The sequence below is a fragment of the Lycium ferocissimum genome, chromosome 4, assembly GCF_029784015.1.
Source record: "Lycium ferocissimum isolate CSIRO_LF1 chromosome 4, AGI_CSIRO_Lferr_CH_V1, whole genome shotgun sequence".
In the NCBI taxonomy this organism is placed as follows: domain Eukaryota; kingdom Viridiplantae; phylum Streptophyta; class Magnoliopsida; order Solanales; family Solanaceae; genus Lycium; species Lycium ferocissimum.
The window spans coordinates 29,830,941-29,900,686 of record NC_081345.1 but is presented as its reverse complement, the minus strand read 5'-3'; the positions used below and the strand labels follow the sequence as shown (position 1 = coordinate 29,900,686).

At 35.3% G+C, this 69,746-nt stretch overlaps 8 protein-coding genes across 17 annotated transcripts; 5 read left to right on the top strand and 3 right to left on the bottom strand.

Moving 5' to 3' along the window:
- Positions 1-4,447: 4,447 nt before the first annotated feature.
- LOC132052214 (beta-galactosidase-like) lies at positions 4,448-11,096 on the top strand. Its single transcript, XM_059443631.1, has 19 exons — positions 4,448-4,884; positions 5,025-5,120; positions 5,650-5,762; positions 5,844-5,910; positions 6,023-6,115; positions 6,245-6,388; positions 7,075-7,163; positions 7,273-7,378; positions 7,479-7,566; positions 7,701-7,819; positions 7,900-8,064; positions 8,223-8,395; positions 8,514-8,623; positions 8,850-8,959; positions 9,143-9,253; positions 9,334-9,444; positions 9,630-9,835; positions 9,912-10,248; positions 10,501-11,096. The coding sequence occupies exons 1-19, from the start codon at positions 4,699-4,701 to the stop codon at positions 10,609-10,611; spliced, it is 2,535 nt and encodes an 844-aa protein (XP_059299614.1). The 5' UTR covers positions 4,448-4,698; the 3' UTR covers positions 10,612-11,096.
- A 1,757-nt stretch (positions 11,097-12,853) lies between these two features.
- On the bottom strand, positions 12,854-16,547 carry LOC132052212 (transmembrane 9 superfamily member 7). Its single transcript, XM_059443629.1, has 7 exons — positions 16,385-16,547; positions 15,308-15,472; positions 15,104-15,213; positions 14,886-14,994; positions 14,682-14,794; positions 14,418-14,568; positions 12,854-14,319 (listed from the first exon to the last, which is right to left on the bottom strand). The coding sequence occupies exons 1-7, from the start codon at positions 16,496-16,498 to the stop codon at positions 13,162-13,164; spliced, it is 1,920 nt and encodes a 639-aa protein (XP_059299612.1). The 5' UTR covers positions 16,499-16,547; the 3' UTR covers positions 12,854-13,161.
- Positions 16,548-22,924: 6,377 nt separating this feature from the next.
- Positions 22,925-25,846, top strand: LOC132052213 (protein ROOT HAIR DEFECTIVE 3-like). Its single transcript, XM_059443630.1, has 5 exons — positions 22,925-23,097; positions 23,388-23,454; positions 23,536-23,638; positions 25,160-25,599; positions 25,685-25,846. The coding sequence occupies exons 1-4, from the start codon at positions 23,079-23,081 to the stop codon at positions 25,358-25,360; spliced, it is 390 nt and encodes a 129-aa protein (XP_059299613.1). The 5' UTR covers positions 22,925-23,078; the 3' UTR covers positions 25,361-25,599; positions 25,685-25,846.
- A 7,417-nt stretch (positions 25,847-33,263) lies between these two features.
- On the top strand, positions 33,264-38,055 carry LOC132052211 (protein HOTHEAD-like). Its single transcript, XM_059443628.1, has 7 exons — positions 33,264-33,371; positions 34,030-34,414; positions 35,773-36,083; positions 36,193-36,578; positions 36,904-37,472; positions 37,565-37,744; positions 37,785-38,055. The coding sequence occupies exons 1-6, from the start codon at positions 33,269-33,271 to the stop codon at positions 37,617-37,619; spliced, it is 1,809 nt and encodes a 602-aa protein (XP_059299611.1). The 5' UTR covers positions 33,264-33,268; the 3' UTR covers positions 37,620-37,744; positions 37,785-38,055.
- Positions 38,056-38,285: 230 nt separating this feature from the next.
- On the top strand, positions 38,286-43,805 carry LOC132052208 (putative pentatricopeptide repeat-containing protein At1g17630). Of its 9 annotated transcripts, XM_059443625.1 has the most exons (4): positions 38,286-41,033; positions 41,285-41,384; positions 41,716-41,788; positions 41,867-43,805. In XM_059443625.1, the coding sequence occupies exon 1, from the start codon at positions 38,681-38,683 to the stop codon at positions 40,865-40,867; it is 2,187 nt and encodes a 728-aa protein (XP_059299608.1). In that variant the 5' UTR covers positions 38,286-38,680; the 3' UTR covers positions 40,868-41,033; positions 41,285-41,384; positions 41,716-41,788; positions 41,867-43,805. The 9 variants fall into 9 exon arrangements, with proteins under 9 accessions (XP_059299608.1, XP_059299601.1, XP_059299607.1 ...); XM_059443618.1 differs by lacking the exon at positions 41,716-41,788; XM_059443624.1 differs by having other exon boundaries at positions 41,716-43,805.
- On the bottom strand, positions 42,062-43,630 carry LOC132052210 (LOB domain-containing protein 22-like). The gene is made up of 2 exons (XM_059443627.1): positions 42,650-43,630; positions 42,062-42,198 (listed from the first exon to the last, which is right to left on the bottom strand). The coding sequence occupies exons 1-2, from the start codon at positions 43,597-43,599 to the stop codon at positions 42,156-42,158; spliced, it is 993 nt and encodes a 330-aa protein (XP_059299610.1). The 5' UTR covers positions 43,600-43,630; the 3' UTR covers positions 42,062-42,155.
- Positions 43,806-45,655: 1,850 nt separating the features above from the next.
- On the top strand, positions 45,656-46,777 carry LOC132052207 (uncharacterized). Of its 2 annotated transcripts, none has more exons than XM_059443616.1 (2): positions 45,656-45,691; positions 45,885-46,777. In XM_059443616.1, exon 2 carries the CDS (start codon positions 46,220-46,222, stop codon positions 46,424-46,426), a length of 207 nt encoding a protein of 68 aa, XP_059299599.1. In that variant the 5' UTR covers positions 45,656-45,691; positions 45,885-46,219; the 3' UTR covers positions 46,427-46,777. The 2 variants fall into 2 exon arrangements, with proteins under 2 accessions (XP_059299599.1, XP_059299598.1); XM_059443615.1 differs by having other exon boundaries at positions 46,211-46,774.
- Positions 46,778-46,999: 222 nt separating this feature from the next.
- LOC132052206 (beta-galactosidase 17) lies at positions 47,000-61,687 on the bottom strand. Its single transcript, XM_059443614.1, has 19 exons — positions 61,416-61,687; positions 60,496-60,600; positions 59,268-59,463; positions 57,705-57,793; positions 56,351-56,431; positions 54,436-54,530; positions 53,860-53,930; positions 53,490-53,580; positions 53,296-53,413; positions 53,124-53,219; positions 52,999-53,047; positions 51,650-51,837; positions 51,477-51,548; positions 50,867-51,016; positions 49,639-49,689; positions 48,332-48,497; positions 48,068-48,201; positions 47,895-47,960; positions 47,000-47,609 (listed from the first exon to the last, which is right to left on the bottom strand). The coding sequence occupies exons 1-19, from the start codon at positions 61,626-61,628 to the stop codon at positions 47,502-47,504; spliced, it is 2,139 nt and encodes a 712-aa protein (XP_059299597.1). The 5' UTR covers positions 61,629-61,687; the 3' UTR covers positions 47,000-47,501.
- Positions 61,688-69,746: the final 8,059 nt, after the last annotated feature.

The following is a 69,746-nucleotide window of genomic DNA, read 5'->3' as shown; positions in this document are numbered from 1 at the left end:
ATACAACTTCAAGTTGTATTCGAAATATTTATGGCCAAACGCCCAAAAGTGAAAAAAGTGGAAAAAATTCTGAAAAAAAAGTGAATAATTTTTATGGCTAAATGGCACCTTAGTTTGTCAAATTTTTTAAGAGCCCTTTCTTTATCGTTACATGTAAGAAGCTTTAGAGCGTGTTTGGATACGCCTATGTTCGCATAAATTTTTTTATAATTAAAAAAAATAAGTTGGGGTAGTCTAACTTTTTTTTTTTTTTTGGCTTATAAATGTTTTCGAACTTATGTTCGCTTGATAAAAATGTTAAGTCAAATGAAATTTTAATTATTTTTTGAATTTTATTTTAAGACAAAACGATATTTTTAACATTTAGTACCCAAACACTCAAAAAAAAACGAAAAATTTTATAAGTCAACTTATAAGCCAATCCAAACGGGCTCTTAGAAGTAGTATATAAAAGATCTTTAAAGAATATCTTTTTCTATTTAGTTGCTATAAAAAATCATGTTAAACAATTTCCTCCTGAAATCCATTGTGCCCAGCCATTGTATTTGGCAAAAGTGTTACTCCGTACTAATTATGAAGTCAAAGGCTAGAAAAAACTGGTGGGCATGTAATGGTTGTTTGCTTTTTCTCCATAAAAGTAAAAGCTGCCAGCAAGCTCCTTTTAGTGTATGCCAATTGACAGGACCACTGGCTGATTAATCTCTGATGGTTCAGTAAATTTACATTATTCTTTTCATTTTCAATGAGAATTAAACGTCGACCTTCTTATATTTTTCAATTAGAATTTATAAATATTTATTAAACGTAAAAGAGTACTGTAAAGTACAATGATATTAAAATAATTTTAATTAATAGAAGCATGATTCTTTCTGAGACTACATGAAATTTTTAGGACACGTACAATCGATCAACTAAGGACACGTTGAGTTGCTCTTTAGTATCTCCTCATAATTTTGATAGGGAAATTAATAATTACACAGTAAACAATAAAATGGAATATTATTCGGTGAATGGTGACAGATGTTCTCATTTCGCTTCGCTATCAATTGTTTATATGAAAATTAATTTTTTGGATCAGTTAATAAGTTGACTCGTACTCAGAAGTCAGACGCTACATGAAAGTATTTTTAATTTTCATGATCCGATCAAATAACTGATACTAAAATATTATTAATTCAGTTTTAATAATTCTAATCGTTTAATGCATCATAAGCTAAATCTGGTCGCGTTTGAATTCAAAGGGATAATGCTAGATTGTTTGTGGTGTTTGAAATTCAAAGGGATAACACCAGATTGTAGAAAAATAAAATACTTTTACGTCGATGTTGAAAGGTGACTGATAGGCCTAGCTGCTTGCATTAAAATGTCAACTTAACCAATATATACCACATTGGAGTTATCTTTTATAGGCTATTTTCCCATTCAAGATATCACTGTACAATTCACGATAGATAGTTAAGCCCCCGTTTGGTCATAAGAATTATTAACTTTATTCGGAAATTTTTTTTCACTTTTTTCCGAAATAGATTTTAGTATACGGGAATTCCGAATACTGATTTGAAGTTGTATTCGAATACCAAAAACTTAAAAAACTTGTTTTTCAAAAAATTTCACTTTTTTCACTTTTTTACAACTACATTTCACCAAAAATTACAATTTCAAAAACGATGATCAAACACAACTCCAACTCCAAATTCCAAAAAAAGTGAATTTTTTTTTTGGTATCTATGGACAAATGGGGCCTAAGTATCCGTTTGGCCATAAAAATTATTCACTTTTTTTTTTTGAATAATTGTTTATTTTACTTGTAAATCAGTGTTTGACAATTAAAATTTCAAATCCAACTTGAAGTTGTATTTCAAATTTGAAAACGCTTATAACCTATTTATACTTTTTTCCAACTTACTTTTTACTTTTAAAGTTGTGTTTAAGTACATTAAAACAATAACATTCCAAATATTTTTTGCAAAATAACCAAATATAACTCTATCTTTAACTCCAACTCCAAAATTTCTAAATGAACATTTGGAATATATATGACCAAACGCCTACTAAGAGATAGAGAAAGAATTGGAAACTAACTGATGTTACCATATTAGGAGGTTTCTAACTCCATAAATCACGTACTTCTAGAAGCTAAATCAGGATTTTAATGTGATGACTTCAATATTTAGAAGCCGTTTGTTCATAGATTTTTTTTTTCAAAACAACATTTGGTTATACGTTGAGTTAGATGTTTTTTTTTTTCCTTTGTAAAAGATGAGCTTCAAGTTTTTTCAAAGAATAATCTTTTTCACTCATAAAATTTCAACTTTTTTTTTCAAGTTAAATGCATGTTCAAACAAAAATTCAATTTTTAAATACACTTTTTCAACTTACTTCGCTAGTTTTTTCAAATATCACTGTTTTAACGTGTAAAACCCCTACTTATGTTTTATAATTGAACTTATTACACAATGAAATTATGTGTTTAAACCTATTATTTATATTGAAAATGTTGAGTTCAGATAAATCCAGTACGTATACTCTACATCCGTCATTGCGTACTTCCCCATTAAATATACCTGAACCAGCATTACAATTTCAGTAATTAGTATTGCCATATTAGGAGGTTCCTAATTCCATAAATCACGTAATTCCCCCACAACAAGCTGACATAAAAAAAGTTTAAGGGGAATCATTCACCAGAAAATATGGGAATATTTGAATATCACAGAAACATCTCTCCAGTATTATTATTGCTTAAGGCCTATAAATTTATATGTGACCGTATCAAATTTTGCAAAATTGAATCTGTAAACTTAATTTTGAGCTTTTTACTAAATCAAATACTAATTGAAAGTTTCTAAACACAATTTTCATACTTCGTCACCTAATAGAAAAAGAAAAAAAAAGAAAAAAAAGCACAGTCAATTTTTTTTAAAACTCAAAACATCGCGCCACCTTACGGTTAGTATATAGAGTAGTTAATTATTGAGAAAATTACACCCCATGTCGATTAGGATAGCAATGCTATCAAAATTGACTCATTTTTTAAAATCTTACAAAAGATGACCCACTCTCTCATCCTCCTCCTCTCTCTGCACTCACTCTCACCTCCATCGCCGTCACCGCTCCACCGATCTAATTCCGGCAAAGCAAGCCATCTCCGGCCAAACAACGCCCAACGATCTAACTGGATTCGCTTCTTAATTAATTTCTTTTATTTGTATTACTTAAATTTTATAGCGAAACCATGCACACGACAGGCCAATTACAAAACTACAGCGTCCTTTCCTAGGAGGATTTCTGTCATGCGCTCTATCTCACGTGAAGGTCACGATCCAATTGTGTGGGACTATTGCTATGGATACAATTTGACTTGCGTTTTACGCGAGTGAGAATGCGGCCCTGAGAACAAACATAAAGTTCCGGCCAATAAGGCCATAACAGTAGAGAATCTTTGTACATCTGCTTGAAGCCCCGTGTATAGTTAGTTAATTAACAGAGATGTGTAAAAATAAATAAGAACAAGGAGAAAAAAAAAAAGACAGAGCCAAACATATGATATTAGACATGACTGTAATATTGTTTGAAAAATGTTTACAGAAAATAGGAAAATATAATTTATATTGGATTGATGGTCTGAAATTATTTTTCTTCACTCTCCTCCAAAAAGTTGTTTTTGTTTGGGACATATTTCAACTCTAAAACTTCATGTTATTACTCAAGAGTCAACACTTCTATATTTTTATGAATTTTCAATACTAAAAAAGCTTTGTCTGGGAGTTCTCTGCTCGACTACATCCTCCTTAGCTATATTACTCAAACAAACAATCTCTTCCAGTTCTGTAGTGTCTAAATCTAATATCTTTACCGCTTCTTGTTCAAGGTCTTCTAGAAGCGCAAAATAATTCAGACTGACTAGGTCAATTATATCATTATTCACTTGCACAATTAGTGTGCAACCCCTTTTTGCTATTAAATCTCTATCTCATTCGCTAACATTATCATCAATCTAATAAATTTCTTTTTCAAAAACCACTTTCCATTTACCAACAAATTATCAGTTTTTTTTCTTCTTCAACCAGTAACTTCTTTTCAAAAAACAAAAAAAAACGTCAATCGTACCAAACACATTTACCTACGGAGTATTATTTATCAAAACTGCAAGCAGAGGAAACAATCAGCCAGAAAATATTTGTTCTTTATATAAATGTTACTATCATTAATTGTAAATAATTAATACATATGTTTATCTCAATTTATCAGTTGACAGAGTAATATATGATTTTCTATTTTCTACATACATCAGAATTCAGATCTATAATAAATTTTTGCAGCTGGATGAACTTTAGGAAAAAACGTAGGTAACGCCAAAAATGGGACCTATATTCCTGTAACAACTCTCACTTTGAAATTAATAAGTAACATGTGTGTTTAAAAGCAGCTGCAAAAAGCACCATATATTTTGAAAAGTCCCAAAGTCCTCATTTCATCTCACACTCCAAACAAGAAAAGGGGACGAAACTAGGAAAAAAGAAAAGAAAAATTTCAGGTTAAACATCGCTGTTTTCATTCCCGCTCCTAATGTTTTTCTTTCTGTCTTGCACACTTTCTAGATAACAGAGTTACTAAAGAATAAAGTGCATCAAGAAAGAAAAAAGATACGGTGAGGGGATAAAGCTCATTTGGCACACTCTTGGAGTTGAGTTCATAATGGTAATGAACATGGCTTCAACTCTAGTAATGTCGAATGTGTTGGTGATGCTGTTAGCATTATTGGGTTCATGGGTTTCTTGTGGATTAGCTACTGTGTCATACGACCGTAATGCTATCATTGTTAATGGCCAAAGAAAAATTCTTATTTCTGGATCCATTCACTATCCAAGAAGCACTCCTGAGGTATATTTATGCGAAATGCACTTCCTTAGTTTAATTTTTTTCAAGATTCTCATATGGGAAATTTTCCCTCTTTATGAACTTTAATAAAATTCTCTATGGTTATTCTGGTGTTCCTTTTTTTTTTTTTTGGTATTGCACAGATGTGGCCGGATCTTATTCAGAAGGCTAAAGAAGGAGGAGTTGATGTGATTCAGACCTATGTTTTCTGGAATGGACATGAGCCTGAACAAGGCAAAGTGAGTAAAAGTAAAAACCTTTAGTTAAAAACCTTTAGTGATAGTTTTCAAGATTTACTGATATTCAATATATATTGTGAGTAGAAGTTGAGAACTTTGCTGATAATTTTCATAAATTTACTGATATTCAATAAATTATGTAAAAGTTGAGAACTTTGCTGATATTTTTCAAGATTTACTGATATTATTCAATATATTGTGAGTAGAAGTTGAGAACTTTGGTGATAATTTTCACAAATTTACTGATATTTAACATATTGTGAGTGGAAGCTGAGACCTTTGGTGATAAGTTTCACAAATTTACTGATATTTAACATATTGTGAGTAAAAGTTGAACCTTTACTGATAATTTTCATAAATTTACTGATATTCAATATATTGTGAGTATAAGCTGAGGACTTTGGTGATAATTTCCATAAATTTACTGATATTCATATCTTGTGAGTAAAAAGCTGAGAACTTTGATGATAATTTTCATAAATTTACTGATATTCAATTGTTTACTGTTCTTTTGTCTTTCTTTTTACAGTATTACTTTGAAGAGAGGTATGATCTAGTGAAGTTCATTAAGACAGTGCATCAAGCAGGACTTTATGTGCATCTCAGGGTTGGGCCTTATGCCTGTGCTGAATGGAATTTTGGGTATTTCTCAAACTTTTACTACGATACCCATTTTGGCATAACGTTAAGTTCTTGATTTGTTTTACCTGTTTCAATTTGTAGGGGTTTTCCTGTTTGGTTGAAGTATGTTCCAGGTATCAGTTTCAGAACAGATAATGAGCCTTTCAAGGTTAGATAACAGAAAAACAAAAATTCTTTATGGCATTACTTATTTTATACTCATATTACTTTGATGGTAAGGTTTCTAATTTTGGCTGTAATTCTTTTTCTTGCTGATAAAGGCTGCAATGCAAAAGTTCACTACCAAGATTGTTAATTTGATGAAAGCAGAAAGACTGTACGAATCTCAGGGTGGCCCTATAATACTATCCCAGGTAATTTATATGTTCTTAATTCCAGTACAAAAGCTAGTATGTTTTTTTTTTTCTTCCCCTACAGCTAAATGAGAGATAAATTGATGAACGTATAATTTTTTTTTCTTTCTTTGGTAAATTATTTGACAGATTGAGAATGAATACGGGCCAATTGAGAAGAGACTAGGTGAAGCAGGTAAATCTTACTCAGAGTGGGCAGCAAAAATGGCATTGGATCTTGGTACAGGTGTACCATGGGTCATGTGCAAGCAAGATGATGCTCCAGATCCTGTTGTAAGTTTGGTCAATATAGCAGCTCATTATTTTGCTTTTTCTTGTTGTCGTTTTTGATTGTTTCTATACAATTTTTGTCCATCCAAAATTTATAGGTTGCTTTAATTCCAGCACATGGGGTGTCTTTTTGTTTAAATAAAAAATGTCTGTTCTCCTGTGTTTTTATCAAATTTCAATCATATTTTTCACTTTTTGAATCACCGACTTGCGACCATGTTAGTTTGTCTTCAAGGAAAATAATATGAACACACACCTATCCTAACAGAGTCTGCTTAGATATTTTTAGTATATAATTTCTACTTTATTTACAGTGTAAAAATGTTTAGCTAGTAAAACATTCTACACTAATTTGTTTTCTTATTTTTATATTAGTGATATAACTTTTGTTCTGCATTTAATTAGTAGATAAAAAATGAATAAACAAGGGTGAGGCAGGGCAAAAACTTGTACTTTTATGTGAATGCAGACATCTAAATATTAATTTTTTCAATATAACTTTATAGATTTTAGAAATGTTTATAAGAAAGTACTCTAAATCACAACATTCTAAATTTAAAAAAAAAAAAAAAAATCTTGAAAAGATCATGGTCAAAGACAATTCGTTTCATTTTTCAAATATTAGCAGTGTCATTCTTTTTGTTAAGTTAGTACTATTTCTAACAGTGTATCTCTTTCCTCTGTATTAGATAAATACTTGCAACGGTTTCTACTGTGACTACTTCTCACCAAATAAGGCTTATAAACCCAAGATATGGACTGAAGCCTGGACTGCCTGGTAAATTTGCAAAAACATCTTTAAGAAGCAATAAATGATCAGTTTCTTATTTTACATCTTAGCTACTGTCGATGGTGGAGTAATTGTTTTTATTTAATAATCTTTGCAGGTTCACTGAATTTGGAGGTCCAATTCCTTATCGTCCTGTTGAGGACTTGGCATTTGGGGTTGCTAGTTTTATACAGAAGGGGGGCTCGTTCATCAATTACTACATGGTACATTAAGTGTTCTCTTATTTATTTAATTTTCAAGAGTTATTATTGCTTCTGAATTAAATGACATTGTTTTATGATGCTTATTTCTTTCTTGGCGCAGTATCATGGAGGAACAAACTTTGGGAGAACTGCTGGTGGCCCATTTATTGCTACTAGTTATGATTATGATGCACCCCTTGATGAATTTGGTATGCACTTGTCCTTTAAATTTGAGTATGGACTATATCTCTTCATTCAAGGAGGATGATAAGCATTAAAATGGACTATATATCTTCATTTGAGTTTAGCCAACGTGAAGTTTTTTTGCCCTTTTAATCTTTAGGATTATTACGGCAACCTAAGTGGGGTCATCTGAAAGATTTGCATAGAGCAATCAAGCTTTGTGAACCAGCTTTAGTATCTGGTGATCCAACTGTGACATCCCTTGGAAACTTTCAAGAGGTAAGATTTGTTTCAGTTCTGGAACAGTCCAACGTGCACGACTAAATCTGAAGTGAGACTAACTGCACTTTCTTCTGCAGGCCCATGTTTTTAGGTCGAAATCTGGGACGTGTGCTGCATTCCTTGCAAACTACAACCAACATTCTTTTGCTACTGTGGCCTTTGCGAACAAGCATTATAACTTGCCACCTTGGTCTATCAGCATTCTACCTGACTGCAAGAACACTGTATATAATACTGCAAGGGTGAGAACTTGACTTTCTCCATTAAGTATTTATGCTGTTTGATGCATAACAATGAAATTGCATCTTAAAGTCTAAATAAACATTAATAACTTATGAAAAAGAGAATGCCTTACCTCATACCAAACTGCAACTGACGGCTCTCTTCATTCCATGTGAAGGTTGGTGCTCAAAGTGCTCTGATGAAGATGACTCCAGTAAATAGAGGATTTTCTTGGCAGTCATACAATGACGAGCCAGCATCTTACGAAGACAATACTTTCACGGTTGTTGGGTTACTGGAGCAGCTAAATACTACAAGAGACGTGTCTGATTATTTGTGGTATATGACCGAGTAAGTGCTTGTGACACTTATTGATTGCTGCTTCGCATGTAAAAAGCAAGAAAATTAATAACAGTTTAATTACTTAGCTTCCACACAAGTTTATGATCTCAATTATGTCTATCTTCAGTGTCAAGATTGATCCAAGTGAAGGGTTCTTGAGTAGCGGAAAATGGCCTTGGCTTAGGGTCTCTTCAGCTGGTCCTGCTTTGCATGTTTTCGTGAATGATCAATTAGCAGGTACATCAGATCATCGTTTGTTTTTCATGTGCTGATCCTTCAAATAATATCTTTTGAGGAAATACGAGAACTGAGGAAACAGTATTACATTTCTGTTTGCTTTATGTCAATTAAAAAAAAAGTTCTTTAAACTTGAGAACCGTTTGGTGTCATCAGGAACCCCCAAGCGACTAAATTATTATGTGATTAGAAATATGTCTCGGTTCATTTTTTTCTTTTTTTGCAGGAACTGAGTATGGAAGTTTAAAAAGCCAGAAAATTACTTTCAATAAAGCAGTAAATCTGAGAGCTGGTGTAAACAAGATTTCTCTGCTAAGCATCGCTGTTGGTCTTCCGGTTTGTCCTCTCCCATCTTCCTTCTCTTTCAGTATTGTCATCCATATGACTGTGTATATCCTCATAGGCAGTTGCGTGGCTCTAAAGACTGCATGCACATAGAACTAATATTTGCAGTCACACTTTGGTACTTCGAATACACATGTTCATTTGGCTTGCTTTTTTACTTGTGCTTGAGAGCAGAATATTGGCCCACATTTTGAGACATGGAATACTGGTGTTCTTGGGCCAGTTTCACTCAGTGGTCTTGACGAGGGGAAAAGAGATTTAGCATGGCAGAAATGGTCTTACAAGGTTTGTCTTTTTGAAATGTTCGACAGAAAATTTGGTTTCTTTGACTACCAGTTTATTTGACCTTTTACCTTCTTGACCAGGTTGGTCTAAAAGGAGAAGCCTTGAATCTTCATTCGCTCAGTGGAAGCTCATCCGTTGAGTGGGTTGAGGGCTCTTTGGTGACTCAAAGACAGCCACTCACATGGTTCAAGGTGCTTAACTAATATCTATGCTTGCTTCATTAATGAATATTTAGTTAAGTTCAGTTCAGTGCATTAGAGTAAGCTTTATGGTAAAGTGTTTTACTTTACCATAACAAATTTCACATCAAGCACTTCAAATTTCTAGCCCTTCAGAGGTTCTAAAAGCGCATTAAATCCTTGTGGTGTGTTTCCAGACCACCTTCAATGCTCCAGCGGGAAATGATCCTTTGGCTTTAGATATGAATACCATGGGCAAAGGTCAAATGTGGATAAACGGACAAAGCCTTGGACGTTACTGGCCTGGATACAAAGCATCTGGTACTTGTGGTGCCTGTAACTATGCAGGCTTCTTTAGTGAGAAAAAGTGCTTAAGTAACTGTGGAGAGGCCTCACAGAGATGGTAAGTAATGAAAAACCTTGCGGAATTTTCTTCTGATATAACAAGAAGCTCGTATTAACTGAGAATCCTGATTCAGGTATCACGTGCCACGTTCTTGGCTTCATCCTACTGGAAACTTGTTAGTTGTATTTGAGGAATGGGGAGGAGATCCCAACGCAATCTCTTTGGTCAAGAGAGAATTAGCAAGTGCCTGTGCTGATATAAATGAATGGCAACCACAGTTGGTGAATTTTAAGCTGCAAGCATCTGGGGACGTTGACAAACCGCTCAGGCCTAAAGCGCACCTCAATTGCGCTCCTGGTCAAAAGATCACTTCAATCAAATTTGCAAGCTTTGGAACACCAGAGGGGGTCTGTGGAAGCTTCAGGGAAGGAAGCTGCCATGCCCAGCACTCGTATGATGCCTTTGAAAAGGTATTTAAATCTTGCTCGTGATATTGCCTCCATATTTCTAGTAGAATAACTTGGTGAGACTTAATGGTATATATCCCAGTTTTTCATAGAAAATAAGCTCCTTTTGCATTAAACCCTTGGACTTAATCACGCCAATTCTGTTAAGAATCATTCTGACCTGTTTTCTCTGATTTATTTAAGCAGAAACCATTGGCGGATAATTTTTCTGACTGAACTAATTGCAGTTCTTTTTGTGTGTTCTATTATTTGCAGTATTGCATTGGGCAAGAGTCGTGCACAGTACCTATGACACCAGAAATGTTTGGTGGTGATCCATGTCCAGGTGTTATGAAGAAACTCTCAGTTGAAGCTCTCTGCAGTTGATGATACTGAGGATAAACAAATAAGGAAGGTTTTCAGCTAGTATTATTGTACACGATTGCAGTATTTAAGTATTATTTTTTCTAATTATTTTTTAGGAAGCTACTACACATCCAAGAATCGCCACAATCATTCTTTGGCTTCACCATGGGTGAAGTTGTACAGATATGCAACACACCCTTTTGGGCATAGGTCACATCAATTGGAAAAGAAACTGGGGAAAGATTCTGTATATTATGCTAGTGACTATAACAATGTTGTTCGCCTGTAACTGTGAAATAAGCGTTTGAGGAGTTGGTTAAAGTGCACATGTACATGATTCTTGATGAGATCCCGTGCTGTGTGCAAATATTATTAGTGGTAGAATCTATTAGTCTTTCTGTGAGGAACTTCGACATTGTAATATCTACATAAGAAGCAATCAGTCATTGCTTTGCACTTTATAGAAATGTTTGTATGACATTGCAATAACATCGAGCTCTTGTTAAGATGTTTTCTCAAACTTGTACTTCAAAATGTGCTGCCTGATATATACTGGATGTTGCATCTGCATGCTGAGTTCATTATTAAAAGCTCGATCACACTTAGAATCGCTTCAGCATATTTGCATTCATTAAACGAAAGGGGCTACTGCAAATAAGGAAATGAACAAGTTTGATCCACAATGAAGCAGTGCCTAAGGTGGTTATCATTAGTTGTCTGTTGGCCTGTCGCTAGGGGTGTACATGGATCGGATTGGTTCAGGTCTTTTAAAGACCAAATCAAACCAATTGCATCGGGTTTTTAAATATATAAACCAAACCAAACCAACAAAAGTCGGGTTTTTCAACCTCGGGTTTTTTGGGTTTTTTCCGGTGAAGTCTTCATACTAAATATATAACTTGTACTCCAAATATTTTTTTAGTCCTAGTAAAATACGACTATCTAATTAAGATATTTTTTAAGAAAATAACACAAAATGTGAGATGAGAGATGACATTGTATCAAAATATGCAACAAAAAAAGTAATGAAATTGCATAAAATAAAATGATCATAATCTAAAAGTACTAAGTCATATTTTTAGTACTAAGTCATAATATAATAAATGCATTTAAATTATAAGGCATATAGAAAATGATCATAATCTAAAAGTACTAAGTCATGCTAAAATAAGTACGGCTAATAAGTATTAATTACATGACTAAATATTAAAGAAAAAATAAAATTAAGTTATGTATTTTCACATTCTAAACCAATATAAAACTAAAAAATAGATATCCAACATTATTGTCATTCTTAGTGTTAGAATTGAATTTCTTTTGTTAACATTAGTATTGATTTGATTTTTGTTGAGTTTTATTTGACTTACTACTATCTGTGGGCTATAAAACTTATTGGACCGTTCAAAATTCTAATTCCAAGTGAAATAATTTGTTAAAAGACAAAAAACTATGAAAAAGTTAAAGAAATATTTATAAATTATATTATAAATAAATATTTTTATCTATGAAATATTTTTGAAATTTAAAAAATGTAATGTCGGGTTGATTTGATTCGGTTTAACTTTTTTTTTAGTTAAAATCAAACCAAACCAATAGTGGTCGGTTTTTCTTTTTTAAAACCAAACCAAGTCAAACCAAATCACTAGTCGGATTTTTTCTGGATTTGATTCAGATTATCGATTTGGTGCGATTTGTCGATTTCCTTTTACGCCCAACATGTCGCTATAGTTTGCTCATGGCAAAGTGGTAACAACCTCCTTCTCTTTTTCCCCTTTTCATTATAAATGACAGGCTTATTAAGAAAAGTAAATACCAGAAGAAGATTTGGTTGACAGGTGCATTTGTCATGGAAACAAGGCATGAATGGCTGACAAAAAAGTAGCTAATATATTTCTTGTATATTTCTAACATTAGCTGGTGTGTTAAATCCCATTTATTTCAATTGTTGATTTGATATGTTGCTTAACCTTTTTGTTTCTCACCTAACTTATGAGTCGGCACCCAGCCCATACATTTGAAGATCTTTGGATTCTTATCCCAAATTTCTGGCATTTAATCTGCAAACATATCAATTGGCAGACTGCTTGTTAACTAGAGACTTCCCAATTTTACAGAATTCATTTATAACAAATAATTACTCCATAAAGCTTAAAGAACCTCAAGTTTGTCCGTTTGATCTCTTGTAACAAGTTCTGGTATATATTCCACTCGTTCATATATAAAGAGAGACTTCTACGTCCAAAAAGCTACAAGCTCTCACAAATTCATGGATCAAACATCATAAGATTTCAAGACTAACAAAATTTATCAAAATTCCACCGAATTGTAGAGCTAGAACGTACAATCAAGAATGCAGGGAAACTGTTTTAACGAAAAGTATGATGACAAGATACAACTAAGCCTATTGCTAGTACCAGAAAACTGATTGGTCCATGGTAGCCTGGGAACTCCCTCTCTTTAGCCTTTTCCTATGAAACACACAACATTTCTACCTTTTACCAAGTCTCGGCACATAAGAACCTAGATCATTTTCTCTATGATAACAAACAAATCAATGAGCCTCCCTTTTCATCAGTCGATCTTCACAGACGAGTAGATCTTCCTAACAAACCAGAAGGAAGCATAGAATCCGATTGTCCCCGTAACCACGAAGAAGGCATATGATGCAATCAACATATAGCCGAAATACAAGATCCCTGAAACAAACTTTGTGATTTCCAACTTGGTGAAAAAATAGAAGGCAGAATAGAGAAAGAGGTACAAAGCAGAGGATCCAGCAGTCAGATAAGCTCTCCACCACCAATGATAGTCTTCACTGCACAACTGGAAGTAACAGAGCACAACGGATATCTCCGCACACGTGATTATCAAGATCAGGAAAACGATGAAAAGGAAGCCAAAGATGTAGTAGTACTGGTTCAGCCATATGGAGGTCAAGATGAAGAACAGTTCAATGAAAACAGCTCCAAATGGGAGAATACCCCCAATAAGTATAGAAAAAGACGGTTTCATGTACCATGCCTGCTCTGGTATTTGCCTTGGGATTTTATTTGTCTTAACAGGGTCTTCAATGGCTGGCTTTTTATATCCAAGGTAGCTACCAACAAACACTAAGGGCACCGAGATTCCAAACCATAAGCACACAAGAGCAAACATGGTTCCAAATGGCACCGCTCCAGAAGATCGCTCTTCCCAGATGAGAGCATTCAATACGAAGAAGATAGCAAAAAGTATACCAGGGAACATGAAAGCAGTTTTCAAGGTAATCCTTTTCCACTCTGTTCCCTTGAACATCTTGTACAGACGTGCAGAAGTATACCCAGCCAACAAGCCCATGAAAACCCATAACAGAACCATGGCGGTCATTAGTCCACCGCGGTTGGAAGGTGACAAGAAACCCAGCAGAGCAAAGATCATTGTGACTAGTGTCATTGCAAGTATTTGAACTCCAGTCCCAACATAAACACACAGTAATCCAGAATTGATTGGAGGACGGAAAACATCTCCATGAACAAGCTTCCATCCTGTTTCTTCTTGAGCTTCATCTTGTGTTTCCAATTGATTATAGTTCGCAATATCTCTGTACAAAGTTCTCATCATGATCATGGCAACCATACCAGACAGGAAGAGGACAATCATAAGAGAATTTATGATGGAAAACCAGTGAATCTGATCATCATTCATGAGAAGGTATGTATCCCAACGAGAAGCCCACTTCACATTGCTTTCCTGGAGACAAATAGATAAAAGCGAATAAGATAACCACAATAAATGAAGAATATCTTAAAGACCAAAGCAGGAAGGATAAGGATTCAATAAGAGAATACCTTGAAAGAAACGTCATATGTGAATACAACCTCCTTATCTGTATCCACTTCCTGGGGAGCAGCGCTACCTTGTATCAAATTTTTTGTATTCTCATTGCACGTTGACACTTGAGGGTTCTTGTCATTCCATTCCTTGTATTCGTGATTAATGCTGTTGATAAAATTATTAGAAGAGAACAGAGAGGCTAGAGCTACAATTCCCCGCCCCTTTGGGTGAGAGGAGTTAAAACAAATACACAAGTCATAGGTGTTAAGCATCTAAACCTGTTTGGAGTGACTTCAAACCCAACAATACGAGCAGTATCAGTTTCAGGATCCTTGTGGTACATGACTCGAAAGCTTAAGTGGTTGTTTATAAAATATTTCTCCTCTTTGCTCTGGCAGAAGCAAGTAGAACACATAAACATTTATATTAATCTGAGAGGATTATAAGCTATCAGTATCTGACAAGTCAGAAACAGCACTAACCCCGGCATAATTCCCCTTGAACCCAACACGGAAACCATGCTCATACGTAGTTGACAGAACTCCATCCCGCCTTTGTCTAAGAACAGCAACAGGAAGGTTATCCAAAATCCTGCAACACCATGTGATTCAATATTAAATTTCATTTCGTGCAAAAAAAAAATGAGCAGAACTACCATGCATGGCAGGAGTGAACGAAATATAAAGCGAACAAATCTTACATATTAACTCTGTATTCATCATCAATCTTTTCCTTGAAGTTCTTTGCAGATTCAGCATCAAGTTTTTGCCGACACACCACTTGGCATGACTGCTCTTGTCTCATTTGGAACTGTGAACGGATGAACAAAATATAGATCCACTCAGCTAGTGCACACATAAATACATATAACCATCATCAGACTATAAGGGCATATAATCCTTACAGTATAAACTGAATTCTCTATGCGGTCTCCTCGAAGAACTTCTCCCAAATTCTCTGCACTATTCAAAACTTTAGTAGGTTTGCAGTACTTCAAGTAGTAATAGTCATAGGGAAGTTGTGTCTTAGTAGATGACAGCTTGTTCACTTTTACTTCAAGTGGATCACCCTGTTAGAGAAGAAGAGGGACATAGCAAAGAAAGCACTGTTAGAAACAACTACACTATGGAGTTGCTAAGGAATACAATCTTTTAATAAGGAGACAATCAAAAGCAACAGATATAAACATATATAGCAAAATGTAACACTCAAACAAGGATTCATTCAACTGATTCTCTTTCCTAAAGGATTCTATAGTATCCAGCAACTAGTCCAAAGTCTTGAATGGAAAGATAAAACTCGAAGTCGTAACGACTACAAGCCCAGCATTTGCTGCATCGGTCCAAAGACGTTCTCTGCTTAACCCAACAGACAAACATCTGGTGACTTCAAGTGAAACAAACTCAACTGGAAAAGCAACACTTGCAGTGATCTATTAAATAGGAAGACTCTTTCATGGTTTCTTTCTCTTTAAAGAAGGTTTTCGAGCTTTATCTCAATTTGTTACTATTAGTAGGCGTTTGGCCATAGAAACCAAATATTTTCAAGTTGTATTTGGAATTTTCACGGCCAAATGCTGATTTTCAAATAAAGTGAAAAAAAAGTGAATAATTCTCATGGCCAAACCCCTCCATTCTATAATTTCTCTACTGAGTCTAACTCAGTTGACTAAGTTAGAATTAGTCTATCAACAAAGATAGAGAAAAATCACATCCATCAAGCAAGTCAAAACATTTTCACAGATACTAAACAAAGCAGACATTTTATTTACCCCAAATACCAGATCAAACAGGTTACATAAACCCACTTCCATAAAACCATAGATCCAAACATTTATCAGTCACAAAGACCCAGAATTAAAACATACTTAAATTAATCAAGAAACGATTAACCCTATTACTATTTGATCCTATCTAGATATAAATACCATTTAGAAAAAAGATTAACAAAACAAAGAAATGAGTAAAAGTTTAGAGTGTACAGTTTGAAAATCGCGTGGAGCAACACCAGGGAGATAGAAGGAGTTGGTTGACGAGATGAAGAACAGAAGAGAGATGAATATGGCGGTGACCCGGCCCGATACTCGGCGACCCATTTTCAAGTCGGGTCCTTCTTTTTTTTTTCTTTTTTCTGCAGAGAGAGAGAGAGAAGGTTGAGGAGTGAGCGTAGTTTGAGACAAAGTTCCGTATATAGTGTATACAAGGAATTGCTATTTCCAACTTCCCTTTCTCATATTTCCACAAAGTCAGTAGCTTAATCTTCTTTTCTTTTTCATATTTGTTTTTCAACTTCTTTTCTTTTTTCATTTCGTTTGGTCAATATTTTGGTTGAAGTTTGAAGAAAGCATTTGAAATTAAAGTTGATTTTGATAGTTTTTAATTTTCTTTTTGCATTTGCTTGACAAGTAATTTCTAATAAAAAGGCCAAAACTTATTTTTAGTATGTGCTTTGTACAAAAAGTTTATTCAAAAAATAAGTTTTACAAAGACAAATAAAAGAAAAACTTGTCCAGCAAAAAGTCTCACCTTTGTAATTTTTCGAGTCAAACGCTACCTAAAAAGATTTTTGTGATTTGTAAAATCCTAAGTAGTTATTTTGTGACTTATGAGGTAAAAAGTTTCTATTATTATTGCTATTCATCCGTTTTCAATAAATATTGTGAACAATCCTCGAATCAAGACATTTTTAGTTTAAGAATCTTTTAAGTTAGTAATGAAATTTAAGGATTAAAGGTTATATTTTTATAGAAGATTTAATAATATCTCTTTATTAATATCGCAATAAAAACAACGTAATATCTCTATAAAAGACATTTTTATCGGATTGTCACATACTTTACATAGTTATACACTACCTAATCTAATTGCATAAATAACAAAACTGATAGTAATACTGTCATGTTTTTCAGATTGTCTTTAGTTTGAGTTTGGCTCCCCCTTGAAAGGGAAAGACATTTAATTAGACATTATACAAAAATCATTTATTTCCATCTCTATTTTCCCCATTCTATTTATATTGTCAAACAAACTAAAAAATTTATACCTAAGTTCCCGTCCCTATCCTGGGCAATTAGTCAAGTAAGAATAGAGTGGTCCTAATTGTTTTTTACGTTACAAGCACACAATGTGGGAAGAAGAAAGAAAAGGAAAGAGAATTCATAAAAATTCGTTTACCCGTGTATTAACCTAAGGTCTCATTTGTTTAAACTTAATGAAGGTCTGAATCTGAATGATTTAGCTCTAAGTTCATTAAGTGCATTTGTTTTTTTATCAAAAAATCTAACCACTGAATACATCTGAAAACATCTGACCGAATCAGATCTTGTACAAAGTCTGGAAACCATTCAGACCATTGCTCTTTTATTTTCTTTAATGTTAAATCTAATTATTTTAAACTTCTATTCTTCTTCGATAATGGCCGTAACTACTACATCTACTACTAATAACTCGCATCTTCATTTCACGTCTAGCTCTTCATCAAATTAGCGGAAGCAATGATTTATATTAACTTGCAAGTTACTATTTTCCTAATCATCACACTACCACCGCCAGAAAAATATATAAGTGAAATCCATTGACAAGAAAATCAAACGAGTCAATGTCTCAATGATAGATTGACTGATCATCCGATGGAAACAATCATGAACAAGATCTAAAAAACCTTTGAACCTCTCCGGAAAACGCATTGATAATCGTTTCACTAGATTGATACCACCCACCACCACCTTGACGGTGGTGGTTTCTTGTTTACGACGGCAAAAATGTTAAATCTAGGATTTGGAAAAATTGGGTTAAAAATTGGATCTGTTTTCTTTTTTTTTTTTGAAATTTGATAATTGATTTCAATGGAGGTCTGAAAGTTCAGTTATCCTGGTGGATGTACAATACTACGGCAATGAGATCTATATGTCGGTGTCCGACACTAGTTAAGACTTAAGAGTTGATATTTTCCCTCTTTTGATTATGTTTATTAATTTTAAAATAAAATAAAATTATATTGATTCAGATGTTAAAAAACAAACAGTCTCAATTATTTAATATTCAGACGTATGGATAACATCTTAATAATTCAGATCTATATTCAGATTCAGACGTCTTAATTTTAATGAAAATAAATGCCCCTTAAGACTCCGTCTGGTCCAAAATAATTGAGGATCTAGCCTCTAAGGTCATTTGGTAGCTAGTTTGGAGGTGAGTTATGCAGTTATTAAATGCTGCATAAGCAATATCATGTTTGATAGTTGGTTAGGAGGTAAGTTATTCATGTATAAAATTAATATGGTGTTTTGTTTGCAATTTCAAATCTCGCATAACTAATACATGTATAAGTATGAAGGAATCTATGTACTTCCTCCGGATAAAAAAAAATATAGATAAAAAAAAGTGACCACTTATCAAATCAAGAATTAACTTTATTTTTTCAGATTTGCCCCTATTAAGTATTATATGATAAAATCACAATGCCTATTTAATTAAAGTAGTTTAGTCAGATTACCTATTTTTGTCCAGGAGTTAGTATTTTCTTAAGATGTGTGCAAATGGCTAAGTGGACTCTTTTTTTTATCCGGAGGGAGTATTATTTTATGCGGTGGAAAAAGGTGGAATAATTAAGTACATGAATAACTGCATAACTAATAACTACATAAAATAATACATTAATTCCCTCATAATTAATTCATGTATTACTAATACCTGCATAACTCTAACCGACTACCAAACGACCCTTAAAAGTTTGTCCAAAATAATTGAGATTTTTAGTCTATCAAGAAGATATTTCATTCTTTTTCCAAATTTACCCTTGACACGTTTTTAATTCAATGAACAAATTTAATGCATGTTATAGTTTCAATGCCAATGCCCACTTAATTAAGGGTATTTTAGTCAATACATCTTTTAAATTTTAGAAATAAGTGAATTCCTTAATCCATGTGCCAAATCTAAAATCTCAATTATTTTACACCACGGAGGAAATGTAATACTTAGGTCCGTTTGGAAAGTTAATTGGAATTGGTGTAATTACTACCCTAGTAATTACATAGTATTATTGGACTCGTTTGTTTATCATAATGTAATTACAGTGTAATTACAAGCGTGCTGTTTGGTTGCACAAGTGTAATTACACAGTTAGTTTAGTTTTAAAATAAAACTTCACTATAAAAAATTTAAAATTAATATTTAAAAAATATGTGCCTTTATACATGATATTAAATTAACTATTTAATAACCCATTATTTCTTGAAAATATGTTAATTAATAATCATATATTTGTAACTAATATTGTAAAAAATAGTTGATATATAATTTCAAATTAATAATATTTTTATTTTAATTGATTATAAATACTTTTTTTGTGAGAACATCATGGGATTTGATGTTTGAAAAAAAATAATATTTATAAATATAATGCCACAATATTATTCAAACGTTTAAAAAAAATTCTATCAATTATAAGTGAAAAATAAACAACAAGTAATGTGAAATAACAAGTCCGTATTAAAATAAATAAATTAAAGTGAAAAATATAAACTAAATTCAAAATCCAAAAGAATTTTTTTTAACATAATACTCTTATGTCAAATTCCAACATTACATAAGTAAGTTCAAACGTAATATAAGTAAATACTCCTATAATTCAAAAGAAAGGGAAAATATAAGTCTATAACCACATTCACAACGAAATTATACTTTAATAACGTCTCTCATTATATGTCAAGTTTGTTAATGACTCATTCTTTCTAATATTAAGAGATGTAGTTTCAAAAATTAGAATAATAATACTGTTATGCTAAATGAATAAAATAAAACTGATAGTAATACTGTCATATTTTTCAGATTGTCTTTAGTTTGAGTTTGGCTCCCCCTTGAAAGGGAAAGACATTTAATTAGACATTATACAAAAATCATTTATTTCCATCTCTATTTTCCCATTCTATTTATATTGTCAAACAAACTAAAAATTTATACCTAAGTGTCCCTATCCTGGGCAATTAGTCAAGTAAGAATAGAGTGGTCCTAATTGCTTTTTACGTTACAAGCACACAATGTGGGAAGAAGAAAGAAAAGGAAAGAGAATTCATAAAAATTCGTTTACCCGTATATCAACCTAAGGTCTCATTTGTTTACACTTAATGAAGGTCTGAATCTGAATGACTTAGCTCTAAGCCCATTAAGTGCATTTATTTTTTATCAAACCACTGAATACATCTGAAAACATATATTTGTACAAAGTCTGGAAACCATTCAGACCATTGCTCTTTTATTTTCTTTAATGTTAAATCTAATTATTTTAAACTTCTATTCTTCTTCGATAATCACCCTACAGAACCACTACATCTACTACTAATAACCTGCATCTTCATTTCACGTCTAGCTCTTCATCAAATTAGTGGAAGCAATGATTTATATTAACTTCCAAGTTACTATTTCCTCTTCCTAATCATCACACTACCATTGGCCAGAAAAATATATAAGTGAAATCCATTGACAAGAAAATCAAGCCGATGAGTCAATGTCTCAATGATAGATTGTCCGATCATCCGATGGAAACAATCATGAACAAGATCTAGAAAACCTTTGAACCCTCCGAAAACGCATTGATAATCATTGATACCACTCACCACCACCTTGACGGTGGTGGTTTCTTGTTCGCGATTACGACGGCAAAAATTGTGGGTTCCCTGATAGTGCAGTAGGCAGGGGGTGGATTTTGAGGATTTGGAAAAATAAATGGGTTAAAAATTGAATCTGTTTTCTTTTTCTTTTTCTTTGAAATTTGAGTTTTGGAGCTCAAGATTGATTTCAATGGAGGTCTGAAAGTTTAGTTATCCTGGTGGATGTACAATACTACGGCAATGAGATCTATATGTCGGTGTCCGACACTAGTTAAGACTTAAGAGTTGATAGTTGATATTTTCCCTCTTTTGTCTATGTTTATTAATTTTAAAATAAAATAAAATTATATTCATTCAGATGTTAAAAAATAAACAGTCTCAATTATTTAATATTCAAACGTATAGATAAGATCTTAATAATTCAGATTCAGACGTCTTAATCTTAATGAAAACAAATGCCTCCTAAGACTCCCTTTGGTCCAAAATAATTGAGGATCTAGCCTCTAAGGTCATTTGGTAGCTAGTTTGGAGGTCAGTTATGCAGTTATTAAATCATGCATAAGCAATATCATGTTTGATAGCTGCTTAAGAGGTAAGTTATTCATGTATAAAATTAATATGGTGTTTTGTTTGCAATTTCGAATCCCGCATAACTAATACATGTATAAGTATGAAGGAATCTATGTACTTCCTCTGGATCAAAAAAAGTGTCCACTTAGCCTTTTTTTTTTGGATAAAAAAAAGTGACCAATTATCAAATCAAGAATTAACTTTATTTTTTCAGATTTGCCCCTATTAAGTATTATATGATCAAATCCCAATGTCTATTTAATTAGGGTATTTAGTCAAATTACCTATTTTTGTCCAGGAGTTAGTATTTTCTTAAGATGTGTGCAAATGGCTAAGTGGACTCTTTTTTTTATCCGGAGGGAGTATTATTTTATGCAGGGAAAAAGGTGGAATAATTAAGTACATGAATAACTAAACTCGGCATAACTAATAACTACATAAAATAATACATTAATTCCCTCATAACTAATTCATGTATTACTAATACCTCATAACTTTAACCGACTACCAAACGACCCTTAAAAGTTTGTCCAAAATAATTGAGATTTTTAGTCTATCAAGAAGATATTTCATTCTTTTTCCAAATTTACCCTTGACATGTTTTTAATTCAATGAACAAATTTAATGCATGTTATAGTTTCAATGCCAATGCCCACTTAATTAAGGGTATTTTAGTCAATACATCTTTTAAATTTTAGAAGTAAGTGAATTCCTTAATCCATGCCCAAATCTAAAATCTCAATTATTTTACACTGGAGGAAATGTAATACTTAATTATTATTGTCATTATTACTCTCACTAACACTCCTAATTGTCTCTTTCATTTTTGGTTGCAAAATTACAATTGTTACAAGACTTTTTGCATGTCTTTTTAATAGTACTACACAAGAAGCGATATTTCTATTTCACAGATCGCACTTGGGTACTCGCCTTTCACAACTCACAAGCACAGCATTGATCGAGCTTTCAGCTTTCTCATATGGCTATTTGCCTTCGTCTTTCTGATCCTCCTTGTTCTTGAAGCTTCAGTATCCGAATTTAATTTAGTCCCCTTAGTTTACAACCCTTTTCACGTGGTTTAACTATATTTTTTTCTCTGGCCATTGGGTTTCACTTGTAAAAGTTAAAGATTTTGCCTGTTAAGTAACTTAGTGGTTGCATGAGTCTTAACTTTACAAAGAAAAGGGACAGTAATGGTTGGTGCTAGTGGTTGAGGGGTGGTTTTTAACTTATAGCAAAGAGTTTTTTTTTTTTTTTGTTGCATTTATAAGTTGATTTATTTTTATCCAATCAAGAGTCTGCCCCTTGACTGTTAGCTTCAGATCAAATGTGGGTTTCTCTGACTTTATATCTTGTTCTTTTAGATAAAAGTGACGAATGTTGTTCAACTCACCTCAATGATGGTGATTGTGTTATCAATGTTGCTGGACTTGAGAACTTCACGAGGGAAGTTAAACTGGCAGAATGGGGTCTTTCATATGCTGTAGTATCCATTATGGGCCCACAAAGTAGTGGTATGAACTATTTCTTGGAACTGAATGCTTATTATCCATTTTACTCTTTGGAATCTATTGACTTCAATGTAACTTGGAAATGATGATCCTTAGTGGAAAAAAAATCAAAAGCATCCTTCAGCTGATTCAGATCTTTCTGATGTTCTATTAGACCTCTCCTCTATCAGGAAACCTCTCAGCTCTACCGACTATGAATCAGTTTGACTAACTCAGTTATTGAAGTATTTTTTGGAATTGATGCTATTCCATAAATGCCAGTTTTGACAAAAAGTTAACTGTGATTATGACAGGGAAGAGTACGCTGTTAAATCATCTTTTCTTTACCAACTTCAGAGAGATGGATGCTTACAAGGAAAGGTAAGTCTTCATGAGTTATGTTATTATGCTAATTCTCTCATCTTCTACTGAAGTGACCTGAAAGGATTTACTTCTTTTCAGGTCACAAACCACAAAAGGTATTTGGATAGCTCGATGTGCTGGGATTGAGCCTTGCACCCTTGATATGGACTTAGAGGAAACTGATGGAAGAGAACGAGGAGAGGTGTGGTTTTAAATGCTTCATAAATGATTATTGAATTCCCTACTTGTTTTGCTCCATTGCATGGTTTCAACTTCTAATGTAATTCTTATGACCAGACATACATTACTCACAAGGCATATCACCCATGTACTGCTGTATGATGCATTTGTATCCATTGTTATTGCTAATATGGACCAGCTGTTTGTTACTAATTAAAAAGGATGCAGCCAATCATTTGCTTGATCCTAATTGACCTGTTGTCTTGTATTTCCTTTAGAATTTAATGGGTCCGACTCCTTGAGCTAAGCTATGAAGACAAGTATCCAAAACTTAGTAACTTCATCTTTGCCATTGTCTAACGACAATGCTCCTGAATATAATGTTGGAAAAGTAATAAATAATTGCCTGTGTATGAGATATTTTATTTTGCTTCTTGTGTTCTCTGAGTCAGTGTAGTCATATCCGTCTTCAATCATGTATATGGAAGTGATATAGCCACCAAAGTTTGTTGAATGCTCCCTGCAATGGGAATAAACTCGTACGACTGACAAACCCTCAATTAGAATCGTTTAGTGAAAAAGTGCAATGTAATAGCGACTATTTGTTGGGCCATAAAGTAATGGATGCCAAAGGGGCAAGGGCGGGGCTGGGGTGGGAAAAAAGCTAAGGGCAGGTTACAGGTCAACACTTATTCTTTTAACAACCAGTGTGGCCCTTTTCAATATCCTTTGTTGCATGCTTTTCATTTGAACTGCTCTGACCATTGAATTTTTTTGCTTTTCCTCTCTTTGATGTAAAACACTTCTTCTATTTGAGATTCTTATAAAAAAGAAGAAATGGGGAAAAGACACTGCTGCATCACCTGCTGATGTTAAGGCTTCCCAGGAAGTGTTCATTTACACTTCTTCTTCTAAGTTCTTGAACTCGTAGTTAATGATGTGACTAGGACTTGAAGTTTAAATGACCAATACTATGCAGGGAATAAATACTGAGCTCAGTCTCAGCAGATTAGTTTTTGAAAATTGACTACTAGTTGCTATTTTGCAGATGTTGTTATTGTTCAAGCAAATTGGGACTCCTCTAGAGTAAGGGATAAGCTCATTCGTGATATAGATGCTCATATTCCTGAAGTTCATAGTGCCAAACTGGCTGAAGTTACAACCCTTTATGAGGTATGAAGTTTGACAACCTGTATGTTTTAGTCATTAGCTCATTATAGTACCTATCAAAAGTAAAGTTCATTTAGTCCTCTGGTAGTGCTTTCCTGTTGCATTTTGGCATCCATATAATTTTTCATTTGCCTATCCCTCGATCAATAGAGGGAAAAAGAATGTTTGGATTATGTTTGGATTTCCTTTTTCTTTAGCTGTTATCACCCACTTGCAGCTGAGAGCTTGATTGCTGCTGGAACATTCATGAAATAAATTGAAATTTTGATTGCTTTTAAAAGTTTTAGATGATAACAAGCAACTGTGAGAACTGTATTTAGATTTAACTTTTCTTTTTAATGTAATTATGCTGGCACTATGGGAATTTTCTCAGACAAAATTGAATGAGGCATTAGCTGGACTTGTTGAGGATCTTTTAGATGGAGCTGGTGATGATACATGGCCAGCAATAAGAAAGCTGCTTCAGCATGAGACTGAAACAGCAGTCTCTGGTTTCTCTACTGCACTTTCTGGTCTCGAAATGGATGAACAAGCTAGTGATAATATGGTTTCAAGATTGACGGATTATGCATAGGAAGTGGTCGAAGCAAAGGCAAAGGAAGAAGCTGGAAGGGTTTTGATTCATATGGAGGATAGGTACTGGTATGAGTTATTCCATTCTCACTTTTCTGTGACACGATAGTTGGGATATGAAGAAGGGTTACTGACCTGAAAGTAATTGACAGGTTTTCAACATTATTTAGCCATGATTCTGATCAATGCCAGATCGGAAAGGAAGAAATCCGGGCAATTACCAGAACTGCTAGATCAGCTGTATGACAGACTGAAGTTATGCTTCCTCGTTTGAATTTGAATATTACATTTCAGTCTGTGTTGACTCCTTCTGATGTTCTCCCAGTCTCTGAAGCTCCTGTCAGTTGTGGCTGCAATTCGCTTGGAAGATGAAGGTGATAGTATAGAGAAGACACTAGCCCTTCCTCTTGTGGATAGACAATCAGGCTCTTCCACGCTGAAGAGCTCCACATCAGTTGATCCTCTAGCCTCTAGCACTTGGAATGAGGTACTTAGCTTATAGGTTATGTGCTTCATCTTAGAAGTTATTTAGAAGCAGTAAGATTAACCAAATAAGGGGGTTCAAGAATCCGGCAAGTTTGGATACCCGACAGACATGATAACATGTGAATGTTTTGCTTGGTTTCTTCCCAGTCATGCCCATAAACTATGTTATGTAATTTTTTATATATAACCATGAAATCCCTGTTATATATAACCCCAATTGTAAGAACAGGTTCGAAACTTTGTGGAGTTTTGTCCCGCCCCTCTACCTTGTTCCCATTTAAATACCAGATTTTGTGTCAGTGGCGGGATTCAAACTTGTGAGAATGCGCCCAATTTGCACAACGTGCACTGCATCCTTTAGAACTGAACCAAACTTTTGGGGCTAAAATATGTTATTGTAAATTCTAGATTGAACCTTATTAAAAGAAATTCTGGATTGAATTTTCTGAGTTCAATACTTCATGTGGATACAATAACCTCAAGAGTCACCACCTAGTTTCAGGTTTGCACTTATGTACCTTTATTATTATAGATCTTAGACCTGAGAATATTGGAAAAATGTGTACAAATATTCAGCATTAGAAACTCCATCTCTGATATTTTATGATTGATTTTACCTAATATCTTTCAAGCTGTCAAGTTGATCATCTTTAAGCCAATTTTATTGCCGGTCCTTGCATTGAAAACTTTGATTACACCTGTCCAGTGCAAGTCTTTGTGGAGGCATTTTAAATCTGAGACTGGATATACTGTTACACAAGCCATTGCTGCTCAGGCATGATCTTTTGGATGATATTACACATCTCTTCAGTCTTCTTTTGAAAGCGAAGTCCTTCTATACTTGTTTTGGTTGCCAGTAAGGTGGATTAGGATTTTTGAATAATATACGTCTGGATTAGTGGCTGGGTAAACATACTTGGTGCTTGAAAGTTGATTATTCTTCATGCTAGGTGTAACGTTGCCAGTTGTAAGTGGTTATAATTGGAGTCTACCTGACCACCTCCAGCATCTTTCTGAAAATCCTTTTTTGAACAAAATCTGACCCCCTTCAGTCCTTGTTGGGGTTTAAGAGAAACTGTTTGAATGGAACTGTATAAGCAGTGTAACCATTTGGTTTAAGAACGTAAATTCCTGGAAAGTGATGGCTCTCACTCTCGTTATCTGTGCTTGTTACTTTAATTTGAACCCCTCTCTGAGCCTAACTTACAAAAATGTCCAGTATTTGCTGTGCTCAGTTGGTCTGACCATGTTGACTTTCTGTTTGAAATATTTCTTGAGAAATTCTATTGAATTTTCTGCATCTCAATATTTCTGGTTTTTTCGTACTTTATCCTTCTGGAGGCTAGCAGGAGAAGTAACATTGGTTACCACCTCCATAGGCAATTGTTGCCTTAGTTGTTTTGGATTTCGATGAATTCATGACACTGTTAAGCTACCTTTTATGCTTATATTTTAATCAGAATGCCCCCTTATTTTTGATAGAGTCAGGTTTTATACCCACTAGCAGGGTCCATGGTTGATCGCATAAGTTATGTTTGTATTTACCTTTTCTCCAGAAATCCTTTGTATCTGGGAGTTGTATTTGTTGTTTTTCTAATACCGAAAGCTCTTTGGTTGCAATTGGACAGCTCCGGTGAATTCCGCAATGGTGCTGTAAGTATCAGATGTGAATTTCCTATTGTTTCAGTTTCTATGTATCAAAAGCAATTTGACTGATTTAACTGTTATTTAATCTAATCTAGTCTCTTAGGAAGACATTCTTAGACTAGAAGGGTCTTGAGTGAATCAATACACAACCCTTGGAAGTTGAACCATGTGTGATTTGCTCAATTTGATTACTTAACTCGCAATGTGGCGAACTTCCTCTCAAAAATTTAAGGGAACTGATCTTTGATATTTGTGTTTCAAATTCCTGGACTTCTCTCTTTATCCACAAACTTCTTTCCTACTGTCATGAACCTTCTTAGACGACTAGCAGAAGAAGGACAAAGGCAGGCAAATGGTAAACCTCCACGAAATCCTGCTTCTGCATCAAAGAGTTTCAGCAGTAGCCCCAATGATCATAGTGCTGTGTCATCATGTGCTTCCTCGAACGTGAACTCTTCAGAAAATGGAGCAGAATACTCTAGCCCCTCTATACATGATAAAAGGGAAGTAAATCCTGTTTATAGATCAGTCTTCTTCTATTTCAAGAGAGCAAGTTTTCATGCTCACCCGAATGTGGTATTGTGCACTATTCTGCTCATGGCTTTAACCTTAAGGTAAGCAGGTAAAAATTCAGAAACTGAAAGCTTTTTGTGTAGGACATGTATGCTAGGCAGTGGAGTTGAGGTGAATGAGGCCCCCTTTTAAGTAGATTTTCTTTTAATTTTCTCTCTTTTTTCTTTTTATCCCTTCTTCTGCCCCCTGCTATAGCTTCCTCGGTATGTATCGTTTGCCCCCCTAATCCGTTTTTTTTATTATTAACCCTTCCCTGGTTTTGCCATCAACTTTGTCTTATGAGATTCCTACTATCGTGTCTATCTGAAGGATTAGCAATTACTGTATTTAATGAAGGGAAAAAGAGGCAAATGTACCCACCAACTTTGCGATATGGAACGGATATACCCTCGTTAAAAAAGTGGGCAAATATACTCTTGCTGTTATACAAATGGGCATATTTGGCCTTTTCTTAACAGACCTATACTTAATGAATTAAAAAATTATTTACCTTTATTTTTCAATTAAAATTGCAATGTGGCTTTTAAAAAATAAAAATAAAAATGAAAAATCAAAAAATTGTTCATCGTTTTCATGTTAACCCATTTGTAAATCCCCATCAAAATCACTCAAAAACTTCACCAAATTATCCCAAATTTCAAGTACGAACTCCTCAAGACATTCCCGATCTTTTGAAATAACACTCGTTCGAAAAGAAGCTCGCTTGCGGAATGTTTTAATGAAATATGACAAAATCCCAAGATTAAAGAGATGCTACTGAAATGTTTTGTTTTGTTTCTGTGAAATAGAAGCTACTGCCATGTTTTGTTGACCTTCACTCCTGTACAAGTTAAGTTTCTTGCATGAGCATTACATCGACTCAACAAGAAGAGCCGAACACGGGCGGCTTAACTTTATTTCTTGTGATGGAGTTATTAGTTTCTGTTGCTATGTTATTGTAATTTTTTAACTGCTATTCGTTGTTTGCTGTTTGTATTATCTTCTTAGACAATCAACACAACGTTATGGGCAGAGGCGGATCCAGGATTTGAAGGTTCCGGGTGCCACATTTCGTTGAATCCAAATAAAGTAAGTATTTGATTGGTTCGATCAACTTTAGGCTTCGAATCAAATTATTGATCGACTTTAGGCTTCGAATCAAATTATTCGCCTTTTAAGTTTATATAAACAAATTGATTGAACGGAAAAACATAATTATTACAACCCAGCATAATTGAAATGTTGTTCTGATGGGAAAGAGAAGATTTTGGATTAAGAAACTTCTGATTATTTAACTTTTTATATTTTAGCACATACTAATAAGGGCAAAAAAAATGGTCAAGATTAATAAATAAAGATAGTCACTAATACTAATAACTAAAAGCAAATTAAGAGGAGGAACTAAGGAAAATAAAAGAAAAGGAAAGAGATAAAAAGCTTACTCATCTGGTTTCTCTTGATTACATATTTTCTTAATTTCCTCAAGTGTATACTTAGATGATTGATTACTTATCTTGTTTTGCATTTTAAGGATTTAGATTAAATTAACTTAATAAACATCTTGGTCATAGTCAATGATAATTTTAGAAGCACATTCACTGACATTGATAAGAAAAATCCCAAGCTCCACAAATTTTTGCAACTATTAATAGCATTACTTTCATTTCATATCTTTTACATTCATATATAAATTTATTTTAATGAAATGGAACTATTTAAAATTTCAAATAATTATCTTCTCTTTTCTCTCACCCAACCCTTTGATTACTTAACGTCTTTTATTTGGCAATATAACGAATAATTATAAAATAAAACAAAAATATGCCATATTATGGTTCAAATGGGGCGGCTGACTCTTACCATCTTAAGCTTCTTTGAAATGAATCGATTTTTATTTCATTTAAAACCATTAATTTCTTCTACTCTTAATTTAAATTCCAACCCGTAGGAACTTTTCGCAAATCAAGAAGTATATAAAATTAGTATGTGATCCTCATATAACTTTAAAATTACAGAGGTAGGCTAATAAAAATGTGGGAGATAATATAATTTCTATACTAAAAGACATCAATTATACCCCGCACTCGGTAGTTAGACAATCTCATTCATTAAGATTAAGTTTATATGTAGATGTAAAATATATTGGAGCAGCAAGCCAAAAAATTAATAAACGTGTCTTGAGTTGGGCTCGAACCCTCATCTCATGGGTGGCAACTCCTGCTATTTTCCACTGGCACTCTCGCATAATTTATTAGTCAGGGTGCCAATTTAATTAATCATGCACTTTCACATGGATATATACAGGATACATACATATATACATAGCGTTTTCGCCGAAGCTTGCGGGTGGCGTGACACTCCCTAGGCCCTTAGTAGGTCCGCCCCTGGTTATGGGTTTAATGAAAGAAAACTAAAGACTGATGGCAATACCAATTAAAGAGATTTAGCTTTTCTGATTTCTTATGTGAAAAGGAAGAGGAGACTACTGCCATATATATGTTATCTTGAGCTTTTGTCCTTTTAGCTTTTACTTTCTTATTGTAGAATGTACCTTATCAACAAAAAAAAAAAAAAAAAAAAAAAAAAAAAAAAAAAAACGAAGAAGAAGAAGAATGAAAAAAGCTATTGTTGCATTTACTGCAAGAAAGTGCAAGTGATTTTTATTTCTCTTTTGTTTAAACAGAACATAAAAAGGCCCACTTTATTTCCAGACGGCTAGCTGGCTTAGCTTGGATGTAATACTGCATTTTCTTTGTAACGGTGGTGTCCGGAGGAGCTTACGGACACCTCGATTAGTTTCTCTTTCGTCGTCATCCAAGACAGTCTTGGATAACTACATTTTATCAAGATTTTGACGGATGAGAAAAAATCATTTATATTTTGCCTCCGTTGGAAACTCGAGACTCATGATTTTCAACCACTTTATTAACCCAATATTGCATATCTTCCTAGATAGCTGGCAAAGGTTTAATATTCATATGGAAGAAGGGAAAAAATGGAATAGCAAGTCCTTTGTTGGGCTCAACATCTCAACTACGACGGTCTTTAATACGCATGCACATTTCCATTTACGGTTTTTATTTATTTATGCAGTTGTTTCTGTTTCATTGCATGCCAATAATACCACACGATATTCTTAATAATGATTTTACAACTACGTTTGTCTGACTCCTCTTAACTAACAAGTGAACATATTCATATCCAACTTTTATGTGGAGGGTGGAAGAGGATGTGCCGTCCTAAAGTTGTGAACATAAAAAAGACAATTTGCTATGTGCACATGCACGACATGTTCCAACTGTATGAGCGTTAATGAATGTTATGATGGTCAAGCTTCGCTTGAAGTCTTTTGTAGGCTGCTCCAGTTGCTTGAAAATAATTTCTTGGACTTAAGTTGAAATGATTCTAAGTACTAGCGTCATTAGGACATATATGTACCGTATAATTAATGTATGTTAAAGATAGTAACACAAGTCCAGGTAAGATCTCTCGACATAACCCACCCTTCCAGATCCATTGGATATCCTATGTGTTGTTGTAGTGAATTTTTATACACAAAATTATATTGCACATCGAAATTACTAGTTAGGTTCATATGAATCCAATACCAACAAGCTGTATACGTAACGTGAATAGGAATTAATCGATCGGATAGGTCCGTTCCGGATGCCAAATGGATAGAAAAAAAAAAAAAGTAACTTTGAAAAGTAAATGGTGAAATTACTACCAGTATTGCATTAATTATTGGAAACTAGTTATGAAGTTTAGTGTTGATAAAGTCAATGTTTGTGGTTGTACTAGTATTTTCGGACTCTTTAGACATTTACATATTTGTCTCATGCGGCGACATGCATACCGTTTAAGCAATGAGGAAAAGTAAATGAACATGCCACCCACGCTTTCCACATTAAGCTAAAAAGCCATGCTACTTATTAAAACTTGCATCTTTCTAGATTTTTTAACTCCATTTCTTACTTTTACCGTAGGTACCACGTAAATAAAAATAAGAAGCTAAAAAAATAACAACATAACCTATGATGCGATAACAAGAATAAAATTATATCGAGGTCCTAATTACACGATTTTGGTATGAATGACAAATTTATTAGTTACTCATGCATTACACAATTTGGGGATTAAATTCATTCACCAGTAGCTACTTAATTTGTCAAGGTGGCTATGTCTGATGAGTGAGCTGTACTTGAGAGGCTCTAGACAAAGATGAAGATTATAATTCTTATTACTAGAGATTGATTGACTGGAAAGTAAACGGATGAGCAATATGCATTAATGATGGAGCCCAACTGTAGGCATTCAATTCGCTATTAAATGAGTCTCCCAATTGAAGTTACCCTGGCATTTAATTTATTTTACTACTACTATTTATGATTAGATGAAATAGGCATTTTCTCTTCGCTCTTCTCGTGCAGCCATGCAACCTAGATTTTCACTAGTGAAATTCAAAATATATAGAGATACATAAAATATAATTTGATCCTTATATATTTAGTGTAATTTTTTGGTGAAGGATTTTGAGCAAACCCCTCGCTCTGCCCTTGCTCCCTTGAGTTCGTTCCCTCTTATCTCATCCAAAAACATAATTCAATCATCATTATTACATAGCTAAATCAATTGCACCATTACTTAAAGGATGAGTGATTTAAGATATATACATATATGGCTAGTTTATTCTTTACATGTACATTAGTAAAAGTAAAGTGATGGTATATTTATTTGTCAATGATACCGGCGGACTTTCTATTTGAATTTTGTGGTTCTGTATTAAAAATGTGTATAATGTACTAAAATATCTTTTGAATCTTGTGGTTATAAACTTGTCATGTAGGATGTTTGAATTGTCAACTTACTAAATAAAGAAAGAGACACTCTTTTTAGGACGGATAAAAAATGAAAGTAACACACTTAAATTGAGACGGAGAGAGTAATATTGAATACTGCTAGAAATATGCTCCTCTGTCCTGCTTGTTTTCCCAGCAATTAATGTTGTAGTTGCGGAATTCTATAAGCTGTAAACGAATCAAGTGCGAGTATATATATGAATGTAGATAGTACTGCTATATATAGTTGCACACAGAACAAGGCCAACCAAAGAAAGCCACATCAAAGAGAGATAGCTAGTTTGAGCTGAAGAAGAACTGCTTCACTTTTCCTACTGGGAGTTTCTCTTTTAATTTCTCTCTTCTTTGGTTTGTATCTGAGCTCAATGGCTTTGGTTGGTACAGCTTTGCCTGTGATTTTGAAGCTCCTAATTATCTCCTTGCTACTTCTATGCCTCAATTTTAACTCTTCTCTCACTTTCACTCAAGGTACTTTTGCTTTCACAACTTCTCCCCCACATCTCTTGGGGTGCGGTCCTTTTCCGGACCTTGCTAACGGAATGCTTTGTGCAAAGCACCGGACTACTTTTCTTTTCTTTTTCCTTTTTTAATTTCTTTCAAAGAAACATTTTCTTGCAAGCCTGGTCAAAACAGAACAAATAAAAATGTAGAGGAAGAGTCAGAGTTTTCTTCTCAGACTTTATTCCTTGTCTATTGATGGGCTAAATGTACAATTACTGCAAGTGTACTTTTTTTTTTTTATCAGGATCAGTCCCTACTTGCAGTTGGATGCTAAAATTAAAATTAAAAATAAGAAATAAAAGCGAAAAAGAAAGAGTAGTGATCAGAAAGGTAATTTGTATAATATCTATAGATTGTATTACATTGTTATGTTACCTGAAAGGTAATGTTCATAAAAAGAGAGATTAGTGATCAGATGTGCTTGTTTCACAAATTAGTAGACTCAAAAACTTTGAATCAGATGATGTGAAATAAAAAGAACTTCTGACAATTGTGTGAAATACAAGTGAGTAAATTTTTTCGAAAAACAAAGTTGCCTTTAAATTTTTTTAATGGTCAATATATACAAGTTATTAAATCTTAATTTTAGTTTTTTTAACGGTGGGAGTCTTTTGTGTAAAAGCAGCAAGCAAATGGGAATCATGGGAAGATAAATACCCATTCATCAAACCAGCAAGCTCATTCTCATCATCATCAAATAATGCTTGGAGTAGTGACAACAACAAGGCTTATTATGACTACATAATAGTTGGAGGAGGCACAGCTGGCTGCCCTTTGGCAGCTACTTTGTCACGGAACTTCAGTGTGTTGTTGCTTGAAAGAGGAGGAGTCCCATTTGCCAATATAAATGTGTCATTCATGCAAAACTTCCATATCTCTTTGTCTGACACTTCACCAACTTCTGCTTCCCAAATTTTTGTCTCAACTGATGGAGTGTTTAATGTAAGGGCGAAAGTCTTGGGTGGTGGCACTTGCGTCAATGCCGGTTTCTACAGTCGTGCTAGCGAAAGGTATGTAAATTGTAAGTGATCTCATCCACTTTCTAAGAAAATGCGTGCTAATTTTAGCGTGAATGTGAAATTCATCCCTTACTAATTGTTGAGTTTGTTCCACATTGGTTGTGGGACGGGAATTTTGTTTCTTTATATGGTTTTGAACAATCTCACCTCATGATCTAGCTTTTAGAGTTGAGTTAGACTCAACATCCTTTTTAGTATGATATAAGAGCAAAACTCATTCAAGTTTAGTATGTAATTAAAAAGGACAGATGCGAATTTAAGTACATTGGACTAATGAAGGCATTTGACAGTGACAAGGTTCATTTGGCAGTCTAACTATACGTACTTGACCTTTCTAAATCAATAGGATTCCAGGGGCAATAATTTTGTGGGAACAATCATATGGTTAGACCCCATTAATGATCTTGATATATTTAGAAAACATTGATGATTTCTTTCATTTGTTTCCTGAATATGGGAGGTCTAGGGCAATTATCTACACCCTTTCAAGGAGATTCAACATATAGTTTATACATACAAAAAATTGACCTATACATGTAGCGTAATTTTCAAAAAGTGGTGTCAATTGATTCCCTTAAAGAAGGGTGTCTCCACCACTGCTGTAGGATACTGTCCTTGGTCCTTTAATTAAGCTTCTCTTTGAATAGTTGCGCTAGTGATATCTGTCTCCATATTGTGGTCCTTCTTGCCAAGTTTGAAATAAAAGATTTGGTAGGGAATAACAAATGATTTAAAGACTAACCAGATATGGTTGGTTGTCAAACCATATATAGCCAGAAATTGAGCCTAGTGTCCTCTTAAAACATCCAACTACTAGCCTTCTATCCTCATTTATTGTATTTACCATTTAAGGCCAATGAATTTAATTTCCTCTTTATGATGGTAGCCATTATGCTTACCAAATTTGAATCATCCTACTGTTTAGCATGAATCGTTATTGAAATAAAACTATGAAACAGAAATGTAGGTGCATGAGTCTTCCTTTTTTCTTTGATCTTGTATCCGGCATCCATTGACCTTATTTTGTCACATAGGGCCCACTAAAAGGGGACGTGCTCCTTGTCCGTAGTTTCTCCGTCCCCATGATCAGAACCAAACTTAATTTCACTTCTGCTAGCAAATGTAAATTTATAATTTGTATAGTCGTAGAAATATGGCTCGCAAGGACGTGGCCTGCGTTTGATCAGAAAAATCCAATTTTAAGAACCTTTTTTAAAACAAATTCTCTTTTACTTGGTGGAGGTTGGAGTAGCTAGTGTACTAGACACATAATTAATAGTATCGCTGCGTTGAGCTGTACAAATTGATGGCAGATAGATCATTGATGCTACTTTCATTTCAACTTGTAGCTATATCAAGAAAGCAGGTTGGGATTCTAAACTGGTGAATGAATCATATCCCTGGATTGAGAAGCAAATTGTTCATAGACCAATCTTAGCACCATGGCAAAGAGCAGTAAGGGACGGTCTTCTAGAAGTTGGTATCTCACCTTTTAATGGATTCACGTACGATCACGTATATGGAACCAAGTTTGGGGGAACCATTTTCGACCGATTTGGTCGTCGTAAATCTGCAGCTGAACTACTCACCTCGTCCAACCCCGAGAAGCTTCAAGTTTTGGTGCACGCGACAGTTCAAAAGATTGAGTTTGACACATCAGGTATTACATGTCAAATCAATCAAATACATTTAGTCCAAGATTGAGTTAAACTAGCATCTGAAAAAATCAGTGTTCAATGAGATGATGATAGTATTTTAAAATTGTGTAGGGAAGAAGCCAAGAGCAGTAGGAGTCATCTTCAAGGACGAAAACGGGAACCAACACAAGGCATTTCTTTCAAGCAGAAGGGGAAGTGAAATTATAGTGTCATCTGGTGCAATTGGAAGCCCTCAGATTCTATTGCTCAGTGGAATAGGACCAAAGAGTGAGTTGGAAAAGTTGAACGTCTCGGTGGTGCTTGACAATAAATTCGTGGGTAAAGGCATGTCGGATAACCCCTTAAACACCATCTTTGTTCCCACAAATAGGCCTGTTGAGCAGTCACTGATCCAGACTGTAGGAATTACCAAGATGGGAGTATATATTGAAGCTAGTAGTGGATATGGACAAAAAGAAGACAGCATTCATTGCCATCATGGTATCGCATCAGCTGAGGTTAGTCATAAAACTTCCAACTTCATTCAAGTAAAAGTTACAGGTCCATTTTATCTTGCGCTTATATATTTCGGTGGTTAAGGAACACTTGACTACCTGGAAAAAATAGCTGAGATTTTAACAATCAGTTCTTGTTTTGTCGGAAACATCCTCTTTAGTTTACGTACGTACTAAAATCATGAACTTTTAGTGGCCAGAGCCAAAACAGGGCTTATGAGCTACTTGGCTAGTTGAGTTTTTTCAGATGGCATTCCCTTAAACTCTGTGACTTCACAAGAACTCCAAGCAGTTTTCTGACATACTTCGTACATTTTGGAATAACCAGATAGGGCAACTCTCCACCATTCCTCCAAAGCAGAGAACACACGAAGCAATTGAAGCGTACAAAAGAAACAAGAAAAATGTTCCACAAGAATTATTCAGGGGAGGTTTCATATTAGAAAAGATAGCAACCCCTTTATCAACAGGGCATATTAGCCTGAAGAGCACCAAGATTGATGACGTTCCTTCCGTCACCTTCAACTACTTCAGCCATCCACGCGATCTGAAGAGATGTGTGGATGGCATACGCATTATGGAGAAGATTGTGAAATCTAAACATTTCACCAACTACACACAGTGCGATAAGGAGACACTTGACAAGTTGCTAAACATGAGTGTCCAAGCTAATGTTAATCTTATACCGAAACAAACTAATGACACAGAGTCACTTGAACAGTTCTGCAAAGACACTGTGATCACAATATGGCACTACCACGGGGGTTGCCACGTAGGCAAAGTGGTAACCCCTGATTACAAGGTTATTAATGTCCACAGGCTCCGTGTCATTGATGGTTCGACATTCACTGAGTCGCCAGGCACCAATCCTCAAGCCACAGTTATGATGATGGGCAGGTAATTAAAATCATACCTCACAAGTTTTCTGAAGAGGAATATTGACTAGTTAATTATATTAACTGATTTCTTTGAGGCTGCATTTGATGCAGGTACATGGGAGTAAAGATTTTAAAAGAAAGATTAGGAAGAGCAGCTGGTTCGTAAAAGAGTCCTGTAGATGGACTTCTTAGTTTCTTTTGATGGGGGCAACTGAGTGGGAGTAGGTGGGCTTGAGTGTTTCTTGTTTTCACATAAATGTAAATTTTGTCATTTTAATTCTTGGCAAGCAGCATAAATGTAAATTTTGTCATTTTAATTCTTGGCAAGCAGTCATGTGTAGTCTGTAGAGTTGGTCTCGCCATAAAAAAAAAAGATTAATTAGGACAAAAAAACTTATTCACACCTGGTGTTTACACCAAAATATATAAGTTTATCATGGTTAAGTAGTAGATCGAGGTGATTATGTAAGGCAAATAACCATGATAGTGATAAAAGTGCATATGTCATTTGTTTATTAATTTTTTTTAAACATGAGGTGTGAGTAATTTCTTTATGATTATTGTTAAAAGTGGATATGTCATGTGCTTATTAATTTTTTTTTTTCAAACACCAGATGTGAGTAAATTCTTTATTATGTGTGTGTCCACCTTATGTAATGAATATGAAGTGCTTGTTACTCCCTCGGTCTCAATTTATCTTTCTCAATTTATGTGATAAGTTCAAAAAAAATGATATATTTTCTTATCTTGTAATAATTTAATTTTAAACTTTTTTTTTTTACGTTTAACGAGATAGTTTATGACCATATAAATATCTTTATCTTATTTTAGATGACAAAATTTGAAAGTAATAGGTGTCGTAGATTATCAATCTTCTTTCTTCTTAAGGTAAAACTTGTTTCTGGAATTTAATCCTATTTGCAATATAAAATACTTGTACTTCCTGTGGGTTTTGTCAAGGTTTGATGTCCAAGTTAAACATCAAAACAACAAACAAGTTAAAGTTGGCACAATTTTCATACCAAAGCAGTCAAACAACACATACAAGCAATGAAGAACACAGACTATATGATTTACAGTATTTATTTAATTTTGGGGGTCAAGAAGCAATACTTTCTGAACACAGATATATACGGAGAATATATATAAAGCGATTGCACAAGCTGCTAGACATTGTCCATTCTTTATTTATTTTTTGTTGTAAAGAAACATTTTTTAGACGAGGATATGCTTCAAAGCTGTTGGTCAAATTCAAGGCGTTTAATTTCCCTGTCTCCATTTTCAATTTCATCTAAACTTTCATTTCCATCAAATTTAATCCATTTTCACTCTTCAGCCAATCATTCACACAACACCAAAAATGATCTTCTTGATTTCTTTGACCACTTACTTCAACAATGCAACCTTAATCTTCAACAACTTAAGCAAGTCCATGCAAATATCATAACAACAAATTCATCAAACTCTTCTTTTATAGCTGCAAGACTCATATCCATTTACTCTAAATTTGGGTTTGTCAATGAAGCCCAAAAAGTATTTAAAGCCTGCCCAAATGAGTGTTTTTCGAATTTGCTGTTATGGAATTCAATCTTGAGGGCTAATGTATCACATGGGAACTGTAAAGAAACTATAAATCTTTATATAAAGACGCGTGAATTTGGTAATTTTGGTGATGGGTTTGGTTTTCCGTTAATTATAAGGGCATGTGGTATGTTTGGTGACTGTAATGTTTGTAGTATAGTGCATTGTGATGTTATACAAATGGGTTTTGGAAATCATCTTCATGTTGGAAATGAATTGATGAATATGTATGGGAAGATTGGGCGAATGGATATTGCACGTAAAGTGTTTGATAGAATGTCTGTGAGAACTCAAATATCGTGGAACATTATAGTTTCAGGTTTTTCGCAGAACTTTGAGTGTGATGCTGCTTACGAGACGTTTTTGCTGATGGAAACTGAGGGGTTTGAACCGAATTCTGTAACTTGGACGTCGTTGTTATCTAGTTTTGCTAGGTGTAGACGTTACGAGGATTCATGGAAAGTTTATGTTTTGATGAGAAAGAAACGAGTTGAAGCTACTGCTGAGGCAATTGCTGTAGTTATATCGGTTTGTGTTGGTGACGATGCGATTGATAAGTGTGAGGCATCGCACGGATATGTTATCAAGGGGGGATTTGAAAATAATTCTATTGTGATAAACTCATTAATGTGTATGTATGGGAAAAATGGTGCTGTTAAACAGGCTGAGTGTCTGTTTTCCGGGTTGCAATTGAAGACTATAGTGAGCTGGAACTCTTTAATATCTTGTTATGCAGAATCAGGTTTATGTAACGAGGCCTATTCTTTATTTTTGCAGTTACAAGAGCTGGATGATCCAACGATGAAACCTAACGTCATAAGTTGGAGCGCTGTTACAGGGGCATTTGCAATGGCCGAGAGGCATGAGGAATCTTTAGAAATCTTTCGAAGTATGCAAGTTGCTAGAGTACTGGCTAATGATGTTACAATTTCAAGTGTTTTATCAGTTTGTGCTGAGCTTTCAAACTTTCATCTTGGTATGGAAATCCATGGTTATTCAATAAGGTTTCTAATGGATAGAAATACTTTGGTAGGAAATGGGTTGGTTAATATGTATATGAAGTGTGGTAGTCTGCAGAAAGGGAACAAAGTATTTCAAAGAATAGGTAAAAAGGATTTAATTTCATGGAACACAATGATTTCTGGCTTTGGAATGCATGGACTTGGTGTTAATGCCCTGGAAATATTTGACCAGATGGTTAGTACTGGAACTAAGCCAGATGAAGTTACTTTTGTTGCAATTCTTTCTGCATGTAGTCATGCAGGCCTTGTTGATGAGGGGTATAAAGTTTTCGATCAGATGAAGAAAGTGTTTGGAATTCAACCACAAATGGAGCATTACGCTTGTATGGTAGATCTTCTTGGTCGTGCTGGGCTATTGCAGCAGGCTAGTGAAATGGTGCAAAACATGCCAATGAAGCCCAATGCCTGTGTCTGGGGAGCGCTACTTAACTCTTGTAGAATGCATAAAAACATGGAAGTCGCAGAAGGAACCGCTGCTCAGATTTTCAACCTTGAGTCTGAGATGACGGGGAGCTACATGTTGCTCTGTAATTTATATGCTGTAAATGGAAGGTGGAAGGATTCAGCGAATGTGAGGATATCAGCAAAGACACAGGGCTTGAAAAAAGCTCCAGGGCAAAGTTGGATTGAGGTGAAAAAGAAAGTTTACATGTTCTTAGCAGGACAACCTATGGAATCAGAGATGGAAGATGTTCATATAATGCTTAATATTCTTAGCCTTCATATGGCTAAGGAAGAACGCATGCCCCAAAAGAGCTTTGCTTTGAAATGTGCAGAAGAACAAGAAGACTATCTGTATTTGACATCATGAAAAATTATCTGTCTATGCTCGATGCTGGAAAACTACGATCTGATCTCTAACCATTTGCAAAACTTATTTTAACAGCTGACCTCCCTTCCAATCTTTCTACGAGTATTTTATATATTTCACGGGTCAGCCATATACGAGTTTGCTGTGCAGTCACTTCATTGCTCAGGTATGTATGATTACATTTTCCAGGAAAAAGATGTTGCATGTTGATATGTTTTTATTTACTATAATTTCATTTTTACTATTTTGAAGTATCAATGCACGTTTCAAAAATACTAAATGTTCACTAATCTGCTGAATTCGGGTCGAAGTCTGATGAGCCTTTGCATGATGGATTAGACTCGTTTGTATTTTCGTACATAAAGGAATAATTAGATTGAACTGATACAATAATGATTTACTGTTTGATTTTCCCAGGCTTGAGTTGCCATGTCGCAAATAATTGATGAGCTTGCAGAAACGGAACTTATAAAAGGAGCAATGACAAAAGTTGGTTAGGGAGTCATAATTGGTCGCTGTAAGTATGCCGATTATGTAACATCTTATACAATTGGTAATCGGATGCCGTTGAAATTGAAGTCTCATTTATTTTAAGGTTCACGTGAAGGAAATGGTGTTTTTAATGAGCTGGAAATGGTGAAAATGATGAAGCTTGGCTTTCTATAAACCTCTGCGTTTCACAAACAAGGAAGAATGTGAAATATGTATCAAGACCAGTTACGTCAAAATAGAAAATATACACTATCACTAGCATTTGACTCATGAAACCTCAAGCCAATCTGCAAATAATTTCTTGGTTTGCGAATTTATTATCACATGCCTAAACACATGCAGCCTTTCATTTGCAGTTGAGTGATTCGTATCAATGAATCAGAATAGTGAATGTACATCACCACTCTCATTTGACTCATGAAATCAGAAGTAAATAAGCAAACCTAATTTCTTGTGCTGCCTATTTATTACTCACATGTCTAAAATTATGAGCCTTTGTTTTTCCAGTAAAACCATTTGGATTCAAACGGCATGAACTTTAGGAAGAGTGAAGACCCCTGCAGACCAGTGGAAGCTAGTTTTGCATACCGATTGATCGGTTGACACTTAAAAGAAAGGAAGAACAAAAATATACACCGCTCGTTGGGAGTTTGGGCAAAATTGTGAAGTCAGTTGACTCTAAGAAATTTCCTCTTGCGGATCTCTCTACTACAAAAAATTCGGCGAACTACAGTTTGTGAAGGTAAACAGAGTAGCAGCACCTTTAGATCTTGATCTTCGAGGATGTTGAAAGGATTCACCCTCTTCCTTCAATGGGACTCTGTTCCCTTGTTGAATAGCTTCATCATTATACAATGAATAAATGTCAAAACTATATCTCAAATATAGAACGAAATAAAGAGAAAAGGAGAATTGTCCTTACTATGCCATAGTTAACACTATTTTCTCTTTTAGTTTCATTGTCTTTTCTCTTTAATGACTACATTAGAGTTATTTGGGGAACAAATATTGAGTTTTGAACCGAGATCAGCTTTTCTAGGTTCTATAATTGTGAATAGCATTGTATATTGTAGAGTATATTACAATGTGCAGAAAGTATTCTGAAAATTCCATGAAGATCCATCCAAAAAACCATAGTCTATTCTTTTCCCCTAAAACTGAGCAAGCTCTGATAACAGATCAAAGATTTATATGTTGACCAAATTCATCATTAGATCTTTGAGCTCTCTAAAACTCAAAACCTCACACGATTAAATAATCAAAGAATAGGAACAAAGTGCAATTACTAACCTGTGTTGATCAAAGGTTTGGTCATGTTCGAAACTCAGGCCTTCTTCTCCGAAACCTGAAATCCCCTCAATAATAGGCTTGATATTGTCGCATGGGTCATTAACAGAAAGTTGCTTCATCATGGAATTAGGCGCTGATGTAGACGTGGATTCTTGTTCATGCAAGCTCCAAGGGAAGTTAATATCTGCTAAATCTAATTGGCCATCTTGAATTTCATCATATTGCTGATCATCATCAGCTTGCTGACAACGAGGATGATTATAATAACTATCATGAGGATGGTACTGATCTATAGCCTGTTGTTCATAAGAAGATGCATTATTATTATTCACCAAAGTGTCTGCCTGATTCACAACACCGTCACAATTATTATTATCATTGAATGATTCCTGATCAGTTGCATGATGATCTCCTAATATCTGTTGTTCAGATGCAGCAGCAGCAACTGCCTGTGCTCTGCAGTAGGCGAGCTGATGAAGAACGATATCCAGCTCTGCTTTGCAATAATCAATGTGGCGTTGCAGGTCTCTGATGATACGGTAACAACCACCAACAGGGTCGTTGGCGCGAACATCAGATTGGAAGATGATGGTTCGCATGGCCTCGTCTTTGAGGGGTTGATCAAGGTGGCGAATGATCTTGGTGATGTTGCTGACCCCAAACAATTTATGGGCGTTGAGGAACTGGCGTTGGCGATCGTGTGGGAAATAAGGGGCAAGAACGCAGTCGGGGGCACACTTTCGACGTTGGTATTTGCACGCAGCACAAGCTTGGCCAGCACCGCTGACACGTAAAAGAACGTTCTTATTATTGTCGTTGTTGTTGTTACTATGTACGCGTTTAGTGTACTTATGATTGAGGTTGTGATCAGTGATGAATGTATGAGGAGGTTGGTGGTGGTGAATAGGAATATTATTGGGGGTGCTAAAGGAGGTCATTTGATTCTGCATATTGTAATTATTATAAGTTTTTAGTTTGTTTTGCAGGGAGATTTGTGCTGCGTTTCCGGCGGGGATGGAAAAAGAGGATTAGATTAGAGAGTTTTCTTTTGAGTTCCTCCCTTCTTTTCTCCTTGCCAATGTAACCAACTTACACCAAATGAGAGGCTCACGATTCTTCTTTAAATCTGACATAATAATAATGTGTATTGTTGTCGTTTGATCTCTCTCTACACGCACATACACATAATTGAAATTTACTCTGTAAATAATACTAATGGTTAAAATGCATGTTATTTCTTAATTAAGAAAATGGAAAAAGAAAAACAAGGTCAAATTTTGTTAGGTTGTTCTATTATAAAGTGTATAAGGCTTTATTGTGCATGTGATTTCTAATAACTTGAACAGAATGTAAGTATTTCTTCCGATTTTCTAGAGCAATTTATTGTGGCACCTATGGTCATGTAATTTTTGTCCTGTTTTTATTAAGTATGCATATAATACCTTGATTTCAATAAACGATACGCCATAGTGACAAATAGAATTTTCTCTTAAACGTGAATTTATGTGCCTTTGCATGCGACAAATCGATAAGCTTTGTTGAAGGTTCAATGGCTAGTACACCATTCTCATTTATGTTTCGTCTTTGAAAGAAATAGAATCCACACAAATGTAACATATGACCCCAAATCTTTTATATGTATATCTTGAAGTTAAGTCTTTTTTATCCAAAAGAGTTGGTTATACTTCATTCATGATTCAACTGCGTTTACGATAGAATTTATATCCTTTTTATAGGTGTTATCTAAACTGAACTGAATAAATCTTGCTTTGATTTTCATTAGTAAAAAGGATCAATAGGCTCCATCTCCACCTATTGATATATTCGTTTAAATAAATGAAAACCCTATTTTAACCAGATTAAAAAGAATATTCATTGAATACTATACGCTCAAGAAACAATAATAAGTTCCTATTTTTCCATTTGTAAAACTTTTGTTTGAAGAGAATATATATGTACGTACTTTTTTTATGGTGGCAATTATGCTTAGGTACTCGTTCACATTTAGACCGTTTATGAATAGAATGAAGATTATATACTTGTTAATTATGTGGTTAAATCTTATCAAACGGCAAACATATTTAATGATTTGATGTCTGAAAAATTCAGATTTAGACCTTTATTAAATGCAAAAACTGAGGTCTTAATAAATTTTGAATAGAATGAAGATTTTCCAACTTACCCTTGATATAAAAAATTGTGTGAACAACTAAAAAGGTCTTTCAATTATTCTTTACAATTTCTAAGAGTATAGAAGTAGTATATTAAAGAGGGGGTATTTTTTCTAAAGGAAGATGTAGTCAAATAACCCCTTTAATTAATGTAATTAACTAAATTTCTTAATCGGTGTGTCACCCCTAGAAAGACCTTTAAAAGGGACGAGGGAGTAGTCTAATTGATTGACTATCTGAATTTTGGTTCCACTCTCCATCTTGTAATTTCCTTCCGATTTGCCCTCCCTCTCCCTATGTATAATTTAAAGTTTTAAAAAACTACCTTGAAATGTACGTGTACTTATGGATAAAATGGACGAAATATTTTTAATTAAATATGATAACATTTATTAGAGAAATGCTACTTAAGAAGAAAGGTTAAAATGCAAGTGTCGAGAGCCACAGTTGCGAGACGAGAATGTTGAGATGGATGCGTGGGCACACCAAGAGTGGCAGGATTGGGAATGAGGCTATCCGGGATAAGGCGGGGAGTGGCGTTGAAGCGAGGTTGTTTATAAGACGTTCGACACTAGTGGTTTTGCTATCAATTCAAATTAGGGTAGAAGGCTAGTAGAAAAGTTTATCCTTTCATATTAGTAGTCACACCGTACTTTGATTATCTTATTTTATAAATACAATTAACTCATTACGCCATATATATAATGCTCCTAATTCTTTGAGGTTGTTGTTGTTATATTCTAGGAAATGCTACTTAAGAAGAAAGGTTAAAATGCAAAAACTAGGAGGCTATCAATTGTAATCATATATATTGAATAAAAAAGAGGTGTTGAAAGGAATAGGAGATTCTTCAAGTTTGAAGGCTTATTAGGTTTGATTTCTAAACTGCTTTAATTACATAAAAGGTCAAAACTACGTATCTTTATGATTTATGGTGAACGAAAATAATATATATACTTATGCTATATTCTCAAGCAAATGATCTCGAGTATTAGCGTATTATTGCAAGTGCTCCTGTTCACGTTCAATTTGAAATTTTATAACAATCCCGTGGAATTTGGCAGGTGTTGTTGGAAGTCAATGTAATGAAATAGGAAAATTGTTGCGGTAGAGGGAAATAAAAGATATACTGATCTTCGAAGAAACTAACTACCACAATATTACATTCAAATAATTCTGGGCCTGTTTTCTTTTCCTTCATTTACGAACGTTAGTAGCTTCTTCTTGCAAGTTAGGATAAAGCAAGCTAAGTGTCTTTTTGGAAAACATGTTTGTTTTAAAAAAGGCACTATAGTCCTGTGCTTTTTGAAAATGCCTTTAAAGTTCTTACTTCAGCAATATCATTGTTTTGTTTTCGATCTTGATCTTACTAGTCTGCTCTGTTTTATAGGAAGACAAAATGACTATAAAGGTAAAGCCAGCAGTTGCCATGAGGGCAATCCTTGTTGGAGGAATTGCTGCATTTTCAAAAATCGGTGGGGCTGTTAAAGCTGCAGGAGGTGTAAAAGTAGGCGCAGCAGCCGCTGCTATGAGTGCTGCAGCATCTGCTGCCATCTCAGGATCCAAACAAGAAGCAAAAACAGCTTCTCAACAGATACCTAAATGATGCTCTCTCTGAAAGAATGGCGTCGAGCTAGTTATCCCCATTTCAGCTTGTGATCTTTTTCCTTCTAGATAATGTACTTTAGGACAAACCCTAAGTTATAGGTTAGTGGGGTTGCTAATTGGATGGTTTCTTTAATGATCGAGTAGTTCATGTATCGAGTCCTGGCTGCTAGTTCTGTACAAATGAATGTAGGAACCTCTTGAATCGAAGCTTTTGGCATCACTTTGTTGTATAGAATCCTGAGAATGTAATTCTGGCTTATGAATAAAGAATATTTGTGCTATTTACTGTAGCTTTCAACAGTAAATATTTGTGAGATTTCACTGGGTATGTTGTTGTTGTTGTTACTGTTACTGTTGCTTTCAACCTAATTGTAAGTCTCAACTTGTGTCCAGTATGCATGTCTTTCAGGTTGGCCTTCCTATTTTACCAAATACTAGTATTCTGCTCATGCATTAGATGTATGGACTAGCCTATAGAGCGGTCAGCTATGATCTACTCAACTTCCTCTCTAGTACATTTATCTACATCTGGTGGCGAAGAAGTTGGAAGGACTTCAATGGTGCAAAAAGCAGAATTTAAGAAAGCTCTCTGGTAAAAATTAAGGCTGAAAACTTTACCCCACGTTTTCAACATTTACTGCAAGAGTTATTTCATCAAACAATTCGTGCTAACAAAATAGAACAAGCAAATTATAACAAGTGAAGAACTCAAACAGGTACTGATCAATATGCAACCATAAGTAAATACATATCACTATGTACTCATGAACATTCAAATCATCATCTCAACTCATGAGTGAGCTCTTCACCATCTCCACCCACAATTTAGGGAGAGAAGGTTTTATCTTTCTCCACAGGAAACTATATTACCAAGTGGGAAGTTAAAGAGCACAAACTACTCACATACAACAGTCGACGGCCAAAAGATGCTTGCTCCAAACTCAGGTGCTCCACCTTTCCGTTATTTCCAGTACACATCCTTGTGTTGTCTAGGAACCAACACATGGACACAGTATTCAGCTAATAAGATGAACAGGATCAAACATCCCAGGTTTGGCTAACACATGATGATGTCAGATTTGATGCACTTGTGAATTTGCCGAAGAACCACATGTGAAATCTGGTTGGTCAACTGAGGTCACTAACAACTCAGCATTTGGAGCCTCTAATTCAAGAATGACCTAGATGTAATACAAGAAATGTAATTGCATGAGAACTTTTGGAGGTTTATTCATCTTACAGCATCTACAAAATAGAGGGGCCTGAAAATATTAGTGTAACTAGACTAAAATATTAATGTGGCACAACAAAGCAGGTTCAATTTGGAAATTCTATTGATTCTCAGGAAGAAAAAAAAAAGATCCAGGAATTCACTACTATTTTTCTCCATCTTATTCCTGTGTTCCTTTAATACGAGATAGAGACAAAAAACGCAAGATGAATTCCAGAAATTCTTAATGACATACCAAGAGGTTTTTCCCTTCTTGCAGGATTGGAGCAGGAACGTAAAGGTTGCACTGGGGTCCAAAGGACTGCAATAGAGCCAAACAGAAAATTCCATTTTGAGAAATGAACAAATTTCAGGATTTTATTATCTGACCACTAAAAGAAATACCTATGGAACTATAAAAAAATTTACCGGCCAAAACCTTCCTAAATTAAATCCATTGATAAATGCAACCCCTTTACTCCAGCCACGAAAAGACAAAAAAGTGTCTTTTACTTTATCAACTGTTAGATGACCAGTGTAGAAAGCTGGCTCTGGATGATAATCTGCAAAAGAGAGAATAGTGTGACTGTCCACCATCCTCTTGCACTGTGCTGAATCTTAAAAATTGTATGAGAACTTGCACACAAAACTCTAATATTCACTGACATTTTTTATTAATAAATCCAAACTTACTTCTTTTGTTTTTCAGTTTTTTCTGTACAGATTCTGTAAGGTCGTTGTGTGCATCTGAAATAACAGAATTAATCTTTTGATCCTCATTCAGGTTGTGAAAAGGAATCGGCAACATTTTCCACTTATGCAGAGGTTCGCCATCTAAATAAACAGGAGAGAGTATGCCCTGCAAATCAAGTTCACAGTTTTGCACCTTTGTGATTACGAGGAAGAGGTCAGAAAAGAGAGAAGAAAAAAAAAAAGGCAAAGCAACTTGGTGAAAACTAATAAATGACAGGAAGATGTGCTGAAGTAGATTAAGGGTACCTATGGGGGAATAACAAAAGCACTACATTATTTATGCAAAGGATTATTTAGCTGTGGGTGTGGGATCCCACTGGATTTGGTCAACTTACCTTAGGAGCTTTGATTTGCACCTATGCCCAAGAAGTATACACTAATTGGGTATTTGACTTGATTTTGGGTTAGTTTCATGTATACACGCACACCCACACACAACATAAAATGCTAGACACTTTGCTATTATATGAGATAATTTATGAATAAAACATTTCAAAGAATTTAATCATACAAGCTTTAATTTAAAATGTCAATTAATTGTCCAAAAATATGCTTATATGTGCAGTAATTTCCATCTTAATATTCGTATTCATGCTCCTATCCGTATCCCCAAATCCTAAGATTTAGGTAATGAAGAATCCAACTTCTAGATCCGCACCCGGGTCAGTTTCCCACACCCGTATCCGAGCAACACACTTTTTTTTTAAAAGAAATTGTAATCAATTTGGTATTCATATTAAGAAATTAATAACTGATAATGCATGTGGGTGTTTTTCAGCACCTTTCTCATCTTTTATGTCTTCATATGGTATTCTGCGTCTATCATCTTGTGCATATACTCCTCGACAAAGTGGAGTTTCCGAATTAAAGAATAGGTTATTGAAACAGTTTGTACATTACTTATTCACGGTCTATATTAATGTTATACATGCTACAAATGTTCAGCCTGGGAGTTGGTCTTATAGCTCAGCCATGCAAAAGTTAGCATAACTCGAGCTTTTCTCAAGTATATAGCACACTTTGGTGATGCTTATACCTTATCATGCAGAAACAGTATCTCAAATCCAGCAAGACTATAAGATCCATATTTTGTCTTTCTACCATTCATTAATGAGACGAGTTGCTTCATAGTTCATTTATACAAATGTACAAGTTTTAGAAAGACTACTTCCCAGAATTCACGTGTAAAATGTGCCCCCAATACCTCAGATGACTATGGAAGTTAATGCAGAGTATTCTGAACTTACCTTCTTGTCAAAAATGTATTGCCCATAGTTTAGACGCCCCATATTTTCTACCTGTAAAACAAACAAATAACAAAGTAGCAGACAAAATAATCAGATGTTAGAAAGATGAGATTTGATGTCATCATTCATTAGTAGCAAACTGAAATCTGAATAAATTACTGGACATGGCAATTGCTTTTGAAAATGATACAGCTTGTTCATTTTCTTTTTTTCCTTTTCTCTTTTTGGAGAAATGGCCCAGTCACGGAAACTATGCAGTTGCTCCTTTTCGATTGAATGCACTTACGTGTATAGATTGAACAGTTAATGGTATCTTTCCAAGTTACAGTGGCACATGGCCCAAACTTTCCTCTTTTCTTTTTTCTGTCCTCCTCCCCCTAACCCCTCTTTTTTTTTTTTTCTCCTTTTTCTTAGAGATTTCCTTCCTGTTTTTCTTTCTCACCAGTACTTCTCAAACTCCATTAACCACTCCCCACCCTGGCTGGAATCTCCTTCCACAACAATTAGTGAATTTCTTTGTTCGTCTGTTCTCCTTTTTATTCTTATATTTTTGCTTCATAACCATTAAACATGAGGAAAAAGTGTAGAGCAAGCAGGAAAGAAAGGATAAAAGAGATCAACAGGATAATTGGGACGAAAGAACAATATAAAAGAAAAAAGGAAGAAGCTACTGGGAGTAGGATCTCTCATATCTATTTATCTTACAAGTTTCCACAAAGACATTAGAATTTTATGAAAATAGATCGTTTTCCTTTATGTTTTTCTGACAATATATATATATAGAACACATTAGGGAACACGCTGAGGACACCAAGAAGGAGAAGGGAGAGATGAAGAAGGGACTTTCTGATAGCTACTTCACTGAAAACTTAAGGAGAACCGTGCAAAAGATAGTTTTGAAGAGTTTAGGGGTAAATTGATTCAAGAAAAACGTTTAAGGAGAAAGGTGCTAGGATGAGGAGCATTCAGGCAGTGATAAGATATTTGACCCTATACATTCCTAATCCTAATATTTCTTCATAATATGAAAATACAACAGCAGAAGAGCAATCCTCTCTAAACACAGCACTTGTTGTAGATCCCTGCTCTAAATTTTCTGAAAGAAGTTGCTTAAAATTTTATCAAAACAAACAAAACTCCCATCTTTGGAATTTACACTAAGGTCCATCTCCAGAAAGGATTGCAGCATAACTCAAAACCTTGTTAGAAATGAAGAACAGAGAGTTACCAGTATATGGATTCTGTTATTGGAAGTACATCGAGTATGAGGAAGCCTGATTGGAGTATTTGACCATCTAGCTACAGTGCCTACATATTTTGGATTTTCTCCATAGTTGTCTGAAGGGCATGAAATGAATACTTGCGCCCTGTCATGCACCTGCAAAATTATATTGAGTCATTTCTTTGTAGAGTTGAGACAATTATAAAACTAAACAAGAAACATTGCCGTAAATGAAATTTCCTTTCCTTTTGAAAGAAAATTTTTACAAGCTCAGACCAAAAGAGGTTAACACACACATTAAGCCCTCCCCTAACAATCGTCTATGATAAGCTAACTAGCATATTATTAGACAGCCAAAATATATTGAATATTATTCTATTGCACAAAGATACAGCTTCTTAGTAAGGAGGAGAAATTCAGGTACTACCTGCACAATTGAGACACAAAGGGATAGCTCTATTCACATCAGTGAATCTCTAAAGTGGAAGTAGAAAAGAACACAGCTGTTGAAGTGAAAACCCTTTACCAGTACTAATTAAATGAAATCTTTCAACCCAGCTCAAGAAAACAGACACAGACAAAAGAAAGCTTTCCACTGGTAAGACAAACCACTTACCTTTGGTATGAATAACAAACTTCCATTAGCTTTTGCTTTGTAATCAGAAACATAAAGCACGAAGCCAAACATCTGAACAAGAAAAAACATTGAAAGAGGTGGATTATATCCTACAAGCACTTTACTAACTCAGAACAATGAAAAATGCATCCAATGGCAGGAGTATGTTATACCTGGCCCAAAGACTCCATTGCAAGTGGGTTTTCAAATTCAGCGACACCATCAAAGCCTATGGTATCAGCTATGTTAAACAATGATTTAGTCTTCTGCAACTTAATAAGTCCATATGCTTTCTTTTCGTTATTGGAAGGAACTGAGGCAAGAGGCGCTGCTGTATATTTAGCAATCACCCTCCGAAGAGCTGAAAGTTGATTAACCATAGATAATTAGCTAGCCAACAAAACATTTTCTTAAGAAAGTTGGAGATGGAAAAAATTCTCATAAGAAGGTTAGCAAATGATTAATATTTAAAAATAGCATTTCTTTAAAGTGCTATGATTTTGTTCGCATAAGGGATATAAAAGCTGGAACTTGCTTCAAGTTTAAAAAACAAAAGTTAAAGCTGCATGAGCTAAAAACTCTTCTATTTTTTTAAAATATTGGTGGTGCCTAGACCAGTTTACACGGACCTCGACTATTCCATCAGCTACCTGCTACTTCCCACCAAGACAGGTGCCAGTACTCAACCCATCAAGGCTTAGGCAGATGGGAAGGTATCACTTGACATTGTTTTTCCTATGTTAGGATTTGAACCCTAGTATCTATTGGTTTTCATCTCACTTCATTTACCACTAGGCCAATCTTTGGGTGCCAATGGACCCAAATATTCTTCTATTTCTTTTTTCCCTGTTAGTTCCAAACAATGTTTTAAGTGAGTTCTGCTTCAGACTGTTTGAGTTTCTCACAAATGACAGACCCCATGCCCGGCAGTTCTCTTTTGCTGAGTAAGACATACACATGTCATGCCAATAGGTTAGGAACATGTGCCATATTTCTCTTGCAAATCCATAGTGTAATGCGGACAGACTCTTCATCTTTCTCAGAAATGTAGGACAAGTTACACAATCTAATGGAATGCCCTGAACATGGGAATGGAATGCAAAGAAATTCTTTTGTTAAAGTCGTCAAGGCCCTTGGTTATACTACTAAGAGGAAAATTGATGAGATATAAAAGAATTTGATCATTTCGAGGGAACATAGTCATCATTCACTTTCCACGATACGACTCTTACACCCCTTCAATCCTCTCATGTTGTAAAATTCCAGCCATCCACCAGTGGAAAATTAATCCCATGGAAAGGGACAAGCAAAATACAAACAAAACAAAAAGTTCAAAGACACATTAGCTAATTAGCAGTAAAGTAAGAACTGCTAGTATATACTGGTTGCTCCATGGCCCAATGGTTTAACCATTGGTACAATTTCGGAGAAATGTTTCCATAATAAGTTAAAAGATGACAAAGGAAAAACTTTCTCATGACAAATTAAAGCAAAGTACGTGTATATGCTCAGATTAGTACACCTCGATATTTTGGATTGTCTGTGTCTCCAGATTCTTTGATAGGTGCATCCTGAACAAGATTGCTTTCAGTTTGATTAATATGATAGAGCAAGAACTTTAACAAAAAAATTCAGACATTTCCTCACATAATCATAGGATGTAAGATCAGGCTTGTAATCAGTCTCATCTGCACCAGTATTTGCACCACTATAGAACCCGAAATTTGTTCCACCATGTGCCATCTAGGAGAAATCGTATATGTCAGCTTGGTATCAAGTAATGATATGTCATTATAGCAATGGCAGAATTAACACTCACATAGAGCACAGCTGATCCATTTCTTGACAAGATCCTTTCTAAGTAAGCTGCTGTAACAGCTGCATCAGTATTTGCAATATGCTCTCCCCAGTGCGTGAGCCAACCAGTGTAGAACTCCCTAAACACCAAACCTATCAACATCATCTGTAGCAGCTGATGCGAGATAGAAAAGGAACAAACAAAAAGGCACTAACGTAGAAAGAGGTGGTGATTTCCCCAGTGCATTGAACTCTTTCTGCAACATAAAATTGGGCCATGGATCATCTCCGGTTGAAAAGTCCACAGCTAAATTAAAGAATCCATGATTAGAACCAAGCCAACCAACCAAGAAACTTCTAAAGAGAAATATAAGATGATATAAAGGCAGTCAAATTCTCTAATATATATATTCACCAATGAAAGTATCCTTGCATAACTATTTGAGGAGGCTACATAATATCCTACACTTTTATCAATTTGATTATCAAGTAGTTATTGTCATGTGTACCAGCCACATTGATGGAGACAATAGTACCTTTACTTGTTTCAAATTGGTAAGTTTTACGGGTTGTTATTAACTGCTACCTGAAAAGACAGCATCTCCAGGAATAGTCCCCTTGTTTAGATTTTCTCTTGAACCTCCATCTGTAGTATATCTGTTAACCCATCAGGTAGTCAATATAGACTGAAGATGTTTTTTTTTTTGGATAATGGTATAAAGAATACTAAATTCCAGACCAAAAGCAGAGGCAAGGTATAAATTATAATATACTGAAACCCAACCGTAAGTGATATTTCCTGTATCAAGCACGGTGAAGAAGCAATATTTAATTCAGGGAGAAATGACACACACAACGCGCGCGCACAGAAAGAAAAAAAATTGAAGGCTAGCAATCAAGCTAATTTATTACACTTCTGAGAAGGTTTAAGTCAAAAGAGATGAAACAACCGAGATGAATTGATTTTATCTTTTCATTTCTGGTAATTATGTAGAGGATGCAGGAACATTTTTTGAATTTTTTGACTCCTTGTAAGTTGAACAGGGCCTTTTGCAATTGTAAATACTGATACCAGCACCAACTTGGCCTGATGACTATAATGCTACCTTTTTCCGGAAAAAAAAGAAGAAGAGGAAACACCAAGTGCATAACATCAACTTACAGAATAACATCATCTCCAAGGTGTCTGCGTGCTATCCTCACTAAATGATGCAGGTAGGCCTTGTCATCTCCATATGAACCAAATTCATTTTCTATCTGTCCCATTTTCACCATTCAGTGTAATCTACATCTATTGCTTATACAAAAGCTGAAACATGGTAAAAAGCAAATCATGGAATGCCAAGTATTTCATCATGTGATAAGATAGAGCTTATGTCATAATGGCATTTGACTTCTATGCAGATTAAAAAAATTATGGACGGCTACTTATTACGATAGTTCAAATGTTAATGGAACAATTGTTGGTCATGTAAGGGATGTCATCTTAAAGCCAAAAAAAAAATATTAGGTAAAACAATATATATGTTGTTTTGTTGAAGACATAATTAAGGAAGTAAAAGTGCGTTCACTTTAAGAGTTTAAGCTTTTAGATGAGAAGATCACATAATTCAACAATGGTGTCAGAGCCAACCTCTCGCAACCTGTTCTAGCAACTGTAAGCCGACACTGAAGTTCACTAGTAAACCCCAAAAATTGGGTTATATGTGTGGGAGGGTGTTGAGTCATATCATAACGGGTAAATTCTTGAGTTCAAGTCTCATCGATATCCACTATCAAAATTTATTTCTAATACGAAAGACAATCAAACCCGCACTTGAAGGGTAGGACATGTTAAGCCATAATGAAATAAATAAAAATGTCCCATCTCTAATGGTTCACTCATTCAACATGGTACTAGAGCAAGCAGAGCTCTGAATTCAGGGCTTACTGTCACTATTAATTGGAAAAAAGTCTCCCGTACTTGGTTCATGAAAAAAATTAGGTCCGCACGTAAGGAGGCATGTCAAAAACTCAACAAATAAATAAAAGTGTACCCTCTCTTAAATTTTTAGATGAGGTGATCACATAATTCAAAGGTTATCTTAATATCTTGGAGTTAGTGGGTACTATAATTTATTAGAAAGCGGGACAGAGACAAAGGTATCAAGTTAAGTAAACTGGGTTGAAAAGAGTATGGAACATGCACAATCCTAAATTTACAAGTTTTCACGAGTACTCGAGTAATAAGTTGGAGCTCACAATTTAAGCAAAGGGCCTTTAAGTTTATCTGGATTTTGGCGCATTAAATGGAATTTGATATAAACCTTAACGGCATCTTATATAAACTTACCAAAAGAACGGCTAAAAAATCATTAGCTAGATTAAATCTGACTTTCAAATATGTAATATAGGTCACTGAAAATTTGTACCATTGCTTCTCGATATGTTTTTCTTTCAGAAAAAACGATGAGAGATGTCATGCCTTCAGTTTCATCTAAGATTTCTGTAAACAAATATAGGAATCAAGTACCAAACCAGCGAACATTAAAGTGCATACCCTTCATATCTCCTCTGTGGATTCAAAACATGAAACTTAAACATATCATTTACTCATCCTTTTACTCAGCAATTTAGGTCCAATGCGATGGTGTTTTTTTTTTTTTTTTTTTGGTTGGAAACTGTTAAATTTTGTGACAAAGGGTTTTCAATCTACCACTTATTAATATAAGCAACAGATTTTCAGATATTTGGCAGAAGACATGTCACATTAGCTCTGTAAATTTCACTTTGCCAGAAATGTTGCATTCTAGGAACTTATAACCACAATACCAAGACCGTAAAAGATATTCCATGTCCATTGACTTTTGACTATTAACATCTCCAGGCTCTAAAGATCCTTCATCGATGTTGCAGTGAGGTATTTCCCTGGGCAGATCATAACACTTGCAGATAACAGTCATATTTAGTCAGAACTTACACACTTAGCTTTGCCGTTACAATTTGCTATAACCTATTATTCTAGATGTGAGGGTTGCATTTATCTGGATTAGTAGCTTGGTTATTTTAATGAAGTCAGTTTTAGAAGTTCAATTCACCTGGACCATTATAATGGGGCCGCCATTTTTGTAAGCATAAGAGACTATCTTCGGCAGCAAAATTCCCCACCATCTTTCAACCTGTATCAATACACAAATATATATACTAAATTGAGCAAATGAGCTAAAAATGCAAAAAAGCTGCCACTGATGTTGAGTGGAATAGGCTTGCATGGACCCCACTAAGGTTTTTTTTTTTAAGAAGAAAATCAAAAAAGGAACGTGAAATAGAAGTCTAGAGACCACTTGATGCCATCAACAGATTCTCAAAATTCAGTCACGAAATCATAGAAAGAAACAATGTTGTTCGGAAACTTCTTTTTGATCTCCTTTCTCCCAGACATAGGAGAGATACTACTTTTAATTCATTGCATCAAAAACACAATTGATGTGATGACTACCAGAAATCCAGAATACAGGCACATGGCAATACTATCTCTTGCAAAGCAGTAACTATAACTCATAGAGTCGAGAACAGCACATCAAACTCCTCATAATCTACAATAGAGAGTGACAAGATATGGGAGAGTTGTTTTTGAAAGGATAAATGATAAATCATGTTGAAGGTGCATTTTAGGCCGAATAAAGGAATTATGTCCGCAATTTTACTAGGTAGGCTTTAAGAAAGGATACATCATGTGGAAGGTGCATTTTTATTTAGGCCAACTAAAGGAAAAAAATATGCAATTTTACTAGGTAGGCTTCACATTTATTTCTAACTTCTTTTGGTTCACATCATCTTGCTTATGCTAAAAAACCCTATATGAAAAGATTACAAAACAATCCTAGATCTACTTGAGTGATTGTTTATTGTTAACCAATATCAATCTAGTTTGGTATTCTTTCGTGTTTTCTTTTTCTTATGGTGGGGGTTATTTCTCTTATCTTATCACTAGAAGCAGGATTGAGAATCACTTGATTTTATATTTGACAACTAAAGAAGATAGCCAAGCCGGACTAGAAGGTAACCGTTAGTCAGTTATTCTGCAGGATCAATGTGTGTGGCCTAGTTTAGTCCTTTTTTATGTTCTTTTTTTTTTTTTTTTTTTCTAAGAAAGGTAAGATGCAAGCCTGTCCTAGTTTACAAGCTTACTAAATGTTGATGAAAAGTTACTCTATATTGATAGCAGAGAGGCAGCAAAAGTAATTATGACAGTTGTTTGGTGACCCAATTGTACACTTGGAATCCCTTGGATAATGCATAGTTCTTCCCAACAAGAATGTGAACTCCTACATGAGCAGCCTAATGTGGTCAGCAACTGACTTGTGGATGTGGGATTTTGCAAGTGTTGTGCAGCATATAAGACCACAAAGAAATCCATAATCAATTAGATCAATTGGAATGTGTCCATACCAAATCAATGAAACCAGGATCTGATGATCTAAGTCTTACAGCAGGTTCAATGGCGAGTAACCAAGCAGGGAAACCCCCAAAATCCCACTCTGCAGCAAAGAAGTAAAAAAGCATACTGACGTAAAAAATATCATAAACATCTCCAAAAGATTTCCTGATAAGCTTATGCAGAAAAAATGAAAAAGTAACACAGGGAGATTCAACAATTTCCTAGCTTATTAATATAAGTACATATGGACAAGCTTATTGAAGTTTATACATGACAACATGCACACATTTGATTAGAAAGTTTCGTAGAGATAATTGTAATATCTAATAAACTAGAAAGACTCTTTCTCAATCCACCTATAGAGTGAACTACATTCCATTGGAGTCCATGGTATACCATAGTATTACCAGGGTTTCAGTATTAACAGATCTGGAGAGAGTTTCAACACCTATCTGACCTGATGGACACCCATAACCAATATGCTACCTTTGACACAAATAGTAGTAGTTGATGGCTATGTTTTGAGATATGTTGGCTGCCTGTGTTCCTTCAATAAATCAATTTTGATGCGACCGGTCCCAGCGAATTTGAGGAAGATGGAAGTATTACCAGGGTTTCAGTATTAACAGATCTGGAGAGAGTTTCAACACCTATCTGACCTGATGGACACCCATAACCAATATGCTACCTTTGACACAAATAGTAGTAGTTGATGGCTATGTTTTGAGATATGTTGGCTGCCTGTGTTCCTTCAATAAATCAATTTTGATGCGACCGGTCCCAGCGAATTTGAGGAAGATGGAAGTATTGGATCCTATAAAAGGTTTCTTTACAGCACAAAACTCTAGAATCTATCATGAATCCATTATTCAAACTTCATCAGCTCCAAGAAGGAACTTGCATTCGGTTTTGGCTTGATGCATATTCAGCTTTAATGTTACTTGCATTAGCTGTTTTATGTTTCCTCAACAAAAAGGGAGCTTCATTTACTGATTTCCTTGAGAAGCCGGTAGGGTATGGTTTTTGATGTCCATCCATACAAAGAAGGATTTCTCCCTAAGCCTTTTATGGTCTAGGGTTCGTTTTCTCCTTTTCTTTTTTTCATCCAGGTTTGGTATTTTTCCATCTGTAAAGGCGTACTACAGAATATTGCTGCTTGGTTAAAGATACTTGCAAACTTTGTTGGAATTCTCTGCACCATAATATTTATGCTTTTTCGTGGGCTATTATATAGAAAATGGTAAAAGAACTCCCTAGATCTACTGCGGCAGTAGATAAAGAGAGATTCTACACTTACCATATACTCAAAAGAGTTGACATTCTACAAACTTATATAGATTTACTGAGATATCCACTCATAAACAGAGGAGAAGTTTGTTTTTCCCAATGAACTTTATGGATCTTAGTCCTCCTCCAACATTTCACAAGTGAAACAACTTACGGCTACTACAACTATAATTTATCAGAACTGAGGCTATATTCAATTAATTGAAGGAGGATGAACTTGAGGAAAATTATAATTCACATATGACTAGAAATCTACAAAGTTGTAGAAGAGAAAGGTAGTGGCTAACCTGCACAAATATAAGGCCCAACTCGAAGCATCACCAGGAGATCCAATTTCTGACAAAGATTGAGGAATGAAAAGATATCTGCTATTCCTTCAAAAACAAGTCGGCCCTCTCTTGGTTCATGCAAATTCCATGGGACGTATGCTTGAATGGTATTCAAGCCCAACGCCTTTGCTCTCAGCAGTCTATCTTCCCAGTACTAAAGCAAGTATTTATACATCAATGTCCCAATTCAAATAGATTTTACCAAACTACAGACGAAAACTTCGCTTACAGAAAAACGAAACAAACGAAAAAAGAAGCATCAGTCTTCACCACTCTTTGAAGGACTTAAAAGTGGAAGTTTGACTTTCAACTTATTTTGCGCCGGTGAAATATCACTGCAACTTTTGTTAACATGTTTAATGTGAAACCACAGAAGCAACTCAGAACTGCATACATGATGTTGCTTTTACAGGTAACTTATACAACACCATAATGGAGTTCAAAGAACAGTTAAATGAAGATGAAAAAAATCCTTTTAGACGAGAGAAGTTGTCAAATTTCACTTAGGAGAAATTCTGTATGCATGACATCTACTCTTCCATCCAAATTTATGTGGCAGTGCTTGACTGGGCATGGAGTCTAAGAAAGACTTTTGAAACTTGTAGTCTAAAACAAGCCATAAACATTTGTGAGGCTATAAATCATCTCATTAAGGGTCAAATGAGAAGTTTGAAGTCAAATTGTTTCTAAATAAAGAAGTTTGACATTAAAAAAGAAAGTGTGTTTCTTCTGGGTCGAGCTCGTCGCACCGGGCTTGCCTAGTGCGGGTTACCTCTTCTGTGTGGTTTGCGAGCTATCGCACAGAAGCTGGGTTTACCCTGTGCGCACCCAAAGGGTAGCGGCTGCGGGTTCCCATGTCATAAAAAAAAAGTGTGTTACAAAAATTGGGATGGAAAGAGTCTATGATTTATGAAAAATCTACCAAACTAAATTATTTACTCTAGACAGAGTACTTCAGCATTAATGTTGCCTGTTAATCATCATTTTCCTAATACAGAGTTCATCAAAAGGCATATAGAGTTATCTATCAGACAAGTTTGCTTTGCTCCAAATGAGCACTCTAACTTTTACATCTCTCTCTCTCTTTCTCTCTCTTTGTGTGTGTGTGTGTGTCTGTGTTTAAACAAGATTAGACACTATGAGCAGAACTATTCAGCTATCAATAGGAAACCATGGACTGAATTACCTCTGGAAGAACCCGAAAATAGTGCAAGTCCCCGCCAATAATCTGAAAAGGCTTTCCATCTTTCAAAAACATGTCATCCGCAATCTCAAAAGTTTTCTCATCACCCTGCCAGTTTAAAGAAACACGCAACTTCTGATGACCACTATAGCAAAATATACAAATTAAGTACAATCACAGCTATACTTTCAATCCTAAACTAGTCCAGACAGACCTTGCATCCGTTCTTCTCTATAAAACTCATCATAATTAGTCTATCTTTATGCTGATCCTTGGCCTACTATTACACTGAGTATACGAATTAACCGCAACTAAAAATCACTCCTAGTAAGTCTATACAAGTTCATATTATGGATGTCAATCAAATTTCAACCAAAAGTAGTGGTACTCTTCTCTAACTTTTCTTAAAAACTTGAATTAGGTATTAGCAAAACAGAAAATTTCACATTCATATGCCAACAAACTATACAAATTTAAGTATAATCAATCAATCAGCTATACTTTCAATCCTAGACTATCTCTATAAAATTCATCATAATTAGTCTATTTTTATGCTGATCCTCAACACTGAATATACAAATTAAGCGCAAATAAAAAGTACTCCTAATAAGTCTATACAAGTTCATAGTGTGGATGTTAATCAAATTTCAATAAAGAGTAGAGATACACTTCTCTAACTTTTCTTAAAAACTAGAATTAGGTATTAATAAAACAGACTAGAATTAGGTATTAATAGTCCAGATAGACCTTGTATCGATTCTGCTCTATAAAACTCATCATAGTTAGACTATTTTTATGCTGATCCTTTACCTACTAAATTAACAGAAGTAAAAATCACACCTATTAAGTACTGTTACTCTTCTCAATTTTTTGTTAAGAACTAGAATTAGGTATTAATGAAACAGAAAATATCAGATTCATACCATAGAATTAAGTGTTTCGAGGTTGGAACGGGAAAAGGAAGAAGAGATAAAAGGAAGAGGAGCAAAGGCGGGCGCAAAAGCTCCGAATGCTAAGAGAGCTAAAAGGAGCATGAAGATGAAGCGTCGCTTTTTTGCCATTGCTGCTGCTCTGAATCTCAACCCCACTGCTCGGAGACTGGAAATACCGTTTTTATTCAGTGTTATGGTACTCATTAAAGAGTCAATTCGATCGTTGGTGGCGGGCGTTAGGTAATAAAGGTAAGGAGGAATGATTAGTAGTACTATTACTCCCTCCGTCCTAATGTTTTTAGTATATCCATAAAAAAAACTACTCCCTCCGGATAAAAAAAAAAAAAAAAAGTGTTCACTTATCAAATAAAAAAAAATTAAATTTATTTTTTTAGATTTGTCCTTATTATGATCAAATTTCAATGCGTATTTAATTAGGGTAAATTTAGTCAAATTACCTATTTTTGTCTATAAGTTAGTATTTTCTTAAGGGGTGTTTAAATAGCTAAGTGGACTCTTTTTTTGATCCGGAGGGAGTACTATATTTTAAAAATAACTTTAGATTTTTTATTTATTTTAATGGGATAATATATTACGATACAAATATTTATGATTTATTTAAGAGAAAATACACAAATACCCCCAACGTATACTCGGATTAATTATAACGCACCCAACTTTTACGGGCGATCTATTACCCCATGGCCTTATTTTTTCCGTATTTTTATACCCTTTTTCGGTTGACGTGGCATAAAAAAAATTTGATGCCCAGTTGCATAGTGGAGAGTGTTGCACACTCTCCGCCACATCTGTGCCACGTCACTGCCACATTGGTGCCACTTTTCCTTTTTTTTTTTTTTTTTGATTTTCTTTTATTAATTATATTTACACTAATTAACCTCTAATTAACCATTAAACCCTCCATTAATTTTATCTTCTTCATCACTAAACCCTTCTTCTTCTTCTTCATTTCAAGAAATCAATCAACTCATATTCTTCCTCCATTAACACACACACACATTCAATTTCTTTCATCAATCATAAATATTTTTTCAAGAAATCAACCAACCCATTTTCTTCCTCCATTAACACACACATTCAACCCATTTTCTTCCTCCTTCATCACACATTCAACCCATTTTCTTCCTCTATTAACACCCACACATTCAAGAAAATGGGTTTGAATTCAAACAAAGTTCACAAGCCAATAGGCTAAGATAATTACCAGTGAGGCGCGTTTTTGTTAGATTTATTCTTTTTTTCCTTTTTTTAATTACAAAATTCAGAATAATAAAATCCCCACCCCCACTCCCACCCACGCCTCGCTTTCTTCTTCTTCATTTTTTCTCATCTCTCCCATATTTTTCTCTAAAGAAAAACCTAAACAAAAGCCTTCCCATCTCCCTAAAAAGCTATCACGAGCTCATCCCACTTTCACCACCGCCGAGACTCCGACACGAATTTTGATATCGTTGCTCGTTTGACATCAGTGTTGACTGATGATACTATAATTTCAGGGAGAAATAGAAGTTGTACGGAAGTGGATATTGAAATTTTTGATCAGTTGAATTTATGATTTTCATATAAATATCAATACAAACAAGGTTAGGATGAGAGATATGAACATGATTTAAGATTGATCGGAAAAAATGAAAGTTCGCCGAAAAAATGGAAGCTCGTCGGAAACAATGGTCCTCGTTGGAAATAATGGTCTGAGCTGAAATTATGCAAATTGATGTGTTGGTGACGATAAAGAGGAAAGAGAGAATAAATTTTTAGAAAGAATAGGGGAAAATAAGAAGAAGGGTAAAGAAAACCTATAAGGGAAAAGAGTGGTAGATTGTGTGTGTCCATGGCAGTTCTGTGCCACGGATGGGAAAATAAAGAATGAAGAAAGAGCAGAAAAGTTGAAAGTTAAAGTGAGACCCGCATAAATTTCCTTTTATCTTAAAAATAAAAGATCTTACATATTTATTAATTATTGTAAGTAATAATTATTTATTAAGAATTGAAATTTAAAATTAAATTTAGAAGATTTTTTACGTGCCGCCAACGTGGCGCCGATGTGGCGGAGAGTGTGCAACACTCTCCACTGTGCAACTGGGCATCTAATTTTTTTTGTGCCATGTCAGCCGAAAAAGGGTACAAAAATACATAAAAAAAATAAGGTCAGGGGGTAATAGGTCGCCCGCAAAGGTTGGGTGCGTCATAATTAATCCGAGTATACGTTGAGGGGGCATTTGTGTATTTTCCCATTTATTTAACAACACAAGTTTGAGCAGTTTTACTTTTTTAAAACAAAATTGTGTATCCAGTGAAGTGCATCGTCCAAATTGAGATGGAGTAATAAATGGTTTGAGTAAATTTGTCAAGGAATAACATAATTGGCATAATTTATATGTAGGTTTAGAGTTATTAATCCATCAATTGCTCAATAACTTTAACTTATTTGTCTTCACCTTTGAACTTGGAACGTAGAGAAAGTCTTGATCAATTTCTCTCTTTAGCATTTCAAGAGAGATAAGAGATACTCCTAACAGTTTAACTTCTAATAGCAGCCTTTCTTTTGACATGGGCATCGAGCCGAGCTCAATCGGGCTTTTTATAACACCGAGCCGAGCTGGGTTCAATCGAGCTTTGTCAAATTATAACCGAGCTCGAATCGAGCCCAAGTCGGTTCTTTAATTTTTCGTTCTATGTAGTGATACGCCATTAAAACATAAATATATATAATATATAAATTGGCTGATCAAGAAAAATGTAAGCATTACTAGTTTAATTTGGTAATAATAGGTATTTTAACATTACTTCTCTCTCCTCTCTCTCTTCTCTCTCCTAGCTTGTTTCATGATGGTGCTCGTTAGTTAACGGCTGCCGGTAACGTCATGGCCAAGGGACAAGGGCGGGGCCAGGGTCGCCCTAGAAAGGAGATCCTCGCCGTCTTTGGGAGCTCAGTGAGTAGTGGGAAAATCACATCAGTGATGCCGGAGGAGGTGCTTGGTACTCCACCTCAAATGGAGCAGAGCCATTCTACTAGTCGAGTATCAAATCCCAAAGCTACTCAGCCTAACTTTAGTGCTTCGAGTACACCTAGTGCTACAGGTGCAAAAGTGACTTCGGGATTGAAAACCCCTATTGTGGAAGATGTTGCAGAGGGTTCGAATGCTAAATCAAGGACGATGTTCGACCAACCTGAGTGGGTCAACCTATTTGCAGGTAATAGGGCTGCTAGTAATGGATTATCACTCTCATATATCCCCCCCCAACCGGTGGAAGGTCGCCCAGTGGTGCAATTGGATGCAATTGAGGTTCAACAAGAGATTGAGAAGTGGCAAGCTGCGATGATTGTGTATTTCATTGGTGAAACCCCAGGGTTCAAGCACATGGAAAGGTATATTGCTAATACTTGGTCTGATGTAACTCAACCAGATTTGTTCCTCCATGAAGGGGGTTATTACATTGTGAAATTTCATCAAATGACTGATATGCATCAAATATTTTACTCTGGACCGTATACCATTGGTGGGCGGCCGATCATACTGAAACCATGGACACCGGATTTAGACCTAACTAAAGAGATTCTCATGGATATCCCACTCCGGGTCAAATTTCCTAGATTGCCTTTGAGTTGTTGGAGTGAAAACTCTCTTAGTCGAATTGCAAGTCTCTTGGGTACACCCCTCTATGCTGATGAATATATGGCTAAACAGACTAGGATCTCCTTTGCTCGGGTGCTAATTGAGATTAATGTCACTAAGGCTCTTATGACTGAAATTCCAGTCATGGAACCTAATGGCACCATGCTCCAGCAAAAGGTGCTCTACGAATGGAAACCAGAGTATTTTAGCGCATGCTTGAAGATTGGTTATAACTGTGCTACTAAGCCACAACCTGTACCTAAAGGTGTGGTAGCTGAGCAACCACCTAGAAGGAGGAGAGGCAGAAGGGCTATGGTGGGATGGCAAGCTAAAAATGGGCCAGCAGTAGGTCCTAAAAATGATGGTCTACAGATCACTAAAGAACAAGTGCAAGGCTCCTTCCAAGTGACGACCGCGAGAGGTAAGGCAGTGGTGGCTACTCCAACTAGGCATGTCACACGAGGTTCATAACAAATTCGATGTAACAAGGGGCCAAGATGAAAATAGTTTCTCTAGAAGAGGGGGGATAGTAATACTCAGGAGCACATTGGCTCATCTAGTACTGAGCAACAGGACTCTATGCATTTAGATAAGGAGGGGAATGGGGTGAGCCCCAGAATAGGTGAAAGGCAGACTAGCCAGGACAAGGCAGCAGCCATACAAGCTAGCCCTGAGATGAACTTAAGTAATTTTCCTTCATTGGGATCCAATCCACCAAAGAAGGGGCAAAATCCTGGTAGAAAAGAGGATCAGAGAAAACAAGGTTCAATCCCTCCTGACAAGTGAGGATCTAGCCAATAATCATGACTTGGTTGATATGGAATGTCAAGGGAATAAACAAGAGATATAAGCAAAAAAGAACTCAAGAATTACATTAGAGTAAAGCAAATAAAGTTGGCTGGTTTGGTGGAGACAAGAGTTAAACAGCACAAAGCCAACATAGTTCTTCAGAGTATGGTGCCTACTTGGGGACATCTGAATAATTACCAGGATGTAACTAATGGAAGGGTATGGGTTACATGGGACCAGACCTGGTATGAGATTGAACTGATCAGAAGTGACGGGCAATTTATTCACTGCCTAGTTAAGCAAAGAAGTGATGGAACTAGCACACTTTTGACTATTATATATGGGTTCAATACTGCTGAATTGAGAAGAAGGTTATGGGATCAGTTAGTTGCACTCTCTCAAACAGTTAGCTTGCCATGGCTAGTAGGAGGTGATTTTAATGCGATTTACGTCGACTCCGACCGATTATATAAGAATCTCAGTAACTAAAATGAGACTCGAGTTTCGATCGTTTAGATAATACTGGAATTTATGAACTTCCATGGAAAGGCAACTATTATACATGGACTAACAAACAAGCAGGAGGTAATAGAATTTCTTTGCAGACTTGATAGATTATTTGGAAACTATGACTGGCTGATCAAATGGGGCCAGGTAAGCACTGAATATGACCTACCATCTGTATCTGATCACTCCCCAATGTTATTGGACTTGAGAGTAACTAGGTGGAATGTCAAGACCCCTTTCAAGTTCTTTAATGTTTGGGTACAACACCCTGAATTTAACGAGATAGTAGAGAAGGTGTGGAAAGAACAACTGGTTTCAGATCTAATGAAGAATACTTGGCTTAAGCTCAAGCAGCTCAGGCCAAAACTGAAACATCTTAACAACAGAGAATTTAGAAGCGTAACACAGAAAATTGAACAGGCTAGACTAGACCTGGAAACTATACAGGCCCAGCTGATTACTGATTACTCTGATGCTCTGATTAGCCAGGAGAAGGATACAATAGTTAACCTGGAGAAGTGGACTTTCATAGAAGAAAGTGCTTTAAAGCAAAAATCTAGAGCCAAGTGGATCCAATTGGGAGACTCTAACACCAAGTATTTTACTGTTGTACTGAAGGAAAGAACCCACAGGAAAATGATTTCAGAAATAACTTCCATAGCTGGGGTGAAGCTCACTAATCCTGAAGAGATCAAGATAGAGATCGTGCAATTTTATAAGGGGTTAATGGGCTCTTCAACTGCAGTGTTACAAGTTGTTGACAGGAACACAATGAAAAAGGGGCCTAAACTCTCACATAGTCAGCAGATTTCGTTGTGTGAAGAGGTTACAGAGGCCGAGATATTAGAGGGATTGAAGGCAATTGGAGATGACAAATCCCCAGGGGTAGATGGATTTAATGCTTGTTTTTTCAAGCAGGTATGGCCAATTATTAAGAATGATATATTTGCTTCTGTTCAGAATTTTTTTTTCAACTGGCAAGATGTTCAGACCAGTGAACTACACTTCCATCACCCTAGTCCCCAAGGTGGAGAACCAGGCTACTGTAAAAGAATACAGGCCTATAGCATGCTGCACTGTCCTTTATAAGATTATATCGAAGGTTCTGGCTAACAGGGTTCAAAAAGTGATTGCCAATGTGATAAATGAGGCACAATCAGGCTTCATCCCTGGGAGAAAGATTGCTGATAATATTATCCTTGCCCACGAACTTGTTAAAGGATATACTAGGAAGCATATTTCTCGCAGGTGCATGCTTAAAATTGATTTGCAAAAAGCCTATGACTCAGTTGAGTGGGTCTACCTTGAGCAAGTCATGATTGAACTGGGATTCCCTGGAAAATTTGTGCAATGGGTGCTTGAATGTGTTAAAACAGTGAGTTATTCTATTTTGGTGAATGGGGAACATACGGAACCTTTTAATGTAGAATGTATGGCCAAATTAAGGGATATAAATTTAATTTTTATACCATGTTTGGTAGAAGGTATAAATTTATCCCGGATAAATTTATCCCGGATAAATTTATACCTTCTACCAAACATGGTGTAAAATTAGTCTTGGGATATCCCATTATACCTTCTTATAATATTTGGGATTATTTTATCTTTTAGATGGTATAAAATAATCCCAATAGATGGGATAATTAGTCCCGGGATTATAATCCCGGGATAATTTCGACTATCTACCAAACGACCCACCCCTTAACGCTGCTAAGGGATTAAGACAAGCGGAACCCTTGTCCCCTTATTTGTTTGCAATAGCTATGGAATTTTTGAGCAGGAAACTCACTGAACTTAAGGAAGATAAGTTGTTTAAGTATCACCCTAGGTGTGCAAAATTGGGAATAACTCATCTTTGCTTTGCGGATGACTTGCTTCTCTTCACTAGGGGTGATATTAATTCTGTCTCTGCTATGTATAAATGTTTCAATGTGTTTTCTCAAGCTTCTGGGTTGCAAGCCAACCTTGGAAAAAGTTCTCTGTATTTTGGTGGAGTTCCTGAAGTGGAGAAAGAGACTATCTTACTACAGCGGGGTTTTACTTGTGGGGAATTGCCTTTTAAATATCTTGGGGTGCCTCTGTCCACAAAAAAGACCACTTTTCTTCAATGGCAACCACTCATAAGCAAGATAGTGGCAAGAATATCCTCCTGGACTGCAAAGAAATTATCATACGCTGGAAGAGCTCAGCTAGTGCAAACTGTAGTATTTGGTATTCAATTATATTGGTCTCAGTTTTTTGTTATCCCTTCTAAGGTATTACATGTCATTGATGCATATTGTAGAAGTTACCTCTGGTCGGGTGTCAATACTATCACTAAGAAGGCACTACTGGGTTGGGAAAAAGTGTGTGTTCCAAAGTCATCTGGTGGCCTAAACTTAGTAAACATTCAAATATGGAACAGAGCTTCTGCTACTAAAAATTGTTGGGATTTAGCTCATAAGGTGGATAGGCTATGGATTAGGTGGATTCATACCTATTATATCAAGAATCAGCAACTGGAGGATATGAGGATTCCTGGACAAGCTTGTTGGATTGTCAAGAAGATTATAGAAGCCAGGGAAAATCTGCAACTTACTCAGTTCAGACCAAAGCCTGGGCAAAGTTTCATTAGACAAGCATACTTGCAACTGATTGGAAATTTAGAGAGAGTGGACTGGAAATGCCTACTATTCCAAAATACAGCTAGACCAAAGGCAAGGTTCACCATGTGGTTACAAATGCATGGGAGATTACTAACGGTGGACAGACTTCTGAAATGGGGATTAGTGCAGATCCTAAATGTGTGCTTTACCAGTCTGAAGATGAAACCAGAAACCACTTGTTTGTTGAGTGCTCCTTTGCTGATCATTTGTGGACTATTCTGTTGCATTAGTTACAACTGGAGGCTCATCGCTCAACTAATTGGCAAGCTCATAAGGACTGGTGTCTCAAAAATGTGAAGGGGAGGTCACAGATGGCTCAAATCTTTAAAATGGTGTATGCAAAAGTTTCCCATGCCATCTGGATGGAGAGGAATCAGAGATTATTTGAGCATAAAGCAAGAGAATGTAATAGCATAGCTAAAGAGATTGCTTACACCTGTATAGTGAGGGCTCATGACAGAACCAAAGCCAAACTGCTGGCTCTTAAGTTTAATTAGATGTAGTTTGGTTTTTGTTTTAGAAGAGGTTAGGAGATCAGATTTGTGGAATAGCTGGCTGTGATGGCTAAAGCTACTGTTTTGTAACTCTTACTTTGGTAATCAATGGAAAGTTCAGTTACCCAATATATATATATATATATATATATATATATATATAGACATTATTAGTCTAAACAAGAATTCAAATTTTAATGCCATTAACTTAATGTTGAACACAAAATGAACTTTGTGCAAGAAAATTAA

Excerpts from the sequence above, each read along its gene's own strand:
- LOC132052214 (XM_059443631.1), top strand. The coding sequence starts at position 4,699 with ATGGTAATGAACATGGCTTCAACTCTAGTAATGTCGAATGTGTTGGTG. Across the intron at positions 6,116-6,244 it reads GCCCTATAATACTATCCCAG|ATTGAGAATGAATACGGGCC; the intron begins GTAATTTATATG and ends ATTATTTGACAG. Across the intron at positions 9,445-9,629 it reads AGCCACTCACATGGTTCAAG|ACCACCTTCAATGCTCCAGC; the intron begins GTGCTTAACTAA and ends GTGTGTTTCCAG.
- LOC132052212 (XM_059443629.1), bottom strand. The coding sequence starts at position 16,498 with ATGGGTCGCCGAGTATCGGGCCGGGTCACCGCCATATTCATCTCTCTT. Across the intron at positions 14,995-15,103 it reads GATGAATACAGAGTTAATAT|GATTTTGGATAACCTTCCTG; the intron begins GTAAGATTTGTT and ends ATGGTGTTGCAG. Across the intron at positions 14,795-14,885 it reads TCAAGGGGAATTATGCCGGG|AGCAAAGAGGAGAAATATTT; the intron begins GTTAGTGCTGTT and ends TGCTTCTGCCAG.
- LOC132052213 (XM_059443630.1), top strand. Across the intron at positions 23,455-23,535 it reads ATGGATGCTTACAAGGAAAG|GTCACAAACCACAAAAGGTA; the intron begins GTAAGTCTTCAT and ends ACTTCTTTTCAG. Across the intron at positions 23,639-25,159 it reads ATGGAAGAGAACGAGGAGAG|ACAAAATTGAATGAGGCATT; the intron begins GTGTGGTTTTAA and ends GAATTTTCTCAG.
- LOC132052211 (XM_059443628.1), top strand. The coding sequence starts at position 33,269 with ATGGCTTTGGTTGGTACAGCTTTGCCTGTGATTTTGAAGCTCCTAATT. Across the intron at positions 33,372-34,029 it reads TTCTCTCACTTTCACTCAAG|CAAGCAAATGGGAATCATGG; the intron begins GTACTTTTGCTT and ends GTGTAAAAGCAG. Across the intron at positions 37,473-37,564 it reads ACAGTTATGATGATGGGCAG|GTACATGGGAGTAAAGATTT; the intron begins GTAATTAAAATC and ends CATTTGATGCAG.
- LOC132052208 (XM_059443618.1), top strand. The coding sequence starts at position 38,681 with ATGCTTCAAAGCTGTTGGTCAAATTCAAGGCGTTTAATTTCCCTGTCT.
- LOC132052210 (XM_059443627.1), bottom strand. The coding sequence starts at position 43,599 with ATGCAGAATCAAATGACCTCCTTTAGCACCCCCAATAATATTCCTATT. Across the intron at positions 42,199-42,649 it reads CAAACCTTTGATCAACACAG|CTATTCAACAAGGGAACAGA; the intron begins GTTAGTAATTGC and ends ATAATGATGAAG.
- LOC132052207 (XM_059443616.1), top strand. The coding sequence starts at position 46,220 with ATGACTATAAAGGTAAAGCCAGCAGTTGCCATGAGGGCAATCCTTGTT.
- LOC132052206 (XM_059443614.1), bottom strand. The coding sequence starts at position 61,628 with ATGAGTACCATAACACTGAATAAAAACGGTATTTCCAGTCTCCGAGCA. Across the intron at positions 53,048-53,123 it reads ATCTTACATCCTATGATTAT|GATGCACCTATCAAAGAATC; the intron begins GTGAGGAAATGT and ends AATCTTGTTCAG. Across the intron at positions 47,610-47,894 it reads AAGAAGGGAAAAACCTCTTG|GTCATTCTTGAATTAGAGGC; the intron begins GTATGTCATTAA and ends TATTACATCTAG.